The sequence below is a fragment of the Polyodon spathula genome, chromosome 4, assembly GCF_017654505.1.
Source record: "Polyodon spathula isolate WHYD16114869_AA chromosome 4, ASM1765450v1, whole genome shotgun sequence".
In the NCBI taxonomy this organism is placed as follows: domain Eukaryota; kingdom Metazoa; phylum Chordata; class Actinopteri; order Acipenseriformes; family Polyodontidae; genus Polyodon; species Polyodon spathula.
In genome coordinates, this window is record NC_054537.1 from 41,797,892 (window position 1) to 41,869,980 (window position 72,089).

The following is a 72,089-nucleotide window of genomic DNA, read 5'->3' on the forward strand; positions in this document are numbered from 1 at the left end:
CCCGTCTCCAGCGAAGCGAGTGCAAGAAAGGTGACAAAGTGCATGCAGCTCACTCACCCGTTTCGCTGAAGCAATAGCCAGCAAAAACGTAGTCTTTAAGGACATGAGCTTCAGATCCCCAGTGTGGAGTGGCTCAAATGGGGCTTTTGTAAGGGCTTCCAGCACCACATCAAGGTGCCATGAGGGGAGGCTAGATGTCCTGCCTCCTCGCACCCTTAAGAAATTGGGATGCCAGGAAATGGTTTCCAGGCGATAACCCATCTATGCACGTGTGACAAGCAGATATGGCTGCCAGGTACACTTTCAATGTGGAAGGGGACCTAGCGTCATCTAATAGTCTCTGGAGAAACGGTAAGAAAACTGCCATGGGGCAAGTAACTGGGTCCTGGCCCTGGGCAGGACACCAGTCATGAAATAACTGCCACTTATACATCTATTGCGACCTAGTAGAGTGAGCTCTCACGCTCTGAATAGTAGCAATAACTGCCGATGACAGCCCTAGAGCTGACAGGCATTCCCGTTCAGGGGCCTGACCCATAGTTGCATCAGCTGGGGGTTCGGGTGCCACAGATCGCCCTGGGCCTGAGAGAGGAAATCCACCCGCAGGGGGATCTGACTCGGTTGGCCGTACAGGAGCTGCATCAGGTTCGAAAACCAGGTCCTTCGGGACCACCGAGGAACAACCAGAAGCACTGTATCTTTCTCTACCCTGGCCTTCTCTAGGAAGGCGAGAAGCAGTGGTATAGGTGGGAAGGCATATAGGAGACAATCGGGCCACTCGTGGGCCAAGGAGTCGACTCCTAAAGGACTGTCGAGGTCTCTCATGCCCAAGAGATGGGGAGGGTGACCTAGACAGTTGCAGGCGGGCAGAAGATCATGTTGTACCACCTGAAGGGGGAACAGACTCACAGTGAGATCCCCTGCTAGAAAGAGATCCCAGCCCCACTGCCTTGTTGGCTCTAGCCTTTAGGACAACACCTCTGGAACTATCTGCAGATAACCCAGAATGCTGTGTCAGACAGAGCCAAAGCAGCATGTTCTGGACCCAGGCATAAAACACAGAATTCATGCAGGTCCTCTGTGGGCATTTTTTGGCTACAAGAGCCGCATTCATGGAAACCCGACATAGAGCACAGCACTTGCCCAGGTTGCACGGCGGGTACAAATGTGCACAGGGCACAGGAGCAGGAGCAGGACATGGGCCAGCCCTGCAGAACGCTTTTGACACCTTGTAGAGTCCATGCCCTGACGAATTGAGGCTGTTCAGAGGGCAAAGGGGGTGCAACTCAATATTATGAGGGTGCTCCTAATGTTTTGTACAATTTTTTGTTTGTATACTGGAACTACCGTATTAAAGTAAAGGACCTCTGAATCACACTTCAAACAGGTAGTCCAGGCATCTTCTTTTAACAATTTAATGTAAAGCGTGTGTGAATAGATTACATTATTTAATAATACTTAAACATTCACAATGAACTGCACAAGAAGGCAAACATTATATTCATTACTTAATATATTACTTGATTGTGTGTTAGATTTACATTTCAAAATAAGACTTGTGGTTATGTCTGGGAGGTATATGTACACTACTATGTAGAGTAGGCAAAAAATTTTAGACCTAGTTATCAAAAAAAGAAAGAAAATGGAAGAGTTTTTTTTTTTTTTTTTTTAAATGTACCTTTAAGAAACAAACCATTGTAAAAACATTATACTATCTGAAACTGTATTGAATATGTATATAGTTTTTTCTCCAATGACAGCTTTAATTACAAAGACAGTTTGAAGAGGACAATTAAATAAACATAAATATATGTATGTGTTGTTTTGTTTTTTGTTTTTTTTTTGTTTTTTTTTTACTTTGTAGTCTTTGCGATGTTAAAATGTTATTTGTTTATTTAGGATTTCTTTGCTTAGAAAAATACTAACCAGGGCTGTCAGTATACATTAGAATGTACACTGAACAAAAATATAAATGCAATAATTTCAAAGATTTTACTGAGTTACAGTTCATATAAGGAAATCAGTCAATTGAAATAAATTCATTAGGCCCTAATCTATGGATTTCACATGACCGGGAATACAGATATGCATCTGTTGGTCACAGATATCTTAAAAAAAAAGGTAGGGGCGTGGAACAGAAAACCAGTCAGTATCTTGTTTGACCACCATTTGCCTCATGCAGCGTGGCACATCTCCTTTGCATAGAGTTGATCAGGCTGTTGATTGTGGCCTGTGGAATGTTGTCCCACTCCTCTTCAATGGCTGTGCGAAGTTGTTGGATATTGGTGGGAACTGGAACACGCTGTCGTACACGTCGATCCAGAAAATCCCAAACATGCTCAATTGGTGACATGTCTGCAGACCATGGAAGAACTGGGACATTTTCAGCTTCCAGGAATTGTGTACAGATCCTTGCTGCATGGGGCCGTGCATTATCATGCTGAAACATGAGGTGATGGCGGCAGTTGAATGGCACGACAATGGGCCTCAAGATCTCATCATGGTATCTCTGTGCATTCAAATTGCCATCGATAAAATGCAATTGTGTTCGTTGTCCAATAAACGCCATCATGGGACACTCTGTTCACAACGTTGACATCAGCAAACTGCTCGCCCACATGACGCCATAGACGCTGTCTGCCATCTGCCCGGTACAGTTGAAACTGGGATTTATGCGTGAAGAGCACACTTTTCCAGCGTGCCAGTGGCCATCGAAGGTGAGCATTTGCCCATTGAAGTCGGTTACCGCACCGAACTGCAGTCAGGTCAAGACTCTGGTGAGGACGACGAGCACGCAGATGAGCTTCCCTGAGACGTTTCTGACAGTTTGTGCAGAAATTCTTCGGTTGTGCAAACCCACAGTTTCATCAGCTGTCCGAGTGGCTGGTCTCAGGCGATCCCTCACGTGAAGAAGCTGGATGTGGAGGTCCTGGACTGGCATGGTTACATGTGGTCTGTGGTTGTAAGGCCGGTTGTACGTACTGCCAAATTCTCTAAAGCGACGTTGGAGGCGGCCTATGGTAGAGAAATTAACTTTCAATTCTCTGGCAACAGCTCTGGTGGACATTTCTGCAGTCAGCATGCCAATTGCACGCTCCCTCAAAACTTGAGACATCTGTGGGATTGTGTTGTGTGACAAAACTGCACATTTTAGAGTAGCCTTTTATTGTCTCCAGCACAAGATGCACCTGTGTAATAATCACGTATTATCTTTGCAAAGGAGAAATGCTCGCTTATAGGGATGTAAACAAATTTGTGCACAAAGAAATAGGCGTTTTGTGTGCATGGAAAATTTCTGGGATCTTTTATTTCAGCTCATGAAACATGGGACCAACACTTTACATAATGTGTTTTTATATTTTTGTTCAGTGTAATATAAAGAGTGTGTGTGTATGTAGGTATAGTTTAAACGTTGACATCTGCATAACATTTAAACGTTCAAAGTGCCAAAAGCACATCCCTAGTAATCATTAATATATTACTAATATACCTATTATTGTTTTGGAGGCAGTAATACAGTAATTTTTACATATATATATATATATATATATATATATATATATATATATATATATATATATATATATATATATATATATACACACACAGTACTGTGCAAAAGTTTTAGGCAGGTGTAAAAAAAACCTGTAAAGTAAGAATGCTTTCAAAAATAGACATCTTAATAGTTTATATTTATCAATTAACAAAATGCAAAGTGAGTGAACAGAAGAAAAATCTACATCAAATCAATATTTGGTGTGACCACCCTTTGCCTTCAAACCAGCATCAATTCTTCTAGGTACACTTGCACACAGTTTTTGAAGGAACTCGACAGGTAGGTTGGCCCAAACATCTTGGAGAACTAACCACAGTTCTTCTGTGGATTTAGGCAGCCTCAGTTGCTTCTCTCTCTTCATATAATCCCAGACAGACTCGATAATGTTGAGATCAGGGCTCTGTGGGGGCCATACCATCACTTCCAGGACTCCTTGTTCTTCTTTACGCTGAAGATAGTTCTTAATGACTTTTGCTGTATGTTTGGGATCGTTGTCATGCTGCAGAATAAATTTGGGACCAATCAGATGGTTCCCTGATGGTATTGCATGATGGATAAGTATCTGCCGGTACTTCTCAGCATTGAGGAGACCATTAATTCTGACCAAATCTCCAACTCCATTTGTAGAAATGCAGCCCCAAACTTGCAAGGAACCTCCACCATGCTTCACTGTTGCCTGCAGACACTCATTCTTGTACCGCTCTTCAGCCCTTCGGCGAAAAAACTGCCTTCTGCTACGGCCAAATATTTCAAATTTTGACTCATCAGTCCAGAGCACCTTCTGTCATTTTTCTGCACCCCAGTTCTTGTGTTTTCATGCATAGTTGAGTCGCTTGGCCTTGTTTCCACATCAGAGCTATGGCTTTTTGGCCGCAAGTCTTCCATGAAGCCCACTTCTGACCAGACTTCTCCGGACAGTTGATGGGTGTACCAGGGTCCCACTGTTTTCTGCCAATTCTGAGCTGATGGCACTGCTGGACATCTTCAGATTGTGAAGGGAAGTAAGCATGATGTGTCTTTCATCTGCTGCAGTAAGTTTCCTTGGCCGACCACTGTGTCTACGGTCCTCAACGTTGCCTGTTTCTTTGTGCTTCTTCAAAAGATCTTGGACAGCACATCTGGAAACCCCTATCTGCTTGGAAATTTCTGCCTGGGAGAGACCTTGCTGATGCAGTATAACTACCTTGTGTCTTGTTGCTGTGCTCAGTCTTGCCATGGTGTATGACTTTTGACAGTAAACTGTCTTCAGCAATCTCACCTTGTTAGCTGAGTTTGGCTGTTCCTCACCCAGTTTTATACCTCCTACACAGCTGTTTCTGTTTCAGTTAATGATTGTGTTTCAACCTACATATTGAATTGATGATCATTAGTACCTGTTTGGTATAATTGTGTAATCATACACCTGACTATACGCCTACAAAATTCCTGACTTTGTGCAAGTGTACCGAGAAGAATTGATGCTGTTTTGAAGGCAAAGGGTGGTCACACCAAATATGGATTTGATTTAGATTTTTCTTCTGTTCACTCACTTTGCATTTAGTTAATTGATAAATATAATCTATTAACATGTCTATTTTTGAAAGCATTCTTATTTTACAGCATTTTTTCACACCTGCCTAAAACTTTTGCACAGTACTGTATAGACAGATAGATAGATATAGATAGATAGATAGATAGATAGATAGATAGATAGATAGATAGATAGATAGATAGATAGATAGATACTTACTGTTATTGATTGAAATGTGCAGAAATACTGAAACACATATTTGACTTTTTGAGTGGAATCATTTTTTCATTTCTCTTTTACCTTTTACCAAGGCAGACTTGTAGACTTTTTAGCTGTATCTCTTTCCATGCAGAGGAGACTGATTGAGCTATGGTCCAGAAAGAAGAATGACTACTGACCCACACACCACCACTGCAGCAACCAGTATTGAAAGTTCCACATTAAGGAACACTCCAACTCTGATTACCCACTGAGACCTGACAAGATTATTGATTTTTTTTTTTTTTTTATATGGCTGAGTAGGAGACATGGATAAAACAAAATGTGAAAGTAAAGAGATGATCTGTAGTACTGAATGTGTATGTTGGCATGGTGTTTAAAGGTCTTATAGTACACTATCTAAACTGGTTTGCCCACTCCTGGTAAAATAGTTATTTATTTTCAAAAACTGTGACCGTTTAGATTTTTTTTTCTTGTCATGTTCAGGGAGGGGATGAGCACTCAGTGTTCCGACAATTGTTTAAGGACTGTTAAAAAAAAAAAAAAAAAAACACACACACACACACACATCTGTTTTTAAAACTTACTCTGCATACAGTGATTTACACATAAATTCTTGAAAACACTAGCATCCTTTTTATTAATGTCCTTTGCACACAAAACAAACCCTCGCTGGGAGGGGATACAAGCAAAAGCAGCAGCAGCAGCCCAGTCATAACAATACAAGAGTAGGGAAGTATAGCACTGTTGACAGTTCCTGTACCACTCCTGGTAAAATCATAGTCAGCCTATTTCCTCTTATTCTTTGTATGCTCTGGGAAACAGTCTTATATCCTTCCTGGAACGCCATTCCTTACCCCTTAAGCTCTAAGAAGTCATCTTTAAGGGCATGCACTGTGACATTTCTTCAGAATATACCATTGTTTTTTGTTTGTTTCTTAATTACATTTACCCTTGTGACTTGTATTTTTTATGTAATAAATAATGTGTGTGTGTGTGTGTGTGTGTGTGTGTGTGTGTGTGTGTGTGTGTGTGTGTGTGTATGTGTATTTTTACCTTATTAATTCACAACCAGCGACCAGCAAATAGGTTGATTCTTCTTTTTTGCCAATTCAACCAAGGACCTTCTGAGTTTAAATTTGCATTGCAATAACAAGCGTTTAAGTTAACAGAAACGCAACCTTTATGGTTTACCAAAACAAAAAAAAAGGCCATAAATGTCCCTATAAGTGTTTGTACTGTATTCTGTATTTTAAATTGTTTATCATGTTTGTTTGTATTTACACTCGTCTATGTTTATACCATGGTAGACGGCTGCACACTTTTATAAAGGTAAGTTCTCCTTCATGTCTGCTGGCATACCAATATTATGAATTTATTTGCGACATCGTAGGCATGCAAAGTTGTTTTTGCAAATCATAATTTTCCTTTAGACCAATCACTTAAATAGCAACGTATGATTGGTCTGACGACATAGTTCAGCTGCATTGAGGAGGGGGGCAGCTTACTGAAATGTGTTAACTGAAACAGATGTTACTTTTTTTCCAAGATTACAGAACAGAATGTAAAGCTTCAAATTGTACCGATATTGCTTTCTCTACCTTTTGTAAGAAAGGTGCACTAATTCTGAGTGGTTCCCATTACAATTGCTCAAATATTATGTTCAGTCAAAGACATAGAGTACCAATCATGCATCTCAATCCACCACCAAGAAGTTCCTCAACTGCATAGATTGTAAAAAAAAAATACAAAGGTTTCAGTTTTTAAAGCATTACAGACATGCAAAATATGTAGTCATTTAGATTTTTTTTACATTTCTATCATTTTGAACTAAGGTATTGACAATTAATTTAGTCATGAAACTGCAAAATTAAGTGGTGTACTAGAAAACTTTTTTTCATAGTGTAGTTATTCCTACTCCTAATGGATTCTTGATTGAAAACAATCCTACTACAGCAAAAGGAAAACTGAACACAGCAGAGACCTCACATAACAGCTCTTCACAAAGAAAAACAAAATGTCTAGGGTGCAGTGCGACAGATTGCAGAGTTATGGGGAACATCTTACCCCTCTTGCAAGTTCAAGGCAGAAGACGTGATTGTGTTTGTGTTAATATGAGAATATTGATTACCAATTGCTTCAAAAGGTCTCCTGAAAAAAAAAAAAAAAACACCTCTCCGGAAATAATTGCATAGGTAGAATTTTTCCATTAGATGTATGTATCACTAAATCATTTTTCAGAAATTCACTTATTAGAAGAGCTCAAAAAATTGTTTAAAAGTACACAGCTTGATAGGCAGTTTTACAGAACTTTTCCTACCTTACAGAACGTTTAAGGAATTTTACCTTAAAATGTTTTAAAAAGTATACAGATATATATATATATATCTATACTTATATTATATCTATATTATATATATATTATATAGATATATATATAGATATATTACATACCAACAATTACATTGTTAGTGAAACATTTTATTTCTTCTTAATCTAGGCACTTAAGAGATATGTCCATGATGGATTCAGACATGTCCGGCACTGGGTGTTTCTTTACATATACGTTACTTCAACTGAAGCTTTAAAATTATACATTTTATAAAGTCACCAGGATGCAATAAGTGAAACAAAATGTTACAAGAGGAATCTAAAAAAAAAAGAAAAATGTATTAGTTACCAGATTGCTCTTTATGTACTAGAATATAAGATTTACAGATATTCAAAATGTGGTACCAAACCATACTGTATGAATTGATAAATAGATAGATAGTAAAAATATTGTAGTCCTCAGTTAAGCCCCTGGCATCATTTTAATGCCCCTCCTATAACAAACAGTACTGTTTGTGACCTGCTGACCACTTGTCGACTTCCTGATAAGACTCACTGGTATTCTGGCTGAATCTGCAGCAAAACATTATAAAACAACACTAATCTATTTCCATTGCTAATGCCCATGATGCACCATACTAATTATTAACAGCCTGAAAAAGGCGTTCTGTCCCAGTTAACTGGGTTTGCATCATAATGGGTCACAGTTCTATAATTAAAAACATAGAAGATTAACAAATCATGCAAGGCATGTTTATTGTTAAATGCCATTCATTGTGCAAATCTAAGATGAATTTTAAGGTTTAGAAACTGATTATGGATTATATTTCCAGTATTCTCTGGTGTCCCTGTAGTACATAATAATAATTTAATAGCTTGTCTTTCAGCATTGTCTTCAATGTATATTTTTTTTCACCAAGAATATTGGCCCCTTATTATGAAAAGCATTTTAATTGATAATTTCCCCATGTGGTCATGCTGCTCCATTATCTTTAAAATGGTTACCATGCCCTTTATATATCCAGCATGTCAGTATTCTTTCAACATATGTATCAACTTCTAGGCAGACCATTCACAGCCAAAGTGAATCTACATAGTCCTAAGATTTTCAGAGACTTAGCTTTGTAGACCTCTGGCCTTATTCTTGTAATTGTCTGACTTTTTTTGGATCAAATTCAAATAAATTCAGATGGTGCTGGAGAAGCAACCAATTAAATACAATTAAAATTAGAAATGATTTGGAGAGAAGTGTGTCCTTTCACTTTTTGAACATGCAAATAAAGCCCTAGTCTCTAGCAGTCTGAATTACACCAGGATGTCGTTGCGTTTACTGCACCACACCACCAGGGCTATCATGACAACCGTCAGGAGCACTGGAATTACAATGAGGATGGTGAGCATGTTGTCTGGGGGATCTTCCCAAATCACTTGGTCCAAAGTACAGTTTGAGAAAAAGTGTTTGTGGAGGCTGATAATGAAGCTCTCGACGAATGGATTTGGCCAGAAGCAACCTATTCTCTCAGAGTTTTTCTCAGTACAGGTGGAAAATGTGTTGTATTCTCTGCAAGACAGAAAGGGAAAATAATTGGCAATTAGTACAAAAACATAATATTGCCATACCATAACATTGCTAGTGTATAACTATTGCAGAACCCTATGCAAACCATGACATTTCTAGCAATGGCAATAGAAAGAATTTGGTTATGCTGATACAGTTGCACACTCATATAACAGAGGCTGCGTTAATGCAAAATGTTGCATCCTAGGAAAATAAATCCATTGAAAGGAAAAATATTTTGTCTTGCGTTCATGGGCGCACAGAATGGAAAGGGATGCATACATGCATATTTGTGGTAATCTATTACACTGCAGCAAATTGACTATAAAATACTTGCTTGTTTTAAAAAAAAAAAAAAAAAAAAAAAAAAAAAAACTGTTCTGGAATATAATAGTTTTCATTAAGGTACACTCCAGTCCTGTGGATTGCAGCAATAAGCCTCGTATTTGGTCTACGCAGCAATATAAAGAAGGATATTTACACTTGGACGTTTCTGGCACAAGTCGTGCTTTGACAATATTGCCGAAGCAGTTGAAGATGTATCAAGTCTTATACATTGGGCTTGAGACTCATGCATTAACATGCTATCTCACGCTCACACACATTTCTAAGATTTTCTCACACTTTTGAGTAAATGTTAGTGGTGTCAATTAATTGCAGTTAAATCCGTGATTAACAGCACAGTTGAATAAGAAGTTATTGTTTGTAACTCGGGTCAATGTCACATCCGATTTGCGTGTTTAAGGTACCCATAGCCCATTTTGAGTAAATATATAAAGATTTAAAATATTTTCTCTCAGGGGCTGCAAGAGTACACCCGGAGCCTCAGGCACAGAAACTAGAGCATAGGAAGTTAGCGGGTAATATGAGCAATAATATAAAAACCAAATAATATTTGTACTGTAAAGTGTTTTTTCAAAACGATGATCACTATGACAAGGTGACATGCAAAATAAACATATTGTTGTATTGATAAAACTGTTTTCTTTTATTTAGGTTATATAGGTCCTCAGGGATCTCCAATCATCCAGGTTTTTATTCCAACCTGCAAATAATAGTTTTTATTAAAATCCACTGGCCTGCACTGCATATAGGATTCTCACATGCCCTAGTCGTTAGTACGAATTAGGACATTTAAGTGTTTTATATGCAATATTAAGCAGTGTACATTTTAAAACAAACTATGAAGTGCTGGTTGGATTAAAAACCTGGATATCTCCAAGGACCAAAGATGAGAGTCCCTGTCTTAAGCAATGACCTAACACCACATCTGGAAAGTCTTACTATTTGACCTTGAATCTCACTCTTTGGGGTTATAAATCTCACACTTATGGAACGCCAACCTTTGGCAGTTGTCAATCAGAAGTACACCTTCAAGCTTAAAAGTACACCTTTTTGACACCTACAGTGGCTTGCGAAAGTATTGACCCCCCTTGGCATTTTTCCTATTTTGTTTCCTTACAACCTGGAATTAAAATGGATTTTTTGGGGGTTTGTATCATTTGATTTACACAACATGCCTACCACTTTGAAGATGCAAAATATTTTTTATTGTGAAACAAACAAGAAATAAGACAAAAAAACAGAAAACTTGAGCATGCATAAGTATTCACCCCCCCCCCCCCCCCCCCCCCCCAAAGTCAATACTTTGTAGAGCCACCTTTTGCAGCAATTACAGCTGCAAGTCTCTTGGGGTATGTATCTATAAGCTTGACACATCTAGCCACTGGGATTTTTGCCCATTCTTCAAGGCAAAACTGCTCCAGCTCCTTCAAGTTGGATGGGTTCCGCTGGTGTACAGCAATCTTTAAGTCATACCACAGATTCTCAATTGGATTGAGGTCTGGGCTTTGACTAGGCCATTCCAGGACATTTAAATGTTTCCCCTTAAACCACTCGAGCGTTGCTTTAGCAGTATGCTTAGGGTCATTGTCCTGCTGGAAGGTGACCCTCCATCCCAGTCTCAAATCTCTGGAAGACTGAAACAGGTTTCCCTCAAGAATTTCCCTGTATTTAGCGCCATCCATCATTCCTTCAATTCTGACCAGTTTCCCAGTCCCTGCCGATGAAAAATATCCCCACAGCATGATGCTGCCACCACCATGCTTCACTGTGGGGATGGTGTTCTCGGGGTGATGAGAGGTGTTGGGTTTGCGCCAGACATAACGTTTTCCTTGATGGCCAAAAAGCTCAATTTTAGTCTCATCTGACCAGAGTACCTTCTTCCATATGTTTGGGGAGTCTCCCACATGCCTTTTGGCGAACACCAAACGTGTTTGCTTATTTTTTTCTTTAAGCAATGGCTTTTTTCTGGCCACTCTTCCGTAAAGCCCAGCTCTGTGGAGTGTACGGCTTAAAGTGGTCCTATGGACAGATACTCCAATCTCCGCTGTGGAGCTTTGCAGCTCCTTCAGGGTTATCTTTGGTCTCTTTGTTGCCTCTCTGATTAATGCCCTACTTGCCTGGTCTGTGAGTTTTGGTGGGTGACCCTTTCTTGCCAGGTTTGTTGTGGTGCCATATTCTTTCCATTTTTTAATAATGGCTTTAATGGTGCTCCGTGGGATGTTCAAAGTTTTGGATATTTTTTTATAACCCAATCCTGATCTGTACTTCTCCACAACTTTGTCCCTGACCTGTTTGGAGAGCTCCTTGGTCTTCATGGTGCCGCTTGCTTGGTGGTGCCCCTTGCTTAGTGGTGTTGCAGACTCTGGGGCCTTTCAGAACAGGTGTATATATACTGAGATCATGTGACAGATCATGTGACACTTAGATTGCACACAGATGGACTTTATTTAACTAATTATGTGACTTCTGAAGGTAATTGGTTGCACCAGATCTTATTTAGAGGCTTAATAGCAAAGAGAGTGAATACATACGCACATACCACTTTTCTGTTATTTATTTTTTAGAATTTTTTTTAAACAAGTTATATTTTTCATTTCACTTCACCAATTTGGACTATTTTGTGTCCATTACAAGAAATCCAAATAAAAATCAATTTTAATTCCAGGTTGTAAGGCAACAAAATAGGAAAAATGCCAAGGGGGGTCAATACTTTCGCAAGCCACTGTATAGCGATTTGTTAACAACTGATATAGTACTGTTTTGTAACCTGAAACTCATTATCATCAAAAAGCGATTTGTCATCATAAGCGTTTCTTGAAGCACACTGATTGGTTTTTTACATCTTTCTAGAACCGTTGTGTGAACAGGCTGGCTTGTGTGGTGATGTCAGGCCAGGAAATAAATGGATACAAGGCAGGATGCATGGGCAAATGAAACACTGGATGTGCTCAGGTATTTATTTTCAAGTCATAAACACTTTTAAATAACAAAACACAAAATAAAAGGCAAGATGGCCAAAATACCAAACAAACGAACAATAAGTACCTTTCAGGGAGGTATGTAGGTAGGTAGATATCATTTAGCGCTTTGTCTATTCATGTATCTCTCAGCTTCACTGTAACACACCCTCCCAGCGAGGCCTTTATATATGCCGCCAACTCCAAGTCAACAAATTAATCTGGAGATGGCTACATATGCACGAGTTTACTAAATCTACATTCTCACGAAAGTTATAAAAACACAAAACAATAACACATAATGGCAGGTAACATTTCCGCCTGTCCTACATTTAAACAATAATAACAGCTTTTTGTGTGTGTATATACATATATATATATATATATATATATATATATATATATATATATATATATATATATATATATATATATATATATAGGGGGGGCATCCTGCCACACGCTGTCATATCATTGACTCGTTTCATATTTTGATTTCTACGAGTGCACTTCATTGCTACAAAATGGCATGTAAACAAAAGGTTAGAAATTGTTCAAGCTCTTGAAAAAAACCTGAATCAGACACAAGTTGCCGAGCAATTTGATGTTTCCTGTTCTGGTGAGTTGCTTCACCATTCTGTTAAATAATGTGCATGTCTTAAATATTGTTGCATTGACACCCCATTAGATAAGTATGAAATATATTGTTCCTAGAATATATATTTTGTGCATACAAAATGAAATGGCACTCTATGTTTCCTCATCTGACTTGTTACAGTAAATGTGGAAAAGTATTTTGCAAATATTTTTTACACATACTTTTTATGACAAGCATGTGAGGTGGTTTTATCTTTTCCTGGCTGTTGGGTTAAATAAAAGATAAGGTGATGGCCCACTTTTTTAAAAATTATTATTAAAACAGAAATCAATGGCAGTAATAGTATTTATTTTCTGTGCTAAAAAGATGGATGTAAATCTTTCCATGAACATTTTCTCTAAACATTTGTAAAACACTATTTTATCTGCAAATATCAAAATAAACGAGACATCAATTATTTCAAAATTGTCAGTGCTTATTTCTTGGTCATGACGGTTACAGAATTGGGAATTGTTCACGACATTCATTGTCCTGTAATATGTAGTTCCCCATGAAAATTCCAATTTCTGAAAGAATATTGTAGATATATATATTTTTTTTCACTTAAATATAAATACAGGAGATGTTTACCTTATTAAAGCACAGAAAAGAAATAACAAAATTTGCAGCCCCCTTCTCCCCACTAAATCATCATGTTTTGATAGATGTGGATCTTGTTCCATTCATTCTGTGTCAACCACTCCAAAGCACACATTCCCCTCGACCAGTGTGAATCAACTCATTAAATTCAGTTGCTTTAGCTACTGTACATGTGGGCTCCATCTAGACTTTTTACTGAAGAATTTTCTTACACTTTTCCTTAAAATACAAGTGATTTATAAAATGTATTTAAAAAAAAAAAGAACTAGCAAGTTTGCTAAAATAAGTCATGTGTGAAACCCCACTGATATCTTCCTTTTTGCAATTTTAGGTCTTTGTTGGTTTAATTAGGCTCAGTGGCATAACTTTGATTTCAAATGTGGAGGGGCAGTTTTTGGAGGTGGGGCATGTAGTAATAAAATTTAAAAAAATAAACTTTCATTTCATTCAGATTTACGCTTTTGTGGTCATTCGGAGGACAGGAGAGGGTATTTCACAGTCACTTTACAATAATAAAGTCCCTATATTCAAATCAGAAATATGTTTATAGTACTTAGACCACAAACATCAGGAAAGTGATTGAGAAATTTCACAATGAAAAAAGCTACCGGGCACTGCCTTCTCTCCAAAATGCATTGCATGCCAATGCTGCCTCAGTTGCCGTTTCCACTGGATCCTTGCGGTGACTATACATCAATTATATGAATAAATAATTCAGGAATACAAGTTTTAGTACTGCTGCAGTATGAGGGACACATTTCCTCGTTGTTGAAAAAGTAATAGTGACATGTCCCCTGTGTAAATTACGCCTATGATTAGTCTATTCAGTAGATACTCTCCTATACATCCCGGTATGATAAGATACCCTTAACTGGATCTGGAACATGTGTGATTTGCATTTGAATGATACTGATGGAAACTGATTAATGCACATTTTATTAAGGGTTTAAAGCAGTAAAGACAGAATGGTTTCAGTTGTAGATAAAAAAAAAAAAAAAGTTGAAGCGTTTGGGAATTCAGTTTCACTTTTCACATGCAGTACCCAGTTTGTGCACAATCTTTCTCAGGTTAACATACACTTTGGTATAGACAGAGAAAACACTTTAAATGCTTTTTGGAATACTATTTTGTAAATTGTCAAATACTGCACTGCAGTGCTTTGTTTTGTAATATTTCACTTATTTTCTTTGTATAGTATACGTGCAGGACCATACTGTGGTGTTTTAGACACGCAGCCCAAATTTCAGACTCTCAATTTGAGTTAAAAATAGGACATCATTAAATATGCATTTACAAAGATACCTCAATAACGCACATGGAGGCAGTTTGCAGCTTTCTGATATCACACAGAGGATTACAGTTATGTGCTGCTTCTCGGTTTTTCTCCCAATTTGTGAACTGTGGTATTGTGTGGCATGTCGAAAAATACGGGGGTCTGATCAGCATTTCCGATCTGTCCAAGCTGGTACTGTTTGTTAGAAACTCTGAAATTGTAAATGCTGCTCTTTGAATTCATGGAGTAGCGTTTTGGTTTGTCTTTTCTCAGTCACGGTGCTGCTTGTTTATTCAGGCAGTGACGTCATTGTTCGTCTCTTCTCGGCAGTCAGTCACGTTGCTGTTTGTGGCACGTCTTTTGTTGGCAATTTTAATACACACATCACTACACATCAATTTAATACACAGGCTATTTTTGAGAAGCAAAACATTATTTAAAAAATGCATCTTAAATTCGATGGAATAAGGTATAATGCCACCAATGTTAATAAAGCAACTGCTAAATAGTATAACGACTCCTTCTGAGATAGGATATTTTTATATATCCTATGGACCCCTGGAAACAATTAACTTGGATATGACAGGATCTACTGTAGTTTATCTATCTGGTTTGTCTAGTAGAAATGCAGCCAATGTAAATTTCAGTAGCTTCTAGTACCTTGCATATTTTTCCTGATCTGCCCAAGAGGCAATGGACACATTCAGCATGTCCCGGCTAGACAGAATAAAAAATAAATACATAAAAATAATCATTGACCTACTGTATTTTCAAAGGACATAAGTTATGACGAACGTGCATAACATACACAATATGACTTTGATTTGATTTTACCGCAAGATCTGTGCCACTGCCATCTTAAGACTATATTATAAACTGCAGTCCTTTCAATTATCAATGGACTTCAGTGCATTATTAAGTTCAGCATCTAGTTTTAATGCATATATTAATCTTTCAAGCATCTATTAACACATACAAAATTAACAGGACTGTATAATATAGTTTGATACAGAGCAGTGAATCATTATAGTTGGACTTGTGCAAGTACTGTGCAGGTAGTTTAAATACATATTTATATTAATATTATAATAAGGACACTGCAGATCATTTCAGATTCTTGATGGACGGAGCATCTCCTGTACGCTTCAATAAGGGTGAATGTTTTGTGTGGTATTTATACTTGAAAGCACTCAGACATGTGTTTTAGTTTGGTGGGGTGGGGATTGGGGGTGGTGCTGGTGACGGACCGCAAAGATTTCATTTTCGATATGCTCAATGGGAGTGAAGCTAACACAACGAATACAGCATGAGTACGTAAAAAAACAAAACAAAAACACAACTAGATTGTCATGAAAGAAAATACTATCTGCTTTTGCTCATTATGTGGAGAAGAAATAAAATAAATAAACCTAAGAAATAAAGTATGGGTACACCACACACTAAAAAAAAAGGAAATTTAACAGTGAATGTTTATATGTGATCTTTTTTAACATACACATTATTCAAATAGAATACACATATTTCTTTGTAAATACTGAGAAAATGTGTATAATAAAATATACTTTTATTGATTTTCAGTTTTAATAGAATCTTCTCAGTTATTGTGTGAATGTGGTTATTATTATTGGTCAATATTATTAAAACAATGAAGTGTAATTTTACAGAAATACAAAACCAGTGTGTGGTGCTCCCCGTCACTTTGACTAAAATTAAGGTGAAATAAAGGTCATATATGGCAAGAAATAGTACAACAATTTCCAATTATTGTGCTATTTCTTGCCATATATGACCTTTTCATTGTCTTTATAACCACTGACACTGGTGTCATAAAGAACATTATATTCTTCGACTTTAATAATTAAATTCTCATTGATGTCCATTTTTTTTTATTTCTGTGGTAATTTTTGCATAGGCGAGACAGTGAGCCTGACAGCCACAACCTTTTACCTTATTTCTGATTGGCCCATGACAGCCACTACCTTTGACCTTATTTTTAATTGGTCCATTTAAATCAATAGTTTTAATTATTTTGTATTCGCATTGCACATATATGAGACTCTGTGACTGATAGAATGATTCTTGGTGCTAAATCTCTCTCCCAACCTGTGAGGATGCAGTGTAAAGGGAAGAGAGTATCCTGGACTAGATGGCCTGACAATTCATTCCCAGGTTTAGGTGGAAGTCGGACATCTAGAAAGGGGGCACAGCTACAGGGAAAGCAATGTGGCAACCGCGGATTAGAGGAGAAACAATTGCACTCTCTAACCAAGGGGGTGTGACTGAAGGTACAAATAGGGGATGTGGCTAGGTGATCTGTTTCTTTGTTTATGGTTAAGAGACCGCTAAAGGAAGAGCGATATATAACCGTGTGTTTTGTTTGTATGGTCAAGTCTAACTGCACTGTTATTATTAAACGACTAACATGATCTGGCGCTGTCGCTAAAGGCCACAACAAACCAGACAACACTGCACCATTGTTCCCGGAATAAAACTGTATTTCACCAAGAGTAATACAGCACTCACCCTGGACTTGTGACCGTATCTGTGTTTTGTGCGTGTGTTTAACTGTGTCTCCATTTCTTTACTATTGTCATCAGACTTTGGATTATGAATAAACCACCACTTCACCAGTACTTTGTTGTTTGTCATTGTCTTGAGCACTGCATCACCTCTACACCTGCGCTCTGCAAACCACTTTGCCACAGATCCTCAAAATTGTGAAAAACTGAGTTTCAAGGGTAAACCTTGAGACTTGTCTTATTCAGCCTGCTATATTGATTTTTGTTCAATACCTATAACTCATTCAGTTTAATGAGCATCAACAATCAATTGATATCAGAGCCTAACTACAAACCAAATGCAGTTTAGCTGCACTCTGATAAAATGCATGATTGTCTTAAAAGCTTAGTCTTTAAGTCGACAGTGCTCCCTGTTGTTTTGTTTAATGCATTTCTGCTCTATTTTGCCATCTGGTGGCAGGACTAATGAAGTGCAGCTCATTCAATAGCAGTCAAAAAAACAGGATTGCAAAACTGCGTTGTTTTTCTATTGTCACCCTGTGACAGTATCACAACAGCGGAGTGGCTGGTTTTGGCTACCTATGTATGTGGACAATCTTTTACTGCACTTTGCTGTGCTTTTCCATGGTACTGTATATCACTGCACATTAAGGTACATAGCCATTGTATTGACATTTAAGTTCCAGTGTGTTAGAATTGAATATCATTGTGTCAAATTTAAAATTATGGTAAAGCAAAGTGATGTGTGAAAAGAGCATGTACTTTACCCATGGTAAACTTAGTAAAAAAAAAAAAAAAAAGATTTGTAGTCTATTAACATTCAGTAAGTTTGAAAAAGTAAATTGTGACCAAACACTCTTATGAGGGACTTTGCATTATGTGCAATTGGTCCACCATGAAATGCTCATTTTCCTTTTTTTGGATAACAGCCATGTCATTGTATGAAGTGCTGTTTGGCATGCATATAAGGTGCTCATTTAAAAAAAAAAAGTGTCCTTTGTTTGAGCAAGGTATGCTGTTTGGTTTAAATGGAGCACAAATGTAAACAATGGTCTTTAGTTACAAAACACAATTTCCATTCATTACAGTCCACTGCTGCAGCTGTTTTCTTATAAAAATGAGTGCGCACATCACATTAATGGGAGTTTAAAGTAGCAATGAACAGGTCATGAATGGAAAAGAGCCAGGAACACAATTGTACTTGATCGCTGCAGTCTGCTTCTAGATCTGTGCCATGTAACAAAAAACACTCACTTGAAACAACTAGCTCTGCTGATTGGATAGATCATCATCATAATTAGCAATGTTTGGGGGAAAATACATTAACTAATGGTCCTTTTTATTTTTCCAATCTGCTGTTCTTGTCCACTGTTTAGCACAGTAATTATCTCTTTCCAATTGCTCCAAATTTTATGTAATACAATTTTAAATTGCTGTTTGACATCATGGCTGTAAGTCTCGTGCTTGCATTAAAGCATATAGTACTGTACTTGAAATCATTGGCTATTTGTCTTTTATTACATCTGGTGTTTCATCACTTTGCTTTCAGATGTATGATTGTACCTTATCAACCTCTTTTCAGCTGGTTTCAGTCATAATTTAGCGTTTTTTTATTAATTAAGCAATTAAAGATTGTTGGCTGACGGTATTGCAATTGTGTGGCATTACGCAAATAAAGTTCTTTCTGTGTGAAAAAAAAACAAAAAACCTAAGGATTACATTTGGAACCTGTTCTGTATCTATGGAGGGGTTTCCATGCCGTTCAGAAACTCCATGTTCTGTCTCTGTTGTCATGAGAATGTGATATAGCACGGACATGTCACATTCCGCACGCGATAGGAAGTGCACGGCCAAAACATGATGCAACTTAAAAGGCTGGGTAAATTGAGTTCTCACGCTAAAAAGCAGCGCCAATTGACCAACAATGAAGGTTTTGTTTTTACATGAAAAGAACCATTTTTTGCAACATGTAGGAGTACACATCAAGTTGATATTGATGGCAATAATTTTTTCTATTAAAAACATTGCAAAAACGGTTATTTTTCAGACTGTCTGAAACAGGAACCAAATGAACCTTTGTGACACTGTTTGCCTCATTTGGTTAATGTAGGGTCGAACCCATCATTCCCCTTACTAATATATACATAAATAGCATATAGAAAATAAACCACCCACTCGATATATTGTGGGTGTCGGGGGGTCCAATATAAATCCGTTATATATCGAGGGCCACGATATAGCAAGAGACCCATTGAAAAACAAATAGGCTAACAAATACATACTATATTACCACTCCCTCATTTTATCAGGTGTGTCAGGGTCCAGTATAAATCCTCTAAGCAACCTGCTTTTTCTCATTTTTTTGTATAAAAAGCAGCACACCATTTTAGTTCATACAGCGGAGAAGGTAATTACTTTTCATCAACTTCAGGCTCCAAATAATTTCATGAGTCTTCCTCTTGTTTCTCAAATGCAAAAACCTGCTGCATTGAAATAATCCATTCCCAACAACAACATAGGAGGTTTGTTGCTATGGAGCTGACGTCACTGCCTTATTGCATTTGCTAGTGCATTGCTGCCATACGTGAACACATTGTTGGCTAAAATAAAAAGACCAGACACAATATGAATCAATCAATATATAAATATGTATTGCTTGTCATGGTGCACGTGCATCAACATATAAATTGAACGTCACAAGTATAGAAAGGCAATAGGCAAGTGTATGTTAATAAACTATAATAATAAAGTAACAGACAAACTAACATTAATAAACTGTCAGACTAAATTAACGCAACACCCCTACACACGTTAAAAAATGCAGCAGCAACTCTGGATTAATTATGAATACCTGTACAGGTGCAAGACAACAATTTACATCTTTTTTTGGTAAGAGAAACAGTGGTGCTTTTCACAGTTGTTTACATGTCATTTTGTAGCGATGAGGTCCACTCGTGGAAATAAGAATACAAAACGAGGCAATGATATGACAGCGGTTCTGGAAAGATTTAATAAAGCAATCAGTGTGCCTCAAGACACTCTCACGATGACAAGTCACATTTGAAATGATTGAATAAACCACTTGAATTTAGGTTTGATGATGATGAGTTATAGTAGTGAGGTGTGTATCCGTATTTTGTTAATTGTTTAATTTGATTTATTGTGTTATCGTCCGCATCTGCGAAACTGTAAATTAGATGCGGGTGCGGGCTATTTAAAGTGTGCAGTCAGTCTACACGGGGCTGCTGTGTGAAGAGCCCGACTGTGTGTCGTAAGAGTTAAAGGTAGTGTGTAAAGCCGTTGTTGTGATCTGTGTGAAACTGTGCGTGTTTTGTTTTTAGCCGGTAAACAGCCTAGCTGTCCGGAAGTAGGTAGGGTGATCGTTTGTGTGTAGTTAGTGCTTGACTAAAGCTAGGTGTTTGTTTTGTTTATTTCTGTTTTGGTTTCTTTGTTTATTACAAATAGCGCATCAGCGCTTAAAACCACTTTGCTGTGTTTGGGCTGTATTTTAAAAGGTCAAAACAAACCCGAGTCGTCCAAACTTGGTAACAATAGATGGATAGATAGATAGATAGATAGATAGATAGATAGATAGATAGATAGATAGATATTTATAGGTCCTTGTACCTTTGATGTCGCTATTTCTCTTATATTGTGTGAAAATGTTTGTTTACTGCACTGAGGTAGGCCTGTCTTCAGTGCAGCAATAACACTGCAAAACACTCGCATTCAAGGCTATCTCTTAATATGGTCATCTACCGGAAATACACAAGTAGGACCTTGTTTTAAACATCTGACACAATGATGTACAGTATCTCTCACAGTGCCTGAGTAAAAAGAGTTAAAGGGCCAGTTTGCCGGCAGGATATTTAACATTGGACGGACCCTAAAGAGTTAAAGATAGTGGGTTGTCCAGATCTACCATTAGATGGCACTAAAGTGCAAGAAGCAATTCATGTGATTTGAATCAGTGAACCTTTTGGCAAACCAATGGTATGAGTTATGAAAAAAGATAGATATATAGCGTACAAGTAAGCTGATCCCAGGACATGAACTATGAGGACAGGTTAAAATAATTACATTTTCAGCCTTGAAGGTCTAAAACACTGGAAACATTTAAAAAAAAAAAAAAAAGACCAGATTATGTGCTTTTAAATTAGTCCTCCACCCCGCAGGGAGAAATGGTATGCTAATACGGGATGAGCCTTGATGGGCTGAATAGCCTTTTCTCATTCTTAAACTTTTCTTATGTTTTTAATTTAAAAGTACCACCCCAAGTATTTCGGGTTAACATATTTTCAGGATTTATAAAGGGTAACTGACATGTGCTGTTAAGCTCCAAGAACATTTGTTCCCGAAGGAATATTTTTAACAAACGAAAAAGGTCAACGAATACCTCATAGCATAATGTTTTCATCCATTACGAATGTCAACCTGATAATTATAAACCTGAACGACATTTATAATTTAGGCTAGAGTTTTTTTTTTCCTTAGCGGTCCATTTATTCAGCACTTGTCAGGCGCGTCAGGTCCAATTTATTTTCACACGGGCTGTTTATTTTATATAATATTATTTTCAGAGTAAAACAGTTTAAAAGGCACCAAATCACAAAAGGACACTCAGTACTGTATCTCCAGCCAAGCCCCACCCCTTGTTCGCTGTATTTTTCAGGTACCTCTTTATAGACATGCATACTGATATCCTCTCCTGATCACTCGTTTTATCACCAAACTCCTCAATAATGTGATCCAAGTAAAATTATTTTATAACTATAACATCTCAAAAAGCTCTGCAAATGTCCGTGATATAATCTGTCAGTGCTGGATGCAGAGCATCTCCTTTGTTTATGTCTGTGTTATCTTTGTGGTGCATGGGGCTACGCCCTTTTTTCCACTTCATTCAGCTCCTATCGGTCTCAATTTGCCATTGAAAGGTTTTCTCGACTTTTTCCGGAGCAAAAACAACTAGAGACCTGTGCTTTACGTCTTTTTGATGTTGTCGGACAGGGTCCGACATCAGACTGGAAAGGGAAAATTGTAATGTCAGACCTGGTCCGACATAGGATGGGGTTACATTTCTAATCATAAACGCCCTTACAATCGTACACATGACCAACTCAAAAAGCAAAATCTAGACATGCTGCAGACATCGGTTTTGGACCATATAGTTTATGTTCATTTTTCAAATCTTCTTCAATCAGTAATGAATTTTGAAGGGTCCGAAAACGGCCCTTCCTTTGCCTCTTCGGCATACTTGCATGTACCTCTGTATTGCTGCTGGTAGATTCCTTTAACAGCTACCAAGAGCTCTCAGGGAACATATATAGGACTGCTAATGTCATCAAAAGGAGGTGGATTTCATTCTTGAACGACTATACGCCCATTCATTAATTGTTTAGCGACAGCTGTCGTCTGCCTGCACAGATAATTGTACGAATATCAATATGGACGACGTTAGTTAGCTTTAAACAAAATGTGAGTAATTAGGACAACCGGCAAGTACTTTTTATGAATAGACCCATCTGTAAGTAAAATGCAAGATTACCTCGAAGTCATGAGTATTTTCAATAGGTACTGTTCATATTTTAATACTAACTTATGAGGTATTGTGACAGGGCGGCTGGTTCTTGGGTGGATATGTGCAGCTGGGATGCGTAACAGGAGACGTGTTGCTAGGTAACCAATTGAGCAGGTAGGCTTGCCTGGTGCGGAGCTAATCGGGAGGTCTGAATTGTATGGGGTGGAATGTCTGGGGTGGCATGCCTGAGGAGGCTGCGCAGAGCTCAGAAAGTGTCTGCGCCACAGCTCGAGGCCACTGCACTGCCATGCTACTCAGGATAACTGCTACGGAACCTCTCTACTGCAAGACGGTGCCTGTGAAGGCTCTGCTCAGCCAGGACCCAGAGTCACTGGGAAGCCGGGACTTCATGAGCCACAGCAGTAGGTTAGTTTAGGGGAGGTTGGTCCCAAATAAGTATAGAGAGGGTATCATAGAGTAGATTCCTGGAGCGAAACATCTCTTTTAATGAGGCTAGTGCTCACCTCCAAACTAAAAGCGCATCACTTATTTCCACCCCCATAACAAAAACACCACACCTGACTGTTAATCATTCAAAGTGGTGTGTCTTCCTGACACATAGCACTAACCAATCATGTACATTTTACTGGTAACGACTTTGAAATACAGTAAAAAATTAAATATATATTTTTTAATGTTCCAATTACCAGATTTATTGCCAATCACATCTGCAGAAAAGTATTAAGTTTATTTTAATCCGTTTTGTATGTGTAATATGATGTGGACCATAAGGCCAGGTCGAAAATGGTCACTGACATGTCGCAGAGGCTAAGTCAGAAACTTACAGTGGCCCTGAAGTGAAAAACAAAATACAAATTGAAAAACACAAATGCAAAAAACTCTTTTAAAATCTACTGTTTAGATAACAGGCTTTTCAGCAGTTGTACTACACTACTGTTACATAATTATGCTCAGCAAACATGTACATTTCATTAACATAACAGAAATACAGAATGTATGCTATTTTGTTCTCAAGATATATTAATTAAACCACAAGATTGGGGATATCTAGCATGGGATATTTTTTTGTTATCTCACTCGAGTGGGATAACATGCTTACCGGGACTAGTTTTGAATGTGTCTTTGTTTATATTCCAATCCAGTGGTGGAATCCTATTGTTGTTTTGATTTAGACATCAATTTCCTTAAGAACGAGTTTAGTCAAGAAATGCCAGTTGACTTATCTGAGCCCTTCATTAAAACCCATAAAGGTAGGAAACAACAGAGAGGATGGAAATTGACAGACAGGTTCGAAATTAATCTGCGTCGAAGTATAGTCTGTTGACAATGAAAGTAAAGATCCACCAGTTAAATAATCCCTGAATTAACTGATTGAATATAAAAAATGTGTGCATTTTATTGATATTTATTTTAAATATATACTTGTGATATAAACAGAATACTGAATGATCATACAGGATGGTATCCGGTTTTTATTTCCCCTTAGGAGTATGTTCGGTTAGGGACACCCTCCTCCGGTGAACAAAAACCGTATGAACGATCATTCAGCTTCCCATGCTGGGATAATATTATTTCAAACAGCTCTTACAAATGTGAACAATAACTCCTAGGCTATACTAAGCTGTTGTCAGGCCCTAGATGAACAGCATGAAATGAATTGCCCCTGAACATGTCCATGTCAGTTGGTTGCTAAATAAATAAACCAACTTTGATATGATGGTGTGCAAAACATAGCATATATATATAGCAGCATTAACATAAATAGGTTTGCATTAACAATACAAATGTTTAAGTCATTAGTATTTGCAACAGCCTCGCTATATGAATGAATTTAATGGATGAGATATGAAAAGTGGGTTCTCAGGTCTTGTCATATCTGCATTTTTTAAAATGTATTGCTGTCTTTCTGTGACATTTTATTAAAATTTTCTGCATATGTAATACTTCGTAAAGTACTTCTGGATTTGACCTCAATGGCTCTCATTTTATTGCTAGATTCAACACTGAAATGCTCCAGCATACTGTAAATATTTGTTTGCAAAACTGACAAATCCTAAATGACAAGGAAATTAACTGACAGTCTCACTGCCAAAGACATAGATGACGTAGAATTCAAGTTGACCCACTCTAGTGCTTTGTGGTTTGTGAAAAATGTGTATCCACATCCATCATATCTGTAAGTGTTTGAAAAATGTTTGCTTCATTGATACTGTTATTTTCAGCTACAGATGTTATGGTGAAAACATTAAAAATGACAGAGTTTGACCACTGAGGTCCTTCAGAAAAAACAGAACTGCCAAACATAACTCACACATAGCAAGACTGACCTGAAGCAATACAATAAACCCTTTCATGGATATCCATCTCTAAGTGTTTATACAGTAAACATTTAACTGACAGGAAGCCAGGAGGCACCACAAAGTAAAAAAAAAAAAATACTTTGTGAAAATGCTGTCTATGGTCACTAAAAAATAATTTATTGTGCTTTCCTAGTTAACCTCATAACGTGTGTGACATTTTTTAGTTACAATGGATTTTCCTTCTTTTTTGATGTCTTTCTTACTTGAAAAATATTTAACTAGGAAAAAGCTTTATTAGTTTGTACAGTATCATCTTTTCCCAAGACTTATTAAATTGCTTATTTGTTTGTACAGTGTCTGCACTGGGGATTTGAAAGATTTATTAATGCATAAAACTGAAGACAATCCTGTATGAAGAGAAATGAAAGCTAACTTACTTTAAGGAAAGTACTGTATTATGTTTAGCGTATGTTGGTCCACAACTTGAACACTCAATTGTAAATCTTACGTTACACTGTTACACTGTATTTAGGAAATTGGCAGCCAGTTTAGTTTGCTTCCGGTAAATGATTGAACTGCATAAAGCTGCATGATTTCTTTAAAATGTCTTCAAAGAAAAAGTCACCAGCTGCATCAAAGATTTGAAATATTGATGATAAAGTCCAGTACAAGATGGGGACATTTCACTTGTCTATTGTTGTTTTTACATTTATTTATGTTTATATTTTGTTTGATAATTAACTTAAAGCAAAAATGGAATGTATTTAGAAGACATACACAAAAAATGAAATATTCTACAATTTAGCATTTACTGTTTTTTTTCAGGTAAGCATTTAAATAAATAAGAGCATTTATTGTATAACAATTCTAGAGAAAATTATCAATTTTCATGTGGCAATGCTATTTTTTCTGCTTTAATACATATTTAGGAAGATGTAAGTATAGGCACAGTGCAAATAATTGCAGATTATTTCAAATTATTATTTCAAATTCAAATTGCATTGCGGCTAGGCAATTGTTTTGTACTGTGACATATGTAAGTTTAAGAGCAATGCAAATTACTCAATAATGATCCCAATTATGATAATAAGGGTCTATTTAGCGGCTGCACTTGCAGCCCAGAGGTGATGGAGTACAGAGAGCAGTAGGTTCTGTATGAGATTTGTGGAGCACGAAAATACAAACCAAAAGAAAAAATGTCAAAGGGCAGAAAAGTCCTCTTGGCACACAAAAAAGAAAAGTTATTTTAGAAGGAGCTTAGAGTGCTTATGGCTGAGGTCACTCAGAGTTGTTTGTAAAAGTCACAGCCAACATCAGTTATGCTAGTATCCTCAGGAAATTATATGTATTGGCCTGCCCTTTTGACGTCCATAAATTTGCCTAGCACACTGGAAAAGGTGAATTGGGATATCCCACCAGATATTCCAATTGTGGTCTGAAAGGAACCAGAGGATAAGTAGTGCAGACGACACAGCTCTTTCACATGTGCAGGGATGGCTTTCCCTAGATTGACACTGGGGTCTATCTCATCCTCAATTCAGCTATTAGGTCTAGGACAACCTGCAAAGTTAGACGATAATGCATTAGCAGTGCATCCTCCGGCATCCCAAACAAAATGACCCTGGGTCCTCAACAAGAGCCAAGTGTCACCGCATCAGGAAGTGTACCACAGCAGCCATTCTGATGCCAATGAGAGGTCTCTGCAAGTGAACGCTTTTATACAGCTCTTAATTACTAGCTTTAACAATGGTTTGCACCTTGTAAGAAGAGGTATAACATTTTTGGAGGGTAGGCAATGGCCTATGCACAAGGCAAAATCCTTACATTGTGGCATTGGCCACACAATGTGGTTTTTGAATGTAGGGGGGCGGGGGACGGGACTATAGGTGATTGTATTAAAACCTGGTTAAGTACAATACAAAAACATGTATACTTTAATTATGTTAGGTTTTCTCATGTCGCGTCCTTTTTAAGAATGTCTCTTTAAAAGGGTGCTGGGGATGCCTTTAGAGAGCTTATTGTTTCCTGCATTGCAAGATCGGTATAAACCTAAAATATTTTAGAAGAAAGCATTGTTTAGGATTGTTTTGCTTAATGTTTTGTTGTTTTCATAGGTGCAATATGTTTAAAGAAGAAGTTGTATTTTTGTATTCAGGCTTCTTCCATAGCACTGTGCAAGCTAATATAGCAAACAGCATTAAAAAAAAACAATGCAGCCTATTCTTTGCATGTGGATCAAGAATCAAGAATTTAAAAAGTTGATGATTATTCTGGATTAAATCAACTTCTCATTCCCTACTTTCTGGTTGGATTTGTTGGACTACAGGAATTTCTTATGGACTGGGTGAGATCGAACTGTTTTTTTTTTTTTTTTTTTTTCTTCAAATACTGTTTATAAGTGGACTTTGCCATGTTTTTTTTTTTCTTGTTTGTTTTTGTTTTGTACCTGATGCAACAGCATGGGGCAACGAACTCTGAAATTTGTTTTTTTTTATTATTACTATTGAAGTGCGGTATTGTTTTTTTTTCCATTTATTGTGTATATATTAAGGATCTGCCCCTTGTATTGCAGGTGTTCAATCATGAGTGAGCAAAGGCAGCACTTACACCGTTGAAGGTATTTTATGTTTCAGTTGAAGGTATTTTCCGTTTCAGTTGAAAGTCTTGTGAGTTTAACCAATGGGAAAGTTAAAGATCTACCCTGGTTTTGCAGCTCTCCAGTCATTAGTGAGCAGAGGCAGGACACAAATATGCTACGGTGCGTGGTGTAATAATAGCTGAATTTCATGTGTTACTGCTAATATATAGACTGTTATTAAGAATTATATTGAGAACTTCAAAGTAATATTTAGAAATGCTTTTTACAAATAAAAAAAAAAAAAATCATCAGACAACGGATACATAGTAGTCAATTTGGTTACGAATCCATTTTCAAGAAGAACTTTCTCAGAAAAATTTGGAGATTGTTAAAGAGGTATACACCACAAATACCTGAACTGACACAGGAAGGGAAGGGATAGACTTGAAAACATTCAAATTATGAAAGGCATCCGTGGCTTATGGGTAGCTGTCAATTTAAACAAGTATACTGCTGGAACTGTATTTTGTTCAGTACAGAAAAGGCGATATGGAACAGCACTGGTTACAGCAATCTAGGATGTCTACCGAAGTCAGCACAAAAACATGAGCGTTCCCAACGTCACTTGCAAGCCACTGTAATACTCAAACCCTGACTGATGTTCAACTGAATGAGCAGAAGTGTAGGGATACAATACATCACAACAAGCAAGTAAGGAAAAATCATGATGTTCTTAAACGCTTGATTTATTCTGTTGTTTACCTTGACAAGCAAGAACTGGCATTCAGAGGGCAGGATGAAGGCCCCATTTCCTCAAATATAGGTAATTATGTGGAATTACTTTCTCTGATTTCTGACTACAACAACGTGTTAAGCAATCGCTTGTCAACAGACACAGTACTCTCAGGTACCTCTAACAAGGTTCAGAACGAATAAAAGCAGAAGTACAGGAAGCCAAGTACGAAGCTATAATGATGCATTAAACAACCGGCCATGGAAATGTAGCTCAGATGTCTTGTGTTTGTACGAATGTGGCTGACACTGTCCCGAAAGAACGGTTGTTCTGTAAAAATGTGTTACATTTACTCAAATAAAAATAATAATAAAAATGCTTTAAAAAAGACCAAATTACCATTGGGCTTATTTATTTATTTATTTATTTATTTATTTATTTTTAGATTCTATTAATTTTTGTAGTATTACTATGCAGGACAGCTGCTATAAGACCATTACCTTTATTAAAAATGGACACAAATTAATCTATTGATTGATCAACTAGTGCCCATAAATTAATCGAGTGACAGCCCCAATATATATATATACACAGTGGTTCTAAAAAGTATTCACCCCCCTTGGACTTTTCCTCATTTTATTGTGTTACAACATGGAATCAAAATGGATTTAATTAGGAGTTTTTGCCACTGATCAACACAAAAAAAGTCCATAATGTCAAAGTGAAAAATTAAATCTATAACTTGTTCTAAATTAATTACAAATATAAAACAGAAAATAATTGATTGCATAAGTATTCACCCCCTTTGCTACGACACACCTAAATAAGCTCTGGTGCAACCAGTTGTCTTTAGAAGTCACATAATTAGCTGAATGGAGTCCACCTGTGTGCAATTAAGGTGTTTCACATGATTTCAGGTTAAATACACCTGTCTCTGGGAGGTCCCACTGTTGATTAGTACATTTCCTAACAAAAACTACATCATGAAGATAAAAGAACATTCAAAGCAAATCCGGAATAAGGTTCTTCAAAAGCACCAATCAGGGGTAGGATATCAGAACATTTCCAAGGCATTGAATATCGCCCGGAGCACAGTAAAGACCATTATTAAGAAATGGAAAGAATATGGCACAACTGTGAATCTGTCTAGAACAGGCCGTCCTCAAAAACTGAGTATCCGGGTGAGGGCACTAGTCAGGGAGGCCACCAAGAGGCCTAATGCAGCTCTAAAGGAGTGCTGGGAGCTGGGAGACACTGTGCATATGGCAACAATAGCCCGGGTGCTTCACAAAACTGGCCTTTATGGGAGACTGGCAAAAAGAAAGCCATTTTGAAAAAACTCACATCAAATCTCGGCTAGAGTTTGCCAGAAGGCATGTGGGAGACTCTGAGACCAAGTGGAAGAAGATTCTATGGTCTGATGAGGCCAAAATACAGCTTTCTGGCCTCAACACTAAGCGCTATGTTTGGCGCAAGCTTAACACTGCACATCATCTTGAGAACACCATCCCTACAGTGAAGCATGGTGGTAGCAGTATCATGCTATGGGGATGCTTCTCTGCGTCAGGGCCTGAAAAGCTTGTGAAGATAGAGGGAAAAATGGATGCAGAAAAGTACAGAGAAATCCTGGAGGAAAATCTACTGAAGTCTGAAGAGACCTGGGACTTGGGAGAAGATTCATCTTCCAGCAGGACAATGACCCCAAACATACAGCCAAAGCCACACTGGAGTGGCTTAAAAACAAAAAAGTCAATGTCCTGGAGTGGCCCAGTCAAAGCCCAGACCTCAATCCAATTGAGAATATGTGGAAAGAGTTCAGAATTTCTGTTCACCAAAGGTCCCCATCCAACTTGACGGAGCTTTAGCAATTTTGCAAAGAAGAATGGACAAAAATTGCAGTGTCCATCCTTCTCAGCATCAGATGTAGGAATACTTGACCTAAGCTTAGCTATGTTTCTCAAATGATGGATATTTTAGTTATTTTTCTAACATGATTCTCAAAATATGGATTGGGATCAAAGATGACCCCCAAATTTCTAACTTTAATTCCAATGAGAGACTGTTAATGTCTAATATACATAATTCATAAAAGATGGATTGGGATCAAAGATGACCCCCAAATTTCTAATTTTAATTCCAATGAGAGACTGTTAAGGTCTAACATACATAATTCATATTTTTTTTGTTGATGCAGTGAGCCCACAAGCAGAACCTCAGTTTTATCCGAATTCAGCATTAAGAAGTTATATGACATCCAACGCAAACCAGATCATATCACCTCAGTAGAAGGATTGCCTGGATTTAGGGATAAATATAACTAGGTGTCACCTGCATAACAGTGGAAATTAACTCTGTGCCTGCAGACAATATCGCATAAGGGAATAACAGAGGATCTAGAATAGAGCCCTGCGGAACACCATAGGTAAATTTTTTGGACAAATCTAATTTTGTCTCCCCGATAGAAACATATTGGAACCTATCGGAAAGATAAAACCTAAACCAGGATAGAGTTGGCACTTAGTGCAATTGTACAAATCCACTATCATGGCAAATCTATGTCTCGTTACTCTCTGTTAGGAGTAATCAGTCTACAAAGAAAGATTCAAACTATCATTACCACTTTACCTAAAGAGATCAATTTTCAACCAGCTTGTGCAAATATACAACCACACATTTCAGGTTATTCATGTGCAAAGAAGCAGGTGTACACTTACACTATATATATAATGTGTGTGTGTGTGTGTGTATCTATATATATATATATATATATATATATATATATATATATATATATATATATATAAAATATACTATAATACTATAAAACTAATTATTTTAATGAAAAACCATTTATCAACGATATACACGTATGCGCTCGAACTGTAATTGAAGATCAAAGTGAAGTTAAAAATAATTGGTTGACAAAAGTGTTGTGTGTACTGCTATTCACAGTCTGGGAGAATCCCTTTGGGGGAATCGTTGACAGTGACACTCAGAGTTCTTGTTCCACAGATCGCAGCCGCTCTCTTTGTTTGTTCTTGATGTAAGTAAGGCTTGAAAAACTAAATTCACACGCATAAGTTGTCGAAAATGGCAACAGAATTGAAACAGCAAGACTTGAAAGGTCGTGATACTAGAATGAAGTTTATCAAAAAGTAATGTCTCAATATCTCCAGACATGTCATCAATGCGCCGACTTATCGTGCTGTCTGGCAGGGGAACCTTTTCAATTTCTTTTACTGCCTAAGGACCCACCATTATTCTTACTATTTCTTTGCAAGCAGGTAAGGTTAAGGTCTCTGCTATACTGTGTGTTTTTTTTTGTTTGTTTTTGCTACAATTTCACCTACCATGTAGCTCGCTTCCAGCGCTTTGTTAAATACAGCCCAACATCATTCGCACCTGCCTATTTTTCTGCTCTTTCAGGCGCTTGAAAAAGGTGTTTGGTTGTAAGTTGATGCTTTAACTTGCTTGGTGCCATGGCACTGTTTGAAAGTTTCTCCCCACATGCAAGGCATAGTGGAAGAAGATACAATGATTCCTCCCGTTGCAGAAAATCCAAACTGTAAATAGCTCTCGCAGAATTGTCGAGTGACAATTTTAGCTTTCTTAGCCTGACATTCAGTTTCATCATTTGTTGATGTACACTGACTTGATACAACTGGATATCTTTTTGTAGATACTTGTCCATGTTGTGTTGACACGAACTTCACTGACACTTGTGCTGTTTTCAAAACAACCGTGATCTATGGTTGCCATAGTTACATCTCACGTGACAGAAACACGCCCTTACGTCGATATCAACCTGTGACAGGATGATGAGTGGTGACTTAAGGCCAGATGCAGGAAGCAAAACAAATAGGCAGTACTGCAGTTCAAAAGGCGCGTGGTGTGGCGTTTACTAAAGAAATAATAAATAGCAAAATAAATCAAACAAAAACAAAGTCTCAAACACAAAATAATAATAAGGTCAGGCTGAGCAACTGCCTTCACTGATCCTTATAAGTTCTTACTTTTAAATTTCTCTCTCCTCTCGCTCTCCCGTTCTCCACTTCCGTACACCCACACCGAGTGCAGAGAGCTGCAGGGTTTTATACAGGTGACCATCTCCTGATTAGCAACAAATTAATCACTTAATTAATTTGGGAGATGGCCACCTTCTGCACGGGCTTCCCATCCCCGCTGCAACACAAATACAAAAACAAAATATATGGCTATGCCGTCAAAACAATAACACGGCTCTCACCGTCATTTTTACACAACAAGAAATAAATCATAATACATACATACAAAATAACACAGGGGCGGAGGGGGAGACCCCGTTTTATAAATAAATACAAAATCAAAAAATTAATTAACATGGCAGAAGGCACCTCGCTCGTCCTCCACATATGAAAACATTTTATAGCAGGGCTTTGCCATCAAACTAGCTAGCTAACTATCGGCCTACTTAAGGTAATGTTACTTGCTTGTAGCTGATTATTATATATTTTTTTAAATATACAATACAAATGCGTGTATGATGAGTTAATTGTGAGCAACATTGTATTAGCTAATGTTAGCTAGCTAACAGCAATGTTTTCATTTTTTTCCACGGAACACCTGCACACGTCCCATGGAACACCACTGTTCCATGGAACACCAGATGAGAAACACTGCCCTAGGGTTGCTGAAGGTCCCGCTTCGCCTGGGGTCGCTGAAGGTCTCGCTTCGCCTGGGGTTTCGCTGCAGGAGATCGGGTGGCTGGAGCCCCAGAAAGGGGAGCTGTTGGCCATGAAGAAGGGGGGTGGTAAGGAGACCAGCTCCCCCAGCTGCACTTTCGCAGCAGAAGAAACTGTGGCTGGAAACCCATGGAAGGGAGCTGCTGGTCATGAAGAAGGTGGGGAGGTCAGGAGACCAGCTCCTCCCACAGCTGTTGAGCTGCCAGATAGTGTGTGTCCCGTGAGTCCCGGAAGAGGGAGCTGCCAGCCACGAAGAAGTGGGGGGTGAAGGACCTCCCACCATAGCCACCCCCATGGATACCGTGCTTCCCCTCTTCCAGGACTTTGAGACTGAGGGGGGAGGTGGCTGTTGGGGTCATTTGTGCTTTTCACAAGGGGGGAGGGAGGGATATGTAACAGGGTGAGGAGCCCTATACATGTATTTATTTTTAGAACAGGGTATCCCCCTGTGCAATGGATTGTTTTGTATTGTGTTAGTTTTATTTTTATTATTATATTTATATATATATATATATATATATATATATATATATATATATATATTATATATAGATATATATATTATATATATATATATAATATATATATATATATATATATATATATATATACATCCTACTAAACGTGGTACGTGCGTTTTGTTTTTTGTGTTTTGCAGCATGGATGGGAAGCCCCATCCACATTAAAAACCTGTGCAGAATGTGACCGAGGGATTATTAGATAATTGATAGCTAGTTAATCCCTTGGTCACTAATATAAAAACCTGCAGCGTGCTCAGTTTGGGGCAGGTGTTCAGAGGAGGGAGAGAGAGGAGATTGAAAACAAAACTCAAAGAATCAGCAAAGGCAATTTCCCAGCCTAACATTAATTGTAGTTGATTATTGTGTTCGTGATTGTTTTATTTAAAAAATCTTTTATTTTGCTCTGTGAAGACTGTTTAATTTTTGTGAAACATTTTTATTTTATTTTTATGTTTGAATAAATGGCACACAGCGCATCTTTTGCCTGCAGTACCTTGCCCTTGTTTCTTTTCTGCACTCTGGTCTGACATCACCACTCGCCAGTGTCACAATAATATATGTACCAGTAATTGTCATTCACAATAAAATAGTTGTAATTTATACAAGCTCTTTTTCTGTGTTAAACCCCATTCTAGGTGGTGCTACCATGATCACCAATCCTGCATGTGGTTCTATACGCCCCTCTTGCACTGATGGCACTCTTCCATTGTTTTGAAGACAGGTCTGCTCCAGCACAGCACCTTTAGAATCTGCAGGGGATGCGTGACCTCTGTTGTCAATTCTGGCTGCAGTCAAGCAGTTTGCCTTACTCAGACAGGTTATGCGCGCAGACCCACATAATTTGACGGTAATTCTGTGCGTTGAGAATGCAACCGGTGAAGTCCAGAGAGCGAGTGAACAGGTAGACAACACAACAAGTTTTCTGATCTGTAATGTTATATATATATATATATATATATATATATATATATATATATATATATATATATATATATATATATATATATATATATAGCAATTATATATTTTAATATACACACCAATTAGGCCTAAACAAGTTACACACAGGTAGAGATAGATTAAACAATTCATTTGAACAAACAATTTGAACAAGCAATGAAGAAATTGGACCACTGTCAACACAAAAATGATGTTGTAGAACTGCTGTACAAATCCACGATTTCTTTATCAATCTATTTTAAATCATAATTTCTCTCTCTCTCTCACTTGAAAGTTAATGTGAGCTAAGTCGGACAGTGAGCGATTGTGGTAATCCGCTACAATCGTTTCTATGTTATGGCAGATTGTGCCGTACCGTGCTCTGGCAGCCAGCAGCAGATTGCCAGGAACTAGCTGTTCAATTTTTTTATTCATTGAGGGCCTGTTATTTTTTATACCCTTAATGAACTTCCAAATGGAGGGGTGTTGGACAACAGGGAGTTCCCCGAACGCACGGTGCCATACCTCCACAGAGTTGTTGGTACGTGGGAGGTGCTGCTCCACAGCATCAAGTATTACAGGTATTTACAGTTCTGGCAATCCCAGGCTTGTATTGCAGGGATTTGTGAGGTTGTTTGGTGTGTGCGTGCATGTGCATCTGCAGTGTGTGTCTGCGTGCTTGTGTGTGCATGCTTGTGTGCGTGCGTTTGTGTGTGTTTGCAGTGGGTGTGTGTGTTTGGTGGTTGCCTGGTCAGGGAGGGGCATTCCCTTTTTGGCATTTCAAAGGTGGTAACCCTACTAAGAACACACTAACTTTTTTACCTACAGGAAACTCGCCGATGTCCGTTACTTTGGGGATGCCCAATCCATCCGTCTTCGAAATAATCCAGGACTCCCTGCAGTTCAGGATTTGCAGCGAAAAAGGCATTTCCACCAGTTCTTTGAACCACTGCACCACTTTGTCTGGTGGAACAAAGGCGTGGGCAGGAAGCTGCTTCATTCCGAGTGCAAAGTCAGGATCCTGCTTGTAGCTCTCCTGCACATCTTGGTACTGTTGTATCTGTCTCCAGATAGATTGGCTCAGGTGGAAAAAACAACCCCGGCTTCTGCAGGTTGGAAACAGCTTTTTGAAGGCATCCAGGATGGCCTTCTCAAAACCCGTCATCACATACTCAGGGTTGAGGTCAGGTTTCAGAACCCTCAGAGCCCGGACAGCATGCTCATATGTTGACTATGACTTACCTGGCAGGAGGATGAAGGCTGCTGGGATGACGTTGCTCTGCCGAAGTCCACGTACAGTATATAACTGCATGAACAGCGGAGGGGAGGTTTTAAAAGTCACATCCAAGTACCAGTTTGGATCTGAACCATGCATTCTAAATTTCCCTCTGTACCGGGCCACCGTCAAACATTAGGAAAGGATGACCATTTGTAGTTGCCGTGTACCTTTGTGGAATCACTAGCTGCATCAGATTGGCACGGACTGGGGGAGCTTGGTCATGGTGGTTGCATTCCCTCCACTTCAGGGTGCTGGCTGAGGGCAACTGTCCTTGCACAGCAGGTCCCACTCTCTCTACAGTGAGGACTTGCTGGGTGCTTTCCTGGGTTTCACAGGCTCTTTCTTTAATGCTGTTTAGTACCTGCCTTCCCTTTATTCTAGCACCCTTAGGGACGTGGTTGTGCACCTAATGCACATTGGCGGTATGACCAAATTCCACTTTAACCCGACAAAAGCATCATACTCTGTGCACTTCCAGTATGATATAGTGAGATTTTCTTTTTCTTTACTATAAGTAAAGCCTCCATGCAAGATACAAGGGCATGAAGTGTTTGATGGCAATGCCTTCTTTCAAGACAATAATGCACCTGTGCATCATGTCAGAATTGTGAGTGAATGATTTGAAGAGCATGTCCAGAGACTTCACGCACCTTCCATAGCTTCGGTAATCCCTAGATTTTTTTTTTTTTTTTTGCTCGAACAACCATGCAGGAGACCACTACCCACAGCTTCCATTGTTTAAAAACATAGTCCCCAAAAAACTAATACCGCCGGTTCTCCTCACATCAATTATCTGTTCATTCTGTATTTTAAATTTCAAACCATATCAGCGTCTTCACTGGTGTTACTTCCAATACACGAACAACAAGCCACACGTTGTAACTAGCTATTCGATTTTCAGAGTGTTGAAACCAATTTTTACTTTGTGCTTAGACATCAAAAAAAAAAATTAAAAATGAATAAATAAAATTTAAATTAAAGAAAGAAAAAAACTCCCATTTCAGTTTTTTCTACTTTGTCATCCCTCCATTGTTCACTCTAGTTGTCTGTTACGTCATTTCCTATGGTAGCCCTCTCTCTCTTCCTCTACCAGACCTATTTAAACAATTTAAAGTGATTGACAGCGGACAGGCTTGTGCTAACGTCAATATTGCCTTATGCTCCGTCTTTCGGGTGAGATTTTGTTGTAAGTGATTTTAAGGGGGGAGGTGGCCTTTGAGGCATGTGTGCTGTGCACAAGGAGGGGGGGGGGGGGGGGGGGGGGAGTGGGACGGGATACTCCCCACCCCTGTTCATATTATGATTTTTATTTTGTTTTTGTTGTATTATGTTTGGCAGGACGAGCGAGGAGCTGTCTGCCATTATTTGTTATTATTTTAAAATACCACGTGAAAATGCATGACTGTCGGCTAGTAATTATTGAATTAGCTAACAGTGAAGCGTTTCTAGTAAACTTGTGTAGACTATGGTCGAGGGGTTTACAAGATAATTAATAGCCAGTTAATCCCTCAGCCATAATATAAAACACCTGCAGCTTTGGCTGCATGGGGTTGTGAGTTCAGGAGTGGAGAATGCGAGTCAGAGAGAGGAGGTAAAGCAATAATATAAAAATAACAATTGCTACTTATGCTGGAACAACTTGTTGTCATATTGTTTGTTTGGTTCGTTTGTTTGTTTGTTTTGGCCCTTGTGCCTTTTGCTTTGAGTTTGGTTTTGTTTAAATCTTTAATTTGTTTATTTAATAAAAGAAAACCAAGCGCATTTGTGTCTCGCCCCTTAATACTACTGTGATTGTTGAGCAGCATCTGCATCTTGGGAAATGTAGTTTTATGAACGTCCACCATGGGTTACATTTTCTTGTAACTCATAACCACATACATATTTCATAAAGAATACATATTTTATTTATTGTGCTGTTGGTTTTTTAGTAAAAGCTTTAATGTTATACACTGTCTGGCCATTTCCACCTGTCTACCTGATTGGACTTGACAGTGCCCCGAATTAATGGTGCAAATTAAGCTGCCATAGTTTACTTAAGTGTTATTTTGGTCCAACCAAGCATGTTGCACTTGATGGCAATGGCTTCTTTCAAGACAGTAATGCACCCGTGCATCATGTCAGAATTGTGAGTGAAAGATTTGAAGAACATGTCCAGAGACTTCAGGCACCTTCCATAGCTTCCGCAGTCCCTGGATTGAAGGATGAAATTGAACAATGCAATTGAATGATCCCCTACTTAACTCTCTGCATGAATTGTGTGAAATATTATCGATTGAATGGATTACCATCCTTTGAGACACCTCCCAGCACCTTGTGAACTGTCATGTCAAGGCTGTGATCAGCAAAAGGTGTCCCAACCTGATATTAGGTACATGTCCTAATATAGTGGCCAGCTAGAGTATACATGTGTAAAGGGTCATCTCATTCTAACCCTTTAAGCATGGACACTGCAATACAAAACACCTGAAGGCTTTGGACTCAGGACAACATGAAAATCAGATGTGCTGAAAATATCTTCAAATACAGTATTGCTATTTAATTACCAGGTGGAGCTATGCACTAAAGATATGTTTAATGTGTATGCAGTGTGCTATAATTCAGCATAATTATTTTGGTAGATGAATAAATATGAAACTAAAGCCCATATATTTGTATTACTATTGTCAGGTTCTAAATTGAAATTTAAATCATTTTAAAATGTGGATGCATCAATTACATTTTACTACTTGGCAAGAAGACATGAAATCTTAAATTAAGTACCGGGACATTATGTGAAAATTAGAATACATTTCAAATTATTTATAATTACTTTTTCAGGATGTATTGATAAACAACATCTCAAACTAAATTAAAACAGCAACTCTTTATAGCACTTCATCCTTCTTGTAAGAATTTATCACTGGCATAAATCAATATTAATCTGGCAATCCTTCCCTTAACTCAGTATGAAAATCAATGTAATGTTCAGGCTGTTAAACAAAACCTTAACACATGGTTAACAAGACAAAATGGGCCTCATTCACTAAAGGCTTTTATGGTTTTAGGCACACCTTATCCTAGGATAAGGTGCGTGCTATTAAAGCTGTATTGATCATCCTAGCGATGGTTTACCTAAACGCATATGGCTTTCGCGGTAGTTTGTAGTTTCTTAGATTATATATAATATATCTAAATTGTGTTCATTTTTTTTTTTTTTTTCTTAATCATAAAATTCTAGGTGATGCAAAACTTTTGGCCATAGCTGTAGAGTATTTGATTGACATACGATATGTGTCATTAAGTTTTAATTAAGTGGCCTGTCTGGGTAGAAATGTACTGCGTTGATAGAGGCTATCTTCTCCTCCACGCTTCTTCTGTCTTAGCTCCTTGCTTAACAGGTTGTGGTTGTCATTTCCTTAAGGCACGCACAGATAAGGCGCACCATAGTATGCTAATGAGTTTCATAGCGTGGCTTAATAAGAGGAATTCATCTTAGTAAATAGCAGCCTACTTGTAGAAATAAGACACATGTTAAGGGATTGTGTTAACAGGTGCTTTCTTTCTACTTTTAAGAAGGTTTAGTGAATGAGACCCAAAATGCCCTGAGTAGCACATACTGTAAATGACTGTTAAACTAGTCATGCAAACAGAATCCCTTTAACCAGGATTTTTTATTTTATTTTTTTTACACCCTGCAGAGCTGTCATGTAGAATCAGTGCCTTCCTGGCTGCCCAGGGTGGACTGTAACTGTAACAGGCAGTGTTGTGTCCTGCACTGGTTTTACAGATTCTGTCCCCTGAGATGAGATGAGGTAAAAAAGCTCTACAACAATAAATGCAGATGAGCCCTGGCTCTTTTTCATAGTGGTTAAGAGGTTGCTTGAAGGGTGGCAAGCCTTTACATAAAACATATTCACTGGGCTCAATGAATGGGTACAGTAGAAACATTAACAGTTGTAACCACAAACAAATCCAGAACAGTGGCACTTGTGCTTAAACAAGAATTAAAAGCCTTATTTTTGAAATCAGAATAAATACACCTTTTCATGTACAGTGTGATATTTCAGGTCTTGAAATGTTGAACAGTTCTTCTCCTGGAGCAATTCATATAACATTAAAGACAAGAAAGGCAAATGACTCTTACTTGATATAATATGTCAAGTTACACCAGTTCTTTGGATCTACGAGGTCCATATCCCTCTTAAAGACGTCTTCACATATCGACATGTCCAACATCAGGGCAGTTTCATTGCATATGATTACATCTGTTTTTTGATTCTTTTGTCGTTTATCTTCCATTGCTGGAAAATATCAATCAGTGACAAAGTTAATTCAGTGACATGCCTTAAACTTCAATCCAAAAGGACTTCTTATGAACTGAAACAGCCACCCATAGTACATGTCTTATGAGGCCTTACACTATGACTATTGGCACACATGCAAGGTATGATTTTGTGTGGTTGTTATTTGATGATAATCGGATTTCAGGCAGAGGGAGGTGTTCATGGTATATGACTGTGCTCTACACAGACACAGCAATGCTCCATTTTAATCATCAATTGAAACAGAACGTTCCAGTTATCCAGCTATCTCTCAAATTATTTTGTTAATAATGACAGTAGCTTCAGGTTGAGGTCTCAGGCCAACACCACGAATCTTTAACTTCCACAAACAAGCAAAGAAGTGGGTAGGTGATGCTTGGCTCATTCAGCTCCATATAAATAGAATAGTCTCGCTCATGTACTTCAAGAGCTTATGATTGCATATAGTTAATATTTGAATAAGCTATGTGACTGGTTGTTTATCCATTTATGAAATATGGAATGTACATTTCACTAAATGTTTGAAGAAAGTAAAAACAAACAGACAAACAAAATAAGCTACATAATTATAGCTTCTGATTAATTCAGCTTCATCCAGGCTTCCGACCTAGCTTCCCACCAGATCTGACTTCTGCAAAACAACTTTTTGTGCCCAGCTCTTAGTTTAAATTAGGGTCTCATTTTGGAGCGGTGATTTTGGGAAGGAGGCGGAGTCTTTCCACTTACAAGCAAATACGTTTTTGCATCTCATGGGGACCCTGAATATTTCAGTGCCAATCATAGCGTCTGGTCAAAAATATCTATTCTAAAAAGAGTTATTTGGCTGAAGTATTAAGGATGTCTTATTTACCAAATGATCAGGAAAGAAACATGCAGAAAAATGTGCTTCCTTGTACTGTCATAGTTTGATGATTTACAAATGCTGTTAATTCAAGGTTAGGCCATTTAGACAGTAAATTATACTATATCTTACTGTCATGACATTTTTTTCAGTTACAGCAAGGAAATAACAAGGATGAGCTGTATTATTTAATATATATTTCAATCAATTACAAAAGACAAGCACAATTTTGTATGTATGTTTTCGTAATGTGAATTTAGTGCCATAAAATGACACCTCAGCCACAGTGCTTATAGGTGCAATGAAAGCTTTGATTAATCTTGACCTTGATACCTCTATATATTCTGTTCTGGCCCCCTCTTTAACAGTGACTAGCAATTACAGTACAGTATGCTAAATTGTTTAGTGTAGTGATGCTAATGTCCACGGTGGGGGGCTAGGTTACAACTTTTTTTTTTTTTTTGTCTCGTGATAAATATGAACTCAGGCCTCTAGGGGTAAAAGAGTTGTTAGTGAATTAGCCTGATACCGCACCAAGCCATCTTTCAAAAAGTAATTTTGAGAGACTGGCAGTGTGACAGATAAAGAAGAAGATTAGCAGATAGGCAGTAAAAGATACAGCTGTACCAGTAGATATGTATAAAACAGTAACGAATTATAGCAAAAATGTGGAGACTAATTAACTGGACAATATGTGAGGCTGCTTACCTGAAAGCCCACTTGTCATCAAGATGTTTACTAAATAAAAAAAAAAAAGAAAAAAAAAGAATGAATCATCTTCGTGTCAATATTAAAACTGTCCTGCATTCAAATTGTAGATGTTCTAGGCATTACCATTAGACAGTTAATCCACTTAGGATATCCGGGCTGACGTGCAACAGTTTAGTTATTTGCTAGCTAGCATAAACGTTTGACAGTGGTTTTCAGTTTGAGTGTAATCTAATGTTATCTCCTCGAATAAACTCCCATTCTTTATTGTATAGAAAGCAAAGATACAGAAAAATACTTTATACAGTGTTTGTGTATATGTGGTTGGAGGTTGGATATGACTACTGATGCAGCAACATTTAATCAGATTAATCAAGTAACCCTGTACTGCCAAATATTGCTTTTAATTGACATTCTATTTTGTTGCTTGTTTTTCTCGAACTTCATGATATCATTACTTTTGCGTTTTTTTTTAAACTTTTGTAGTAAGGTATTGCTGAGGAGAAGTCAGAAACCACCCAAACCATAAATATCAGTAGCTTTGTGTGTACATGTTCTTCATTGTGTTTGGATACAGTGATACTGTAAGGTAACTGTCAAAGCATTTTTTGGCATTTCCCAGTGACAGTATGGGAACCATACATGAACAAATGAATCCCCTTTAGACCCCACATTGCGAGTCATGGTAGTTACTCTAGCCAAGTTAGAATAAAGGATGGAGAAAAACTACTGTCACTATCTATAAAGTACCAAACTTTGTGACAAATCTAGGGAATTGCCACAGGTATACCAGCACAAATCAAAATTGTAATATAGGGAGACAACAAGGGTTTCAGAAGATTCCTGTAAGCTTTAGGATTTCTGGTCGTTCTATGTCAAACCCATTTCACTTTTTTTAAGGAAATATTTCGGAAGGCAATAGTAATAGCATTGTTGCTGTGTAAATGGGCTATACTCAAATCAAAGTGAAAATACATTTAGGAAAACATAATTCTCAACTGCAGAAAAAAAATAAAATAAAAAGTTGGAACTATGTCATTAAAATAAGAGGTCAAAAATGAAATAAGAAATGATAGAATCAGGAAAAACCAAATTTTTTATACTTCAGATTGTTACTGCATAATGTTTGAAAATCCCAACAGCCACCATATCCCGTGGCAATTCAGTTAATGCCCCCACCAGCACCACTTCCACTAACTTTCAGAAAACCCCTGCATCAAATCCATCAGGAAACCCCCAATTTGACAAAAAACAGTTAAGAACCAAGGAAGCAAATATTTTCCATTGACTTATTGGGTTTCAAAAAACAGGTTCCAGCCTGGAAAGATATCAATGTAGAATGGCTGTTACCTGTTACAGTACGTCACTGGACAATAAAAGATAACCGAGGCCACTGCCCTCAGCACAGCCTCCAATATCATATTAATGGGCAAGCTGTCATTTTGTTGTTTTCAATTAGGCTCCAAAATTTTATGACACTCAGCAGCTGTCCCCAAGGATAATAATGGATAGAATGACATTCTTTTAAATTCTTAATGGTTTGAGGCTTGAAAATGTAAACAGGAGACTGTTAAGGACACCGTAAGACACCGTAAGTAATAACAGTAAAACATTCAAGTCATCCTGTTAAATTAGTGACTGAGTTATTTGTATTTACTATGGCATAAGCTTTATGGGTTTTTATCCATTCTTACTCACATCACATCATTAAACCGGTATTGCTGTTGACACAGAAGCATGTTTACTAGCAGTCTGTCAGAAAAGGCAAGGATCAAATAAGCATAGTGACAGAACTATCTTCTAAACTCCTACTGAATGGTCCCTACAGGCCCGTGCAAGATTAGCTGTAGCATAACTGATAAAAATGTGACTAGATCCCTTTCTAAAATGGGAAACCTAATCAGCTGCCCATTTACTCATTATAATTAATCCTTTTGCCTTTTGTTAAATATTGTGGGATATTTAGTACATTTAAGTATTAACAAACACATTAGCAAATTAATTATATTAGTAGCAGTTGATCATTCAAATGCCCAGGTTCTCAATGCATGTTTTTCATGAATTTAAGTATATGGATTCATCCACCAGCCAGTCCATCATATCTTAGCTGTTTACTGCCCAGGGTGTGTTCTTATACCTATTTAGTACCTATTTTCTCAATGCCAAATATATTGTACACTGGGCAGCAAATAGGAGAGGTCCCTCTTAAAAACCTTTTTAGCATGTGGAGACAGCAAAAAGAAAACCAGCAACAGCAGCAGCAGCAGCAGCAGCAGCAGCATTGATTTAGGAGGGAACTGTGTAAATCCACACAATAACGCTGAACAGTTATTTGGTTTACGCAAAGTGTCTGTGATCCTAGTTAGAGGTATCTGTCATTCATTTTTCAGTCTCATCATATACTCTGCAAACAAATCATCAACCATATGGTCCGAGCACAATATATTATTAGTTAGGTTCTACCTTTAGCTTTTTGTAGTTTGGATGATAATTGGCATAAGACAGCCAAAATGTATGTATACGTATTACTGTTGTAATACCTTTTAAACATGTCCATAACAAAAACACACTCCTTATTGATTGATTTTATTTTAGGAGCAACCAATTATATTAATTGCTTGTTTTACTGATGTTATAGGCATTCTGTTACACTATTTGACTGATTAAACGTTAATTAAAAGAATGAGGAGAATCTGTCATTTTGGTGTTAGCAATGATTACATACATTGTTTTTAAGAATGTTTACTGCACTTCTTGTGGTTGATTATTCTAATGTGAGATTATAATAAGAGATGCTTCTCTCATGGTGTAAGGTTCATAAGGGGCATCTCTCACAGTACATTCATATTTTATGAAGTGATGAATGTTTTTTTTTTTTTTTTTTTTTTTACATGAAAATGCATGTATAGCATTAATTGCTCTTAAAACCAATGAATAGCATAGGAACTTACTTAGATGCACTGCAGTAAACTTCAACAAAATAATTATATAATAATCCAAATATTTTAGCAGTTATTTTACACATTATTGTAACATCAATAACAGCTAAATTGCAGTTGGTTGAATATCTGTCTTTTTCTTAATCATTATTGTCTTTGGCATTTCCTCCAAAAGAAGTGTTTTTCCTACAAATACGTGACACTCTTGGTTTGTTAAGTTATTTTGACAATGATTTGTCGTTGTCAGCACCAATCAAACCAAAATAACACTGACAGCAGCACAATCACATCACGTAGAGTATTCTCCAGCTAGAACTTCTGCAATCAGCAACAGAGCTGAGTGCATTTGGAAAAGTGCAATGTGAAACCAACAGAACTCTAGTCTGGACATCATTTTGGCTTGCACATTTGGTGAGAAAGGTGAGTTAGAGTATTTATTGCCTTTTTTAGTTTGTACTGTGGAAGGTGTCTTGAGATTGCAGATATTTCCTCTCAGTTAAAAAGCATTCCTCTATTTTATTGATTCTGCAACACAACCAGGGTTTCTTGTTCATTGAATACTTTGGGATGATGCACTGTAGAAGCTGCAGCTGCTATCTGTCAATGGCCTCTGACTACCGTTGATTGGCCTGGGAGCACAGCATGACATACCTAGTTTGGACACTTGCCTTTCTGATAGAAAGCAGTTAGGGGTTGACATTAGTGACTCACTACAATATTTTAACAGCCCTTACAATGATATGTTTGCCTTCTTGTGCAGATGTATTCCTCATTAAATGTTTCTATGGGTTAAGGGTATCCTTCTGTGGTGTGTCTCTAGAAATGTACAATTGTGACAAAACTTGTGAAGGAGATTCTCCAACAACAATTATGGCCAGTAGTATGATCTGTGGAAATATGGAGGTTGTCAAACCAACTATCTGTACTGTATATCACACTTACATTTGTACATATATCTGTTAACATGGGATATATTGAGGCCCCCTGTTTATCTTTCTGTCTGTCCATATGTCACTTTTACATACAGTACTTATTCACTTGTCAATTTAGTACAAGTTATTAAGAATATCAGATTCTAGGAGAATATGAAGGAATCTCTCCTATATGTATGCCCGACTTACATTTTTACACATTGGATGTAGGTCATGGTATTCTCATTTTTGATGTTAGTGATAGCTCTAATTTTGAGTTTACAGTCTTGGCGGGGGGATGAATGTCAGGCTCATGCTTGTTTTTTTCATCATTAATCCTTGTGAACAGATTAATAGTTTTTTTTAAGGAATTTAACCGGAAAACTAGAACTGTTTCATATAATTAAATATGATATATTACAATATTCTGTAGGGAATAGTCCATAAGTCAAAAACATAAATGTACTGCATCACAAACAGTTCTATTAATATAGACTGATAACTCATTTTTTTGTGACAACAGTAAAGAGAAACGGCTGCCAAAATAAATCCCTTCTTGCTTGTTTAGTGCTACTTGCCAAAAGATTGTACAGTATGAAATTGTCTTGAAAGGAAACGCATGATAATAAACCATGTTATAATATAACATATATCAGTAATTGAGAGCAATTGAAATCTATATTTTCTCTCCACCAGGAAAATAATCATTTTTAATAACGTACTTTAAAAAAGGTATATGTACTGTATGCATATAGTAATCAAGATACTATATATATATATATATATATATATATATATATATATATATATATCATAGACACACACACACATACACACACACACACACTGGGCTGTCCCTCACATTACTGATCATTTATTCTGCAAATAAAGTCCCTAAGGTGTATTCTCTATTACATGACAAGTGGAATCTATTTCTTTATAATTATGATTTCAAATCTGGATATCCTTTAGTAGTATACAAAACCTTCAATTTTGACGTACAGCACAGGGAAGTCAGGCTTCCACTCACAGCATTGCATTACAGTCTATTGCCGAAGGGCTTATGTTATTTTTGTATTTTAAAAAGGATCTCAGCATCTGTTATTATTAATAGTGCTTTGAAAATTGTGAATAAACAAACTTAAATACAATTATAACCCTCTCTAAAATTGTGAAAACAGATCTTTAAACTGTATTTAATTAACTCAAATGGGTTATAACAAAACATTATTTAAAACAGTCCAGTATAGTGAATAGGAGCCTTTTGTTTCACATAGAACAATTTCAAAAATCCCTGGGCGGACATGTACGTCACATGTCTGCTCCCTTACAGACTCAAATCAATGCCACCGTGTTTACACAATCCTACAACCTAAGGCTGACAGTAATTTATTGTTCTTAGTCCATCTATTTTTCTTTCAACACGAGTGTGTGAAAATCCTTCAAATCTTATTCAGTACCTGTGTTTCAGTTCTAGTTGCCTGCGAGGCATATTCTAGATTAGACAAAGATTCATATAGGTAAGAGTCACCTACTGTAGTTATCGGCCACTTTGGGTAATGTTGTTGCACTAAATGGCACTAAATGCTGCTGGCGCTTACTAATATAAAGAACAGCACATTGTCAAAGAACCTTAACACGCATTTATCAACAACAACAAAAAAAAAACACAATATGAGAAGTTTCAATAAGAACCTCTCAGAATTATTGAAATGTTGTAAAAATTGATTAAAAAAGGATAATGGTCATCAATGATAAATCTAATATTTAGATGTCATGGAGTCAATTACAGGCAATGGTTTCTTGCATTTGTAAAAATTAAAGGAATGATAACCAAAATAAATGTCTTATATTGTATTAGCATTTACTGACCTCCGTTGTGTTGTACTGAAGACAGTTTTTTTTTCTTTGAAAACAATTTTCCAAAATACAAATATATAGACTGAAAGATTAAACTGCCTAGTATCTAATCTCTTTCTGATCAGTAGGTCACATAATCGTATTGCAGTTGGTCCATTGTAGTGAATCTGACAGACAGCACAGGTAGTGAATGGCTTGCTGGCAGAATTGTCGTTATTTAAAAAAAATATATGTATAGTTTCATTAATATAACCTTATAAGCACAAGCAACATTATCACTTTTCCATTTCATATTCTGAAAATGTCTTGGTTAAGATTTATTAAGCCTTGGTTATCATCATTTAAGCTGTTTCATTTAATTAAACCATAACTCAATGGGATAGTATTGTTTGGCTCTTGGTGGAAGAAATATGCTTATCTTATTATTGCATGTATACGTGCAAGACAAAAAAAGACTAACCTTGGCTGAGGGTAGGAAAAGCACAGCATCGGAAAAGTTTGTCAAGAAAAAGGATGAAGGTAAAAACAAGATGTAGCACTTGGCAGGCAAAAACAGAAAAGTGTAAAGGGGCGGACAGAGGTCCAAAAAACACTAAGAGCAAAAAAAACTTGAATGAAATGTAGATTGACTCTGTTCCAAGTAAGATCTTACCACAGAATGGCTAAGCTGTAACATACTGAATGACATTATTAGTTAAAGATTCTGGCATCTCAACAAAGAAGACGACAAATTAAGGTTTAGAGGACATCACATCAGTCTTATCTATGTGTTATGGAAGTTAAATTTATTACTGGCTTTAATTTTCTGGGGTGATGAACCCTGCATCTGGGTTCAAAAGCTATGCATTTGGTGACACATACAGAAAAAATAAATCTTACTGTGAGCATGAACATGATAAACCAAACGATTTAAGTGTAGAGTTTGGACTAGTTTTGGGACAAGGTAACAGCTCCCAGAATGCACAAACTTCTGACATTGTAAGGATCAGGAGAAAGGAGAAGCTTACTTTATGCCTGTACTTATGTTGCTGTGCTGTATTGCAGACCTTTGGAATACATCTAGACAAGATTCAGAACTGGGCAGACACATGGCAAATGACATTTAATAGAGAAAAGTGTAAGGTACTGCACGCAGGAAATAAAAATGTACATTATAAATATCATATGGGAGATACTGAAATTGGAGAAGGAATCTATGAAAAAGACCTAGGAGTTTTTGTTGACTCAGAAATGTCTTCATCTAGACAATGTGGGGAAGCTATAAAAAAGGCCAACAAGATGCTCGGATACATTGTGAAAAGTGTTGAATTTAAATCAAGGGAAGTAATGTTAAAACTGTACAATGCACTAGTAAGACCTCATCTTGAATATTGTGTGTAGTTCTGGTCACCTCACTATAAAAAAGATATTGCTGCTCTAGAAAGAGTGCAAAGAAGAGTGACCAGAATTATTCCGGGCTTAAAAGGCATGTCATATGCAGACAGGCTAAAATAATTGAATCTGTTCAGTCTTGAACAAAGAAGACTATGTGGCGACCTAATTCAAGCATTCATAATTATAAAAGGTATTGACAGTGTCGACCCAAGGGACTTTTTCAGCCTGAAAAAAGAAACAAAGGACCAGGGGTCACAAATGGAGATTAGACAAAGGGGCATTCAGAACAGAAAATAGGCGACAACTTTTTACAGAGAATTGTGAGGGTCTGGAATCAACTCCCCAGTAATGTTGTTGAAGCTGACACCCTGGGATCCTTCAAGAAACTGCTTGATGAGATTCTGGTATCAATAAGCTACTAATAACCAAACGAGCAAGATGGGCCGAATGGCCTCCTCTCGTTTGTAAATTCTTATGTTCTTATGTTCTTATATTGTGCCATTTGGTGAGTTAGCGGTAAAAAAGCACCTTAATTGCTTTGTAGACATTTATAATCAGCTACTTTCAGTTGGACTGGTGTTCTTCAGCGCATAAACTCTCATTTGTGAATTACTCAGTAGGCCCTTATAGAAATAAATAAGATCATGTGCCAAATATTTGTTATGAACACTCCATATCCAATGGAAAACACCTTTGGTTTATTAAGTACTTATGGTTAGTGTTGCCATTTAAAGTTACTTTTCAAACTTACCTGCACTTATCCTCACCTTTTTAAATACTGCCCCATCACTTGTAATAAACAGTACTGTTTTCTATGAATAATAAAAGGTCTAAAAATTACTCAGACAGAACAAAGATTTCTGGAATAATGGTTTTCTTTACCCAAGCTAGAAGACATTTCTTGCTCTAACTCCCTGTTGCAAGTATGGCAAATCTCTGAACCTTTTTGGTGAAAAAATGCTTTCATTCTAACAGAATTCGCACATTAGCTTTTATACGTTAGTGTGGCAGTGCTCCAAAATACTGAATGCTTTTCCCTTGATCAGGGAGACTATGTCCATGATAAAAGTAGTAATAAGAGAAGCTTACAAAACTAAGACAAAACATTTGTCTACTTGAAGTAATGGATGAAGTGTAAGATGTGGTGAATTTTTACAAAACTAGTAATAAGGTTACATTTTTGTAAATAGTCTAAACATTATTACTAACAGCTTGATTTTCCTTTAGCAAAATACATTTTTCAAAGTTGTGCAAATTGCACTCTGGGGTACCTTAGTGCAATTTAAATGATTTTATGTACATGTACATATTTTGTTTTCTGCTTAACCATAAAATAATCCAAAATATGTTTTGTAATACTGACAACAAAACAAATGATATAATATCGATTAATAAGATAATAACCTCAACTTTAAAAAAATTAAGTTGCTTATTATTATATACTGACTGACAACAAAACAAATGATATAATATAGATTGATAAGACAATAACCTCAACTTTAAAAAAATTAAGTTGCTTATTACACTACATCTTTAACCTTTTTTTTTTTTTTTTTTTTTTTTTTTTTTACCGTAGCGATCTCGATTAATGCAGTCAGGTGAATCACACAGGGCGAGGCAATCCACACACAGGTACACAACCCTGGTCCTCTCGCACTAAGGCATAGCACCAACAGCGCTGTACAAAAGAGCCAGCTCCAATGTAAGAAGCGCATATCGGGTTTATGTCTTTGTGCGTGATTATGTCACCTACCAGCCCTGCTGCTGGCTCTCCCCATGCATGCTACATTGGTGTCAGAAGTGGACGTAGGTACCCAGGCACGCACTCGTTGGACTGTATTCAGGTCAGCAAGTCTGGGGCGGACTTGAGGCTGGCAGGGGAGAATGTAGCGTGCACAGGGGAAGGCAGCAGCAGGGCTGGTAGGTGACGTAATCACACACAAGACATAAGCCCAATATATGCTCCTTGCAATGGAGACGGCTCTTTTGTACAGCGGTATCGGCGCTGTGCTTTAGTGCAAGAGGACCGGGTTTGTGTCCGCCCTCCACCTGTGTCTGGATTGCAATGGAGCCGGTGTTACAGGCTAACCCCGGGTGAGTTCTGTCCAAGCTAATCCTCACCCCCAGGGCTGTGAAGGTTTTTTGAGATTTTAGCAATCAGAAAGATAAGAGGATATGTGCCCTTTGTGTGATTTCATCTTTTTGTTACATTAATTAAATTAAGATGTATTATTTTAATTTACATAGTATCCTTAATTTTAGTCACGGAGTAGATTCACGTTTGTGTGTGTGTGTGTGTGTCTCATTTGTTTTATTGATCATTTTTAATTTCACTTCGATCTTCAATTACAGTTTGAGCGCATATATATATATATATATATATATATATATATATATATATATATATATATATATATATATATATACACACACACACACATACAGTGCCTATAGAAGGTCTACACCACCTTTCACAATTGTCACCTTTTGTTGCCTTATAGCCTGGAATTAAAATGCATTAATTTTTTTTTCATTTATTTACACATCCTAACCCACAACTTCCAAGTGAAAAGAATATTCTAGAAATTTGCAGAAAACCAATTAAAAATAAAAACTGAAATAGCTTGGTTGGATAAGTGTCCACCCCCCTTGTAATAGCAATCCTAAATTAGCACAGGTGTAACCAATCGTCTTCAAAATCACTGTGTTAAATTGTTGTGATTCACATGATTTCAGGATAAATTCAACAGTTCCTGCTGGGTAGTGCATTTCAAAGCAAAGACTCAACCATGAGCACCAGAGTGCTTCCAAAAGAACTCCGGGATAAAGTTGTTGAAAGGCATAGATCAGGGAATGGGTATAAAAAAATATCAAAGGCCTTGAATATCCCTTGGAGCACGGTCAAGATGATTATTAAGAAGTGGAAGGTGTATGGCACCACCAAGACCCTGTCTAGATCAGGCCGTCCCTCCAAGCTGGATGATCGAGCAAGAAAGAGACTGATTAAAGAGGCTACCAAGAGGCCAATGGCAACTTTGCAAGAGCTACAGGCTTTTATGATCAAGACTGGTCAAAGTGTGCATTTGACAACAATATCCCAAGCACTCCACAAACATGGCCTGTATGGTAGGGTGCAAGAAGAAAGCCATTACTCAAGAAAGCCCACCTTGAATCCCATTTGAAGTATGCAAAAAAACACAATCAAGCCAAGTACAAGGTTGTCCTGGAAGAAAACTTGCTTCCTTCTGCTCTGACAATGTTCCCCAACTCTGAGGACTGGTTTTTCCAGCAGGACAATGCTCCATGCCACACAGCCAGGTCAATCAAGGTGTGGATGGAGGACCACCAAATCAAGACCCTGTCATGGCCAGCCAAATCTCCAGACCTGAACCCCATTGAAAACCTCTGGAATGTGATCAAGAGGAATGGATGGTCACAAGCCATCAAACAAAGCCAAGCTGCTTGAATTTTTGCGCCAGGAGTGGCATAAAGTCACCCAACATCAATGTGAAAGACTGGTGGAGAGCATGCCAAGACGCTTGAAAGCTGTGATTGAAAATCAGGGTTATTCCACCAAATATTGATTTCTGAACTCTTCCTAAGTTAAAACATTAGTATTGTGTTGTTTAAAAATAAATATGAACTTATTTTCTTGGCATTATTCAAGGTCTGACAACACTGCATCTTTTTTGTTATTTTGACCAGTTGTCATTTTCTGCAAATAAGTGCTATAAATGACAATATTTTTACTTGGAATTTGGGAGAAATGTTGTCAGTAGTTTATAGAATAAAACAGAAATGTTCATTTTACCCAAACACATACCTATAAATAGTAAAACCAGAGAAACTGATAATTTTGCAGTGGTTTCTTAATTTTTTCCAGATATATATCATATATAATAGATATATATATATATATATATATATAGGATATTATCTATAGATATATATTATATATATATATATAGTATATAGTCAAGAATAACGTATAAAGCATATAACCTTTACTGTAGGTAAAATTTTAGGAATGTTACTTGAACACAGACAGAACTTTGCATATATATATATATATATATATATATATATATATATATATATTTTAATATTATATATAATATAATATATTTTCAAATGTCATGTCGTGTACAGCTAATTTTATACAAGTTCTTTAAACTGAAGTGCACACTCGTCAGACACTTCGTTATTTATATGCTCATCTTATAATGAAAGCAAGATCAGTGGTTTGTAATGTATGAAACAGTTTTGTTCTATTACTTTTGCAGTACATTAACAAACATGTCTCCTACTACTGATTATCTTAGATTAGTTAGCATACAATAAAACTGTTATGCTATGTACAGAGTACTGAGGTGAGTATTGGCCCGGGCTTATGTTCACCCTTCCAGAAGAGCACTGGGTGAGAATTGGCGTGACAGGGTGAGGATTTGCCTAGACAGCACTCACCGGATTGAGAATTAGCCTAGAACGCGGCTCTTGTGTACAGTGGCATTGGCGCTATGTTTTAGTGTGATAGGTCCCGGGTTCGCGCTCGCCCTCTGCCTTTGTGTGGATTACCTTGCCCTCTGTTGTCTGCATTGCTTTGCTCTGTGCGATACGCCTGACTGCGTCAACTGAGATCACCACAATACAATTCACACCTTTACTATATTTCAAGTAATGTCCAAATGAGAACATTCGTTGTATGGAAACCTGCATTATTCAAATGTATACTGGTAAATAGAATCCAAATAGTTGATACATAAAAATAAATAAATAAAATAATAATTTCTATGAACTTGACGGACTTAAAGGGTTTCCAAAGGCCAACGTCCGCTTCTAGAATTTAACACAAGTTTCAATTGTCCACAGGTGTTATAACTATACTATATGTCGTAAGTAATGTATAGTATAAGATAATGTTTTTTTTGTTTTTGTTTTTTTCCGCTCTCCAAATCTATCATAATGGAACTGTACTCCTACCTATACCGGCTTGTTTTTATTTTATATAATAAAATACTTAGTTACATCGACTTTGTTATTATTAGTATTATTATTTATTATCGTTGTGGTTGTGGGACAATAACAATGCATTTTATTTAATACAATTAATGGTTTGACTTAAGAGTTTAAAACAAGCAGTACAGCACGGAACTAACACAATAACAATCCACATAAATTCCACAACAAAATACATGAGAAAAAACACAGTACTGTATAAAAATTGCCCCACTATATTGCATAATAATGAGCAAAAAGTAAATATACTCTTGCTGATGCGGGACAGTTCCTATTAATCTATAGTGAATAAAGAGAAAAAAGAAAAACCCAACTCCGGCCACTTGGTGACTTGTATGCAGGTCTGCATTTACATTTAACCCAGATATCAATTCTGTACATTTTTTTTTCTATAAATACATAAATATGGTAGTACTTACCACATACTCCAAGAACAAAAAGTTTTAACACAAAGAAGGCATTTGTATCCATTACGATTAGAAGGATGACGATCTGGTAGGTGAATCGGATGCATACGCTTTCAGCTGGCGAGTAAATGCTTAAAGCAAAACATCATCATTCATGTATAACAAACCCCTCCACACAGGAATAAAATAATTATGAAGTTTTTATATACATTTTTATTCCTGTATCATCTCCGTGTTATGCAAAGCCAACTTCCCAATAGAAACCAGGGTTTTGGAATTGAGGTTGCAGTGGCTTTGTAATACACACGTCAGTGTCAGAGTTATCCTGAATAGCCAAATCATGCGTTGATATCTCCGAAGTGTGGCTTATTACCAGAGTGTCAGTGCATGTGCCAGTGGTATGGATGAGTGGTCTGCCCTGCTCCTTCAAGTTGATATGCGGTCTACTGTCAGCAATCCAGTCTCCCACGATACAGAGGAAGGAAATCACATGATAAACAAAATAAACAGTGGTCTTTCCTTCCCAGCACTTTGACACAAGGAATCTAAGAGGAGAAGTTAACAAGGCAACTTAACGTAATATGGGAACAAAGTGTATGTTCTGGGGTTGATAGTCAGTTATAGTAACATAAATAGGCTACCTCGTTAATACGTTACAGGTTCAATCCACTATAACGGACTGCAAGGGAAAATTGAAATCAGTACTTTATAAACGGAGTACATAGTAAACACAGTTTGAAATGCTGTAACTGTGAACATAAGTACCTTAAATATAAACAATACAAGAAATCTAGAAATGCATTTATTTATTTGTTTGTTTGTTTGTTTGTCTGTACAAAACATTGCCCTGTCAGCCGAAGTACCATTTTACATACGTATATTTTCGCAAAATGTATTTCAAATTGTAGGGCCTATACGTTACGTTTAAACTGTACAACGACTGTGCCAACAAAAACATAGATGAATAGAAATAAACAGCAACTGTTTTGCCTGCCTGACGTCATTTAATGTCCCAGGTGTACCTTATTTGAGCAAAACATCGACCCGTGGAATAGGACAACTACGTATTAAACTCAAAACATCTGCTTGTGGATAAAATAAATAAATAAATAAATAAATAATAAAAAAAACTGCCCATAGTAAACCGTATACGTTACAAACTAGTCCATTTTAATCAGAGTAATTTCATATTAAAAACCCATGTTGTTTGGCAGGGACATGCGTCCTCAATACGCGTAAACGGAACTCCGTTCTAACAGGATCCGTGGAGTGCACCTGTATAATATAACACGAGGCTTCCCAACATTTCAGGTACCCTATATATGAACATATATTATTAAATAATTGGAACAGTATTTCAAAGTAACATTAATTTAACTTGTAAACTTTCAGTCATCTCAACATATAGCAAAGCGTGCCTGCACTATGTCATAAAGATTGCTTAATGAAAACATGTACATTGTTGTCAGCGTGGGTAGAATTTGTGAAGGGTATATTGCAGAAAAAAAAAAAAAAAAAGGTTTTACAATACGTGTGGGAGTTATATTTAAACTGCAATAGAAAGGTTTGTACAGAATTGATATTTTACTTCACGCATCACAGAGAACAGACGAGATTAAAATCTGATGGATATGATAAACTCTTAGTAAAATGAGTCCTGGTGCTCCTAGTCCCTTTGTAGTGTACTGTGGTCAACAAGAGAAATCATGTGTAGCGATTGGCACACTATTCAATCATATACTGGACTTAGAAAGAGTGAAAGAAAATTAATTGAACTGTACAACTGGGTGGGAAGCATCCCCATGATGCTTAAAAGAGGGAAAATAAAAATTAGGTTGCAACCTTATTCACGCCTCTCTTTAAAATCATGTTACCCCTGTTTTAGGTTTGCAAATTATTTTTATTACAGATGTTTGTGTTTAAAGAAAGAGAAAGTAGCTGGATTCTGGAAAATATAACATTATAAATCCCCAGTGTTGCTACAACTGTTTAAATAACATACCTGTAATTTTTCTTTTCATTGTTAACATCCTGATAATTTTGTACACTTATAACTTAAATGTCTGTTTCAATGCTCTTTTCAAAATGTCCTCTCTAGTGCACTGATAGTGTATGGATTATTGCCCACATTGTAAAACAGGTAACACAGCAATAACGATCCATGATGTGGTACAGAACAGAAAAGCCAGAGCACTTGTTACATTTTGTTTTATCGCTCTTCCTGCAGTGATTTAGAGGACAGCTCTCAAACCCCAATGCACTAGAGTGGACATTTTGAAAAGAGCTTTGAAACAAACTTTAAAGTTATAAGGTATAAAATGTTGTCATTATTTTAACAATGAAAAGAAAAATTATAGGTATATTATTTAACCCTTTGCGGTCCTATATCGGACCAGGTCCTACATTACAATTTTCCCTTTCCAGTCCGATGTCGGACCTTGTCCGACATCATCAAAAAGACATAAAGCACAGGTCTCTAGTCATTTTTTTCTCTGGAAAAAAGCAGAAAAAACCTTTCAATGGCCGAGTGAGACTGATAGGAGCCGAAAAAAAATGTGTATAGTATCTGATAGCCCCATGCACCACAGAGATAACACGGACGCAAGCAAAGGAGGTAGCTGCTTCTGCATTCAGTGACCAAAGAATATCACAGACATTTGTAGAGCTTTTTGAGATGGTATAGTAATAAAATAATGACTTGGATCGCATTATTGGGAGGAGTTTGGTGATAAAATGAATGATAAGGAGAGGATTTATGAGTATGTATGTCTGTAAAGAGGTATGTGAAAAATACAGCGAACAAGGAGTGGGGCTTGGCTGGAGATGCAGTCCTTTTGCCATGCACTGCCCTTTAAACCTGTTTTACTCTGAAAGAAATATTTTAAACAGCGCGTGTAAAATAAACGGTGCGTGTGAAAATAAATTGGACCTGACTCGCCTGACAAGCGCTGAATAAATTGAGTGCAAAGGGTTAAATAGTTCTAGCAACACATAGGGACATATATAACACTATATTTTTCGAAACCCCGCTACTTACTCTTTAAATAGTAGATTCCTTAAATTAGTATATCGAGTTATTTCTTTCTAGTTAATAATAAAACTTTACTAAATAAAATTAAATAAATGGTAAAGCAAAAACTTTGATAAGTTCAGGATTATGTTAGGGCTATTGCTTTGAAACTGCTTGATTTGTAAACTGCTTGATTTTCTCCCAGTTTGGAATGCCCAATTATTATTATTATTTTTCTCCTTCACCTCAGAGATTCACCACACAGCTCAGGTCCTCCGATCCCACGAGCCAATCAGCGTCTTTTTACACCCAGGAACTCAAGAGGGGATGTCTGCAGGCTACCAGCCTCTGAAGGACAATGACCAGCCCAGCAAATCTCTACCCCCAACCTGACCTTCATTTATTGTCACTGCAATCATGTGAAATCAACACAGATAATAATATGAAACTTAGACGGTCTCTCTTGTATTTATTGAATTAGGCCCTTTTAGTTTCATTTTAACATTGTTCATACAAATGCTGTGTAACAGGCAAGCAATTGAGCGCAAAGGGTAGAACTTTGTTATTTATGTTGGTTTTATTATTTTTTTTTTTTATTCAATAATTAAAAATAGTGATAACCAAGGTTTCCCAATACATTAGCTTAGCTTTTAAAATCATTATCAATGGTTCTTACCATGGGAGTGAGCCCAGACATTGGAAGTCATGCAAACAAATTGATTTGGTAAACTGTATTTTACGTATGAAGATAAGCAGCAGTTTTAACTTTTGAAATCCATAGTATGCCATTTGAAAAAATGTGGCTGTAACTAATTAAAGTAAAAAAACAAACACACCAAAAACAAATCGGCCACTCTTAAATGTCTTTATTGTTGTTTAATTTTGATTCAATAACTTACCATTCTCAATTTTAAAGCATCAGATTTTATATATATATATATACTATCTATATATATATATATATATATATATATATATATGATAATAGTTAAGTTTATGTCGGTATTATAGTCTATAATAGTGTTCTGGGAAGTATAATAAGGTACCAATCTAGTTATTTTTCAAGTTATCCTTCCATAGCATATCAATATTCTCACAAGACCCTTCATATTATTTTGCTGAAATTATTCCAGACTGTATTTTTACTTTAGATCAATTAAAGCCAGTGTATCCTGCTACCACCATACATTCATTATTAAGACTCTAAAGCTTTGTTTCCATCTGCTCCTGGGAAGGTCAGTGGCCTGTGCCTCAATGTCAAAAGAAGACAAACAAATAATATAATATGTTGCACTGTGCATCAGTTACACATGGACGACTGCTATTTAGTTCAGATAGCTTTCAACCTGATCCCTGTAGCAAATTGACAGCTATATCTGGACAGCGCTCCAGATAAGGTGGCTACTGGGTTTTCTACACTTTGAAAAAAATATGAATTACGCATGATATTTAAATGTAATGCATATGCAGAGCAATTTTGCTGCACAGCTTGAGTTCGCATCAAGCTTCTTGTACTTCATTGGTTCGCAGTGTCTCAATGGTCAATTGTTAATATACTACAAACGGTAGCTAGATAATGGATCATACAAATGCTAATTTTAGCCTGCTGAGAATTGCCAGAAATGCCCAGGTTTTCAGTAATATTATATATTATATTAAATTATATATATAATTTTTATTTTTATTTTAATCCACCCACTTGCAATGCGTGTTTGTGACTGGTGAATAAGCGACTGGATTCTTGATCTTCAGGATTTCTCGATGCCATCTTAGTCCCCCTCAACCGAACCTATCAATTTACCTATCTGTCAAAAGTCAATCAAATTTTTGAAATCTATCTATCTTTTTTATCTATATAATACAATATTCTATGTTTGGAGAGAGTCAGGATGCTTTATGCTGCTATAGCAAGGTGATCAATAAGTAATATAGTATTATTTAAATGTATAGCATGTGTGTGCTAAAAAAAGTTATTTTTCTGTGTTTATTTGCTTCATAGACATAATTTTTGTGATCAATAAAGCAAATAAGAATAATTGTTGTTTTTGTTGGTAAAGTAGTTCAAAGTAAAATTACAGTTACCATGTAAGATTGGAGTTAATCCATAACCTATAAGTTAGCATTACAGTATGTACAGTATTTATTGAAAGTACTTGTGACTACAAATATTGTTGGATATTTTTTGTTGCTTTTTAAATTTTTATGGAGTGTATGCCAACAAGAGACTGAGAAAGGAATATCTACAGAAAACAATAAACACTGTGACTCTGTGAAGTTAGAAAATAAATACATTGAGAGTAGCAACTTCCCAGACTATAATAATGTTAATATTATTAAGGCAGGACTGGCTATGAAAGTGTTGGACTGTTTTCAGGTGAAAAATAAGGAAAGGGAAGTTATTATTGTAAAACCAATTTTTTGTAGAGAAGTTCAAAGTAATATTACTGTTAAATGAAAGGCTGTAGTTAGTGCATATCCCATCAGTTACCCCATTACTCAAGGACCCAAAACCTTATCTGGAGCGCTCTATGTGGGGTTAAACGGATTCCTTATACCTGCTGCACAGCAAGTAAGTTTTATAATGGGTTGGCATGATGGTCACTTACCTGAGCGAAAAGTACTAGAAACTAGTATATGGAACTTTTGCAAATGATAGGTATGAAAATTGGACTTAGGGAGTGAATATTTCCCTCGAACAAAGTTCATTGAAATCAAATGTGAGGAACCAAAAACGTGCAGTTCCAAAGTAAAGCAGGGCCTTGCAAGTGTACTATGTTTGCTTTAAGGAAGAGAAAACCCCACCTGTGTGACAGACAACTGTAGCCCCCAACTACCCTGTGCTTCCAGCACCATACGAGCAACACAGCCACAGAGGAACCTAAGGATTTGAGTTCAGGGACTTTAGGTTTAATGACAGCAACTCCAACTGAGTATGCTGAATAAGCAGCTACTCTGAAGCGTAAACGAGCACTCACATTTTATTTTCTGGTTTATGAAAGTTAGAATCAATACATACTACTATACCATGATCAATATGTGTTGTGTCACACACGGTTTTGACACGGTTCTCCCATTTGTGCTATAAGTCATTAGATCCTTTTGCATGGAAGGCTTCGATTTTAAGGGTGTGCGGTTCTTTGATGGACCCAGATTCAGTTAAAATGTGTTTGCCCACCGACAATGGGAATGAGAAAGTAGAGATGGTAGCCCAGCTAACAAGATTTATGTTTTTGCAGGTATCAAGTAAAGACCCTGGTCGCCCACACCTGTGATGTAAAACATTGGAGCTGAGCCAGGAGGAGAATTTGAATCTTGCTGGGAACAAGTGGACTTATTAGATATGGATTGGATGCTATAGAATGAAATACATTGCTAACAGTAATGTTGTAGGATTCTGTATTTTGTATCATTTTAAATAAATCTGTGTAAGAAATGAAAAAGAGAACTCCTGGTATCAAAGGGTCAGGCTGACCTGCTGAAAGTTCCAAACCTCCCTTATCAGGCAAAAGCATCTTTTTTAATTAGACTCAGAACCTTAAATCATTCTGATCCAGCAAGAGCAGAATGACAAACTTTATGGAATAGAATTAATATGCCAGAAGTAATTGAACTAGGTTTGGTTATAGTAAGAAAAAACAAGAGTATTGAAATAAATAAGAAGCCTAATATAATAATATTAAGTAAATGTATGATCAGTCCTAAGTTTTAATATTCAAGGCTGCATTTGCTGCCAAGCAGGTTCCTAATTAAAAAATCAATCTCTTGTCTTCTGTTTATCAATGAAGTAAAACAGAATTGCTGTTTATAAGAGTTTATAGAAATACATGTAATAAAATCATTTAACGTTTAAACTGTAACTTTACATATAGAGTGAACCGATTTATAACCCCATCCTTATCTGCTTGTCGTAAAAGCAGTGTTGAAGATGACTCATTGGTTTTGGCCAATGTAGCAGTGTTTTTTTTTTAATTTAAAAGCCAAGATCCTCTCTATAATAAACTATCTTGTTAATATTAACGAACCTTATACCTTTCGGATAACAGAAGATAGGAGTGTATATAAAATAATAAACATTTTCTATATATAAAATAAATTAATTAGAACCTGGCAAGAAGAAATGGGAATGATAAATGTAGGAAAGGTTTACTGCGTTAAGTTAAAACTTGGTCTATATTAGAAAATGCTTACGGTAGTACTTCATATTGGCAACAGGCTAGGATGTCTTAAAACCTGCTTTAATTAGATTTTGTATGAACAGAAAAAGAGGTCAGATTTAATTCAGTCACTATAAAACTATGACATTCTAACATGTTAACAATAGATGAGAATAACTGGACCTTCCATGGAAAGCTTAAATGACTTCATATCAGACAATGGAGTAAAATACAATTATTGAAGTATCTGAATTGGGAATATGTGTTATGAAGTTGTATAAAGTTAAACTATTAAAATAACTTATTAAAAGTTTATTATAACAGAAGCTTGAGATTGACAATGCTGTAGACAAATTGTTAAGACACATTTGAGATGGTGTTCATTTAATTTGATCAATTTAAGAATTAGTTCAGTTTCTGTCAACTAAACAAAAAGTCTTTTAGACATTAAAATATCAATTAAACTAAAGAATATATGTGTTTGGTTTGTATAAAGGTTTTACTTCAACAAAAAACAGAAGAGCTGCTAAGCTTGAATGTAAGATAATAAAGTGTGACCTGTACTGGGTAACTTTAGCATACAGTAAACTTGCTGAAGGAATATAACTAATTCTGTGACCCTTCCTTCACCTGCTTACAAGCAAAAGCAGTACTTGGCATGAAAAAATAGATTTTGACAATCAAAGCAAGATTTACTGGTCATCACCAGTTTTGAATCCATGGCCTTTCTACAATGAGCAAAATTAACCCTCTTCATTATATCATAGAAATGAATGTAAACTTGGCAGCCGAAGCAAGCATTTCATTTAAATTAGAAAAGTTGTCTACAGTATCAGTCCTTATCATATAGGTAGCGATTTTAATTGGGATAGTGTTTGAGAGCCAACAATGACTTAATGGGTGAATTTAGAAAGGTGCTTACAGTTGAGTTTCACATTAATTAAAACTCTAGCCTTGGCAAGTAAACAAGGTGTCTGAAACCTGCTTGTGCAGGTGAATTTTTAGGAACAGAGAGGTCAGATTTAGTACAAGCATGGCACAGTTAAATAAGGCTATTATATTTAACATGTTCATTATAGCTTAAATTTAAAAGAAAATAACTGAACGGACCATGGTAAGCTAGTACTTCCAAACAATGGCTTTGTTCAATAAATTGTTAAACACACATAACTGTATATGAAAGTACATTGATTTCAAAAGGTGAAAGGGTGTACTGCTCACAGAAAATACATTGTAGACCCAGGTTTTAACAGCTGGTCCAATTCAAGTTACATATCATATATATATATATATATATATATATATATATATATATATATATATATATTATATATATAGATCTATATATACAAAGCACTGGAAAAAACCTGTTCGTGACTTTTTTTTTTAAAAAATCTTTCCAATTTTTAGACAACCCCTGATTTGTAGAGGGGACTCAAGTATCTCTGTATATATATATATATATATATATATATATATATATATATATATATATATATATATATATATATCGCGTTAACAATGTTAACGGTACGAGACTAAACTGGTTTGCCATTGCTGAGACTAGTGTGGTCTGTTATTGGTTCTGCTAGGTTTTCTCCAGTATAGTACACTGCTATTATAATAGCAACCTAATGGTATGTTCAGTAAGGTAAAGTAAGTAAGGTAATCAAATTCAGTTTTGTAACAGTTTTACCAAAGTTAAACCTGATAACATTTTGATTAATGGTGGGGCAATTTGGACAGGCTGAATGAGACATTGTTTGATTATTTTTAGGGTCTTCAGCAAGAGTGCTTTGTAGTGACACAGCCAGAGTCTGCAGTGTGAAAAGAAGTGGTTCGGAGGACTGTGTGTGTTTCTCTTTGCCGCTCCTGAGTCAGCGCAGGGGTGGTAGCGGTGAGCTGACCCTAAATAATAATTGGATATTCTAAATTAGAGGAAAATAATGCAAAATCACAATTGGCAACTACTAAAGTAAAAAAAAAAAAAAAAAACAGGATACATAAGAAAAAAACAAGATGAATAGATACACATTTTAGCTTTAAATGTGTGTTGCTGGTATTATATAGCTGTGCAACAGATGGCACTGGCTATTATGTCTATAAAGACATTTGGCTGATCTAATCTATGCTTCATCTGTCTATGGCAGGTAACTATAGTAGAACTGAAGTAGATTTATTGAAGAAGAAGGGTTACATTTTCAAGTTATACCTGTAGCTTTATTACTGCTATAAAAAAGGAGTGGATTTTTTAAGTAAATTGAGCTTATATTTTTAACACGATGAAACATGATAAAGCTTTTTCCAAAATGCTTGACTACTTGACTTCCTAAATCTAATTTGATATGCTACTCCGAGCATTGTTGGATCATAAACACTGACCTGGAATTCATATGGTTAACGTTACCCCTGGCCTTGATAAACCTTTAGGAGGGCCCACACATTTACAGCTCACAGATCAGACTACATATCAGTTTATTTTTGAGGTGGAACTAGACTTTTTTTTCTCAATCCCTCAATGCCTGGTGTGTGTTCTTTTACCTCAAATGCCTAAAGCTAGTTAAAATGAGAGTACAAGCAGCCGAGAATGTGCTAAACCCAAGGGAAGGGTGAAATTATCACAACGATGAAAACATGATAAAGCCTTTTTTCCCAAATGCTATTTTTGTGACCAATTAAACGCATTGTTGGAAATCCGCGGACCTGGGAAAACAGCTGTAGTGGACGCCCCTTGATAGTAATTTAAAGCTGTCTAAATTTTTACCAGCCTACCAGAAAATCAGACTAAACAATCAAAGAGAATGTTTGAGTTGGAAAACTAGAAAACCCCTTTTTTTTTTTTGCATATCGCTTTTTGATAGCTTACTTTCGTAAATCCGAACATACTCATTTTTGGACCGCTGTTGTTTTTACTTGGCGCTACTATCTATACATTAAAACTGTGTGTTGTGTGTGGGTGTCGTATATATATATATATATATATATATATATATATATATATATATACACACACACACACACACACACACACACAGCTCTGGAAAAAATTAAGAGACCACTGCAAAATTATCAGTTTCTCTGGTTTTACTATTTATAGGTATGTGTTTGGGTAAAATGAACATTTCTGTTTTATTCTATAAACTACTGACAACATTTCTCCCAAATTCCAAATAAAAATATCATTTAGAGCATTTATTTTCAGAAAATGACAACTGGTCAAAATAACAAAATAAGTTCAGATTCATTTTTAAACAACACAATACTAATGTTTTAACTTAGGAAGTTAAACAGAAATCAGTATTTGGTGGAATAACCCTGATTTTCAAGCACAGCTTTCATGCATCTTGGCATGCTCTCCACCAGTCTTTCACATTGATGTTGGGTGACTGTCACTCCTGGCGCAAAAATTCATGGAGATCAGCTTTGTTTGATGGCTTGTGACCATCCATCTTCCTCTTGATCACATTCCAGAGGTTTTCAATGGGGTTCAGGTCTGGAGATTGGGCTGGCCATGACAAGGTATTGATCTGGTGGTCCTCCATTCACACCTTGATTGACCTGGCTGTGTGGTATGGAGCATTGCCCTGCTGGAAAAACCAATCCTCAGAGTTGGGGAACATTGTCTGAACAGAAGGAAGCAAGTTTTCTTCCAGGACAACCTTTTTTTAACCCACTTTTATTATAAAGTAACACAAAAGTAAATAGGCACAAGTGCCAAAAATAACAGTATTTAAACACAAATAACAAAAGGCCAAGCAAAACTTACAAAATAAAGGTTCCCAGGCTGGGCAATGCCTTCACTGGATTAAGAAAATTGAAAAACCCCACACAACAAACACCAACCTGCTTCCTCAACTCCCTCTTCCCAAATGAGAAGTAGAGGCCTCCTTTTATGTCAGGTGGCTGGACGCTGATTGATCGTTTAATTAATCATCTAATCAACTAATCAACCCCAGCCACCTGAACATAATAAACCCAGGCAGGTAGGGGAAATTAACCCCATCCCTGCCAATTTAAAAAGGGCAGAGCCTTGCTCTGCCACACCATCCTCTCACAATTGATTTGCATTTGCCAACTTTTAAATCAAACAATATCCAAGTTGTTTAGCCCCACTTTTGACTTGATCAATAGCTTTTAACTTTTCTTCTTTTTTTATGCAGTAATGATGTACTCAGCAGTAACCATAGTGTTGAGCTTGAAAGAAAATGTAACCGCCAAATCAAAAGTTTAACTTTCTAATAAGGCTAGTTATATTAGTGTTATTTTATTTTTTGTCAAATTTAATTTCAACTAGAAGCGAACCGTGTATTTTATTCTAAATTAGAAAATGTTGGCATCACCTACATACATAGTTTTAATTAGTTGCATTATGTCAGCTAGCCTTTGTATGTGTGGTTTTCATTGGTCGCATTTGGTCAGCTGTGTAAATGGTTTCATTGGGTGGATGTGAAGTGATGTTTGCTGCAGTCAGTGCTTCCATACAGTACATGTATATGACTGTATCATGAATTTGTAGTCAGTAATAATGCAAAACAAACAATTTTAATCGCGGCTATGGCTGGGGGGAGTGGGCTCGGGCTCAAGCCCCCTCAACCCAACAACCCCCCCCCCACCCCACCCCCATGCAAAAGAGGGTATAACCGATATTTCACAATATCTCAGAAAAGGAAAAAACTGCAACATTTGCTCATCATTGCTTTCCATTACTACAAGTGTATTGTATCATCTTAGTCGCAAATAATTTCACCCTGTAAAATTACATGAAGTAACTATATGTATGTTAAACATTAGTTGGCGTTATTTGCAATAACAAGCATTATGTTAATACTTTGTCTTTCATTTGTCTTTCAAGTTATTTCATGTTATCGGAGCCTACTAATTAGAATTAATATACTTTTTTTTTTTTTTTTTGGCAGGAAATAATGGGCGGAAACTACCTGGCAAAACCATCATGTTCACTTGAAGGAGCCATTCATCCTACTATTGAATGTAAACTCAGAAAGCTACATTTTACACTGTTTACAACGTGACACATACCAATAGTGTTATAAAATGCAAATATGTACACAATTATGCACAGAGTCATTGTTATAATACAGATTGAAAAACAGATATGCTCATTTTATGTTAGTTATTGTTCTTATAGAGAGATAAGAGCTGAGTGTATTGTAAACAGAAGCAGACAAACTGAGAAGTAACTGGTTATCTGCCAATGCGTTCCAAGTGTAACAAAACTGTAGGCCATCAGCTCCACCTAGTGCTTATTTTGTTAAATGACACAACATATTTTAGGCCATATTCAATATAAAGGGATTCCAACCCAAATAGGATTTAACATATCTATATATATATATATATATATATATATATATATATATATATATATATATATATATATATATATATATATATATATATATATAAAATAAATTTTCATTTAATTCAACTTAAAGTTTTGGTGTCTGATTTTGAAGAGGGCTTAAAGTGTTCCTCCATTTTTATTGTAAAAGAAAAAAGCAAAACCTAAACAGCTAAAACTAAAAAGCTCAAATTAAGGACTAAGAAAACAAAGCCAAAAAAAAAAATTTGATGGCTCTTTCATTTTATAGTATCCTTTAATTTAAATATGTATATTGGAACACCTTGCTTTATGTAAGGTGGATCTGTTCTTTCCCTCAAGAAAAAAAAAAAAAAAGTTATTTATGAATGAGTTATGTTTCCTTAATCTAAAAGATAAAACCCTTTTCAAAGCTGGACACAGAAATGGCTTTTTAAGCACTGATGCGCTATATTTAATAAACAAAACCTAGCTCTGTTTTTCGCACTAACCACAACTCTACCAACTTTGCACACCTAGATTTGGCAATATGTGAACATTCTTCTTTACAAAACTGTTCAAGTTCTGTCAGGTTCCTTGGGGAGTGTTGATTCATAGTAATCTTCAGTCATGCCACAAATTTTCGATTGGATTTAGGGTCGGGCTCTAACTGGACCACTCAAGGACATTTACCTTTTTATTACTTTGTCCTGGAGTTCTTTTGAAAGCACCTTGGTGCTCATGGTTGAGTCTTTGCTTTGAAATGCACTACCCAGCAGAGGGAATCTACAGGAACTGCTTACTTTATCCTGAAATTATGTGAATCACTACAATTTCACACAGATGGAGGCCACTTAACTTGGTGTGTGAATTTGAAGGTGATTGGTTACACCTGAGCTACTTAGGATTGCTATTACAAGGGGGGTGGACACTTATCCAACAAAGCTATTTCAGTTTTTATGATCAATTAATTTTCTGCAAATTTCTAGAATATATTTTTCACTTGGAAGTTGTGGGGTAGGATGTCTACACATCACAATGAATATATATATATATATATATATATTAGTGAGCTATATATATATATATTATATATATATAAATATTTTTACGTAAAACTTTCCCTCCACGATATTCTGTTGTTTCACTTTTAAAACTTTCCTGGAGAGCTGAAGATATCACTGTACATAGATATATATAGTATATATATATATATAGATCTCAGTGAATAAGAAATTAATTAATACAAATAACAAATCTTCTGTTCGAAGACAAGAAGGCTGATTAAAATTGTATTATTATTATTATTATTATTATTATTATTATTATTATTATTATTATTATTATTATTATTATTAATAATATTAATAATACAAGATAACAAATTCCATTTTTGTTATTTATTTATAGTTTTCACGTACTGCACTATCCAGGCAAAAATTTGCTCGTTCAGACTCACCCGATATATATATATATATATATTTTTGTGTGTCCAATTGTTATTTTTCCCCTGCTTTTCTCCCAATTTGGAATGTCCAATTGCTTTTCCCTTCACAGCAGCAAATCCTCACATTGCTCAGGAGACCCAAAGGTTCAGTTGGTGTCATCCGATCTCATAACCAAGCCAGGTTACTTTTTTACCCAGGAACTTGAGGTGTCCGCCCTTGAGCTCACTGGGCACCTGGCCAGCATGGTTCACTGTAGCATGATGAGGAAAACAGTCTCTGCCAGTTTTGCCCCCCTATCCCACAGGAGCACCAAAGCCAGATGTGCCACCCGGGGAACCCTTGCCTGGCTTTTATCCAGTCACTCCCTTTTGTGCTTTCCTGTATTAGAATGTGAAATGTAAAACATTTGCCACTGTATTTATTTTGGCTTTTTTTAATTTTTTTTTATTCAGACTGTTAATGTCTTGGAACTTGATGCAGGAGTATCAAATACTGTGAGGACTAGTCATTGAAATCAGCAATTTCACATAGCAAAACTGGAAAAGAGACTTGTCTAGGAAGTCCTCTGAGAAGTGATCCTCTTCCTTCAGACTTTCAAAAAGGTTTATCCAGAATTGTACGTTTTCCTTCCTGACAAAATCCCAAAAGCTTTCTATTCTTTGGTTATGGTTACATGAAATGTCTGTATTTGTTTCACATACCCATTCCCACAAAACCTCGTGCAGAAGGTGGCCATCTCCCGATTTAATTAATTGATTGTTGTTAAATGGGAGAAGGTCACCAGCATAAAAACTCTCTCTGTTCTGGGTGGAGTGTTTTGGTGCGAGAGGAGAGAACCAGAATGAGAGAGAGCAACAAATCAATAAATCAATTAATTAAATCGGGAGATGGCTGCCTTCTGCACAAGGTTTTGTGGGATGGGGCTCTCTTCTGCCCTGCCACAAATGATTTACAGTATATAGAGACCATAAAGTTTCAACTTATCATAAGAATCAACTGGCCACATAAAACCTGTGCCAGGGTGTGACAAGAATAGTGTTTCCGTGCAGCCAAACAGCCAAAGAGAGGGCTAGGGTGAATCTCATTTACTCGCCCAGTTTAGCATGGAAACCTGCATTTCACGTGTAAATGTTAATGAGCGTGTTTATTCTTAACTATAAATATTGCAAGGAAGCAGAACAGTTGTTACTGTGGATTCCAAGACAGCAGAAAGTAAAGGCTAAAGGACGATTTTATGGTTAGCAGTGGTGTAGTTCACCTTAATGATAATGCAGGCAGGTTTTTTTTATTATTGTTTTTCTGTGTCTGGGTTGTCATGTTGTATATCTCTTGTGTTTAAGGTTTACAGTTCTGTATAAAACCACTTACCATGAACTGTGTTATGCCCTTATTATAGTATTAATGCAGCTGTTCTAGAATACCCTTGTTGCTTAAATGTCTAACTGAATTAATTCCCATCTTTTTTTGATCCCAGCTATGTCCAAAGACATTGTGTGTCTGCCCTCCACGTTAATAAAAATAGTTGGTGAACTGGATGTCACGAGCCAGCTCGATCACCCAAAACAGCGCAACAACATACAACAAGTTGTTGATGTCCTCTCAGAACAAATAAAATTGTAAATTAACGTATTGACTGTGTTTTATTTGTTTGCATCATTAATATTTAACACAACAGTAAATCCAACACAACTTAAAAGAAATGAGAGAATCTCTGACAGCACGAGACTCCTCAGATCGCTGCTGTCCAATTGTAACAGAGGTAATCTTCACAGTTGCTAAGTTTGCTTTTAATATATACAGTGCCTTGCAAAAGTATTCAAACACTCTCAGTTTTCACATTTTGTTGCTTTAAAGCTTGCAGTCATGACATTTTGAAGTAGGAATTAATGTGTGTTATATACACAACCTATTCCACACATTCAAAGCAAAAACAAAAAGAAAGAAGTATATAATTAATATGAAATAAAAATGGAAAAGTCATGATTGCATAAGTATTCAAACCCTTTGCTGTAGCAAATCTAAATTAATTCAGGTGCATAAAATGACCTTAACGAGCCACACAATTAGTTGAATGGCATCTGCCTGTGTGCAATATTAGTGGTTCTCATGATTTCAGAATAAAAACACCTGTCTCTGTGAGGTTCCTTGGTTAGATAGTAAATTTCAAGCAAAGACTCAACCATGAAGACAAAGGAGCTTTCAAAGCAAGTCAGGTATAGTCATTGAAAAGCACAGATCAGGAGAAGGGTACAAAAAAATATCGAAGTCTCTGAATATCCCTGTGAGCACAGTCTACTCAATCATCAAGAAATGGAAGGTGTATTGTACCACCCAGTGCCTAGAACAGACCATCCATCCAAAATGAGCAGCCGGGCAAGAAGGAAACTGGTGAGGGATGCCACTGTGAGGCCAACGACAACTTTGAAAGAGCTACAGAGAATGGCTCAATGGCACAATGGCGAGAAAATGTGCTTCAGTCAACAATATCCAGAACACGTTACAAAAGTAGCCTGTATGGCAGGTTGGCAAGAAGGAAGCCATTACTAAAAATAAGCCATCTCAAAGCCTGCATGTACTTTGCAGCAAAGCACCTGAGTGATCCTGCAAAAATGTGGCAAAAGGTGTTGTGGTCAGACAAGACAAATTGGAACTTTTTGGTCTAAATGCCAAGCGTTACGTTTGGCGCAGACCCAACACAGCACATCTCCCAGTAAACACCATCTCTACAGTCAAGCATGGTGGTGGCAGCATCATGCTATGGGGATGCGTCTCCTCAGCAAGGAATGGAAAGCTTGTTAGGACTGAAGAAAAAATGGACTGAGCAAAGTATAGGCAAATACTAGAGGAAAACCTGTTTCAATCTGCTCATCTTTCAGCAGGACAATGATCCAAAGCACAAGGCCAAAGCTACACAGGAGTGGTTTAAGAATAAGAAAGTGAATGTCCTTGAGTGGCCCAGTCAAAGTCCTGACTTGAATCTTATTGAGAATCTGTGGAAAGACTTGAAAACTGCTGTCCATAAGCCATCCCCAAAAAACTTGAGAGAACGTGAGCAAATCTGTAAATCTGTAAATCTGTAAAAAAAGGTAAAATGGCCAAAACAAACAAACAAGCAAACAATAATAATAATAACAAGTATTGTGCTGGTTGTCAGTTCTCCTTTTTCCACAATAACCATTGTCCGTTGATCTCGAGTGTAAACAAATCTTAATTTAAGTTTTGCAGCACCCTATAGAATTAACTAATGTTGTGTCATGAAGTCGAATGAAACCTGTTAAATAACGTTACATTAACATATCGAATTACATACCACGTTGTAGTTTTCCATATACTTAACAACAAAACTGACACATTTTAAAATGTGACATTTCGAAATCCAACATGAAGTACTGCACTACTATTATGGCTTCCAGTAGACTTTTACAATATCATTTTATAGTTCCATTGATTACATCATGTTATATAAAATATAAATAAATTGTGTGTGTGTACGTGTATATATATATATATATATATATATATATATATATATATATATATATATAATTGAAATTTAGGTGATGAAAACTTTTGGCAATAGCTGTACTACTTCATACAAGTAAACAACATGGTTTAACTTCTCTCAGTTTTCTGTCCTGTCACAGTCCAATCGAAATAATACATAACATAAGCAGGACTCACAACCGCT

The 72,089-nt window shown here is 36.7% G+C and overlaps 1 protein-coding gene across 1 annotated transcript; it reads right to left on the reverse strand.

Annotated features, from left to right (window-relative positions):
- Positions 1-7,792: 7,792 nt before the first annotated feature.
- LOC121314548 (receptor activity-modifying protein 3-like) lies at positions 7,793-54,885 on the reverse strand. The gene is made up of 4 exons (XM_041247938.1): positions 54,485-54,885; positions 41,966-41,995; positions 40,239-40,395; positions 7,793-9,177 (listed from the first exon to the last, which is right to left on the reverse strand). Exons 1-4 carry the CDS (start codon positions 54,534-54,536, stop codon positions 8,922-8,924), a joined length of 495 nt encoding a protein of 164 aa, XP_041103872.1. The 5' UTR covers positions 54,537-54,885; the 3' UTR covers positions 7,793-8,921.
- Between the last annotated feature and the right edge of the window lie 17,204 nt (positions 54,886-72,089).

Bases quoted from the DNA above. Each gene is read 5' to 3' on its own strand.
- LOC121314548 (XM_041247938.1), bottom strand. From the start codon at position 54,536: ATGGATACAAATGCCTTCTTTGTGTTAAAACTTTTTGTTCTTGGAGTA. The intron at 41,996-54,484 runs GTAAGTACTACC...TTTTTTATTTAG, and splicing joins TTTTGTTCTTGGAGTATGTG to TAAACATCTTGATGACAAGT. The intron at 9,178-40,238 runs GTAAGAGTCATT...TCTGTCTTGCAG, and splicing joins AACTTGACATATTATATCAA to AGAATACAACACATTTTCCA.